At 40.9% G+C, this 70815-nt stretch overlaps 1 protein-coding gene across 2 annotated transcripts; it reads left to right on the top strand.

Annotated features, from left to right (window-relative positions):
* Nucleotides 1-16160: 16160 nt before the first annotated feature.
* LOC149022428 (sugar transport protein 14-like) lies at nucleotides 16161-44205 on the top strand. 2 transcript variants are annotated; one of them, XM_089150542.1, is made up of 4 exons: nucleotides 16161-16430; nucleotides 16540-16769; nucleotides 42616-43568; nucleotides 43653-44205. In XM_089150542.1, exons 2-4 carry the CDS (start codon nucleotides 16628-16630, stop codon nucleotides 44088-44090), a joined length of 1533 nt encoding a protein of 510 aa, XP_089006668.1. In that variant the 5' UTR covers nucleotides 16161-16430; nucleotides 16540-16627; the 3' UTR covers nucleotides 44091-44205. The 2 variants fall into 2 exon arrangements, with proteins under 2 accessions (XP_089006668.1, XP_089006669.1); XM_089150543.1 differs by having other exon boundaries at nucleotides 16161-16769.
* Nucleotides 44206-70815: the final 26610 nt, after the last annotated feature.

Raw genomic sequence — 70815 nt, 5'->3', positions numbered from 1 at the left:
AAAGTCTCATCACACAACGCCGGTAGTGGGTCCGGCATCCCTCGGGACATTCCATGGCTGGGGGTTAAGTCACCGCTCTCTCACATCACCATTGGTCTAAGTCTTGGCGCATGTCGGGTCAAGCCTAGCCAAATGCAAGTCTCCTACTCGATTACATCAAGTCGGATCCGAGATACATCCATTCCTCGCCTCGGCGATCCTTTCCTGTATCCTTCACACTAGAGTCCTCATAGTCCCTGACTACGGACTCATCAACCCTATAGGTCATCCACATATGGTAAACGGAACGCTCTCACGTCCCCTCACGGGTTGGTTACCGGTCTTGAGCGCCCGTGAGCCCAAGTCTATCCATATGCAATCCTACCTATAAATGGCCCCCACAATGTGATTCCTGTCCTCTCACGGGTTGGTTACCGGTCTTAAGCGCCCATGAATCCCCATTGCTACCACGGGTCGTTCGGTCTCAATACCCCCTCCGATTAGGGTCTGACATAACGGGACATCCTAACCAAACACTACTAGACAGTCCTAAATATGTCATCCAACAGTTTAGGAAGGTGTCCAAAGGGCATCTCCGGAAACATCCCATAATATTCCCGTGGTAATCCAAGGACAGAAGTGTCAAAAGGACGCCTCCCCTTTCCAAACCATACTTAAGCATTCACAAGCATCAATCCATAACCTCACATATATGGTAACTTCATATATGGAAAGGAATCAACAATAACATTCAACTTGTATAAAACTGGTAAGTAAATCATACATCAGTCTATTTAATATAAACAAGTAATGCTACTGATATCAAGACAGTACAACAGTAGTATAACATTGTAAGAACAGTAGTATAACATTGTAAGAATCTAATTACGGAAATAAACTAACAAGATTCAAATATAGAAACTAAGATATACAATCTATGTTGTTAAGGAAGTAACCATCGTTACCTTTTATAACTTGTAAAGGAATCTTAAGAATTCAAGTAAGACCTTGACAAACTTGGGAAGAAAGTCCTAGACAAGTGTACACAACATATTAGGAAAGATCCCTAAGAGAAAAGATATCAAAACATCCAAAACATACCAAATCTGAAGTTGTTGTACTCATTGGTCGATTGGATTGGTCTACTGTCTCAGTCGACCAATCAGTCAACCAACAGAGACAGTGGCCTACAAAATCAGAGTTTTAAGAATAAAGAACCAAATTTGGTGGTTCAAAAGGGTACTAAACAAGGGGTAAACTACATTGGTAGTATCCTAACATAAAGAGGACTTCAAAACACTAATCGAATCAAGTTTTAGAGTTACAAATTAGGAAATAAAAGTTACCATAATTAGATTAATCATGGTTCTTGAAGAATTAAAAATACAAAATCATAGACAAGAACAATAGGAGGATGAATCATTGATTTTGATAAAGATATCATAGAAGGCATACATAGATCTTCAAGAAATAGATCTAAGAACATGAATCTCAATAAGGAAACAAAACTTACCATAGATGTATCAGTCATGATACTTGAAGAAAGCATGGTATGATAGAGGAGAAACAACTAGAGATTGATAGATCATGGATCATGTAAGGAAAACACAGCGATTGTCTACTAATATGATCAGTAAAATAGATCTAAGAAGATCAGAATTTAAATCAAAGACAAACGAAGACAAGATCATGATTTAGATCATGATTCCTTCAAAAGCTTGCAATGATCATGATTATGGACATTGCTTTAGCCATTAATCCTTAGGAAGATCATGAGAGATAAGTTCAGAGATGTTTGCAACAGAGAATGCAGCTTCTCCTCTATTGTCTCAACTCAAAAAGGAAAGAAAACAAGGATGATGAAGAAGAAGAGAGTGTAAACATACCTTTTTGTATAAGAACACAAGTTTTGATGAAGATCCGTCAAGATAAACACCAAGAGCGCAAGGGAGATGACTTGCAGAGGTCTTTGGTTCATTCCAAAGAGTTTGGAGGCAGAAAATACGAAGTAGACTCGAGATTGGACTTAAATAGAGCAAGCAAGACCTAATTACCAAAGACAAAACCCATTGGTCGATTGGATTGGTCGACTGGTCCAGTCGACCAATGAGTCAACCAATTAGTTCAGCAAGTTCAAAACAAGGAATTGAAGGCTCAGATCAAATCCAAACATAAAGGGGTTTTGCACACACACCAAGTGACTTACCTAATAGGTAGAAATGCCTTCAAACCATGATAGAGAACACTCCAAGTCCATCAACTAATCCGATCTTCATCAAGATTCAGTTTCCATAAATAGAACATTGACATCAACACTCATGGATTCAAAGCCAGACACCAAGTCCTCCACTGGGATGGCCCAAAGCTGACTTCTTGCCTTACCTAGAGTTGTCGGTCCTACAAACAACAGGGTTTTTCTGGGTCAAGGTTAGGGCTGGGTTTCACATTCTCCCCCCCTTAAAGAAATGTCGTCCTCGAAATTGAAAGCGTACCTGTGCTTCCAAAGAGGTGAGGAAACTTCTCCTTCATATCTTCTTCCTTCTCCCAAGAAGCTTCTTCAGGGGTATGGTTCTTCCACCGAATCTTCACCAAAGGGATGGTGCGATTCCGCAGCTGCTTGTCCTTCTTATCCAGGATTTCGACCGGTTCTTCATCGTAGGTCAAATCAGCACTAAGTCCTTCAGGTGCTTGTTGTAAAATGTGTTCCGGATTCTCTATGTATTTCCGAAGCATCGAAATATGAAACACATTATGAACACCAGCAAGAGGCGGAGGTAATGCTAATCGGTACGTAACGGGTCCAACTTTTTCCAAAATCTCAAAAGGTCCAATGAAACGAGGGATAAGCTTTCCCTTAACATTGAATCTCATCACACCCTTCATTGGTTAGAAACATGTTCATGCATGCTTAGTAACATAATCCCATAGTTTCCATGCAAAACAAGCCTTAAACATCAAGCAAACACAAAAACACCAACTTGTAAACGCTAACGCAGCCAAAATCACCAACTTTAGGAAAAACTCGATTAACAGCTTGGAATTTTAACATGAAATCAGTTGTCACATGCTAGAAATGATATCCTAGAGGTACTCATGCAATTCATTTCAACCAGTTTTGATGTTTTCAAAAATCCCCAATTTTGACCTAAGAAGCCAAAATCCCATCTTCTTCTTGCTGAATATTTCGCTTTAGGCCGCGATTTCGAGGGGTTTTCATCAATTAAACTTCATAAGCATGAAATTCAAGGTAATATGCACATGCTAGTATGTTCAATTTTAATTTTCTCCAAAATCGAAAATTTCCAAAAATTATGAAAATACCCTTCTTGTCAAAACTTCCTTGGTAATTCTCTAACATTGACTTGTTCAATCTTTTTCTATAGGTACAGTCATCATGGATAGATGAGGATGAGGAGGAGGCCGTGGTAGAGGTAGATTAGTAGGGGCCAGGAGGGGTCGAGGACAGGCTCTGCCTCAGCCCCGAGAGGAGGTCATAGATAGACATAGATTTACAACACCACAGGCAGAGTTTTTATATGAGACTTATTTCGAACATTTTCGTATTGAGCATGGTCGAGTACTTCAGTTGCGAGAGTTGAGGACTTTTAGGATCAGACGTCGGTTTGATATGCTGAGATGGACACACCTTTTCACAGATGATCTATCGGTGTATCCGGAGTTGGTTCGGCTGTTCTACAGCAATTTGACATCGTTTGAGGAGGGATTGGGAGTAGATATGCTTTAGCTGGTAGTAGCTAGTCAGTTTCGGGGGACATGGATTCGCTTCACTACCCGCTCACTCGCAGAGATTTTTGGGGTACCTTTCTACCCGCATGCTTGTACATGGATACCAGTCGGTGGTAGAGTGGACAGATGAGTTGCACGAGATATGTGCCACACTATGGGATGACGATCGATGCCATAGTCCACGGATCAGTGGAGAGATGACTCCGGCAACGAGGGTGATTGGTCAGATTGTGGGCAGGAACATTATGCCCAAGGTAGGACATCACCATCAAGTCACAGTGATGGAGGCCTTAGTTATATATTCCATTTACATGGGTTTTGAGATAGATCTAGCATATATTATACAGAATGTCATGATCGATATTGTAGAGCGCCCGAGTATGAGGAATCTATGTTTTCGACGACTACTAACACTCGTCTTCAGGCATTTTGAGGTGGGACTCGAGGGTGAGGAGATGACCAAAGGTTCAGGATACCTAATCAGCACTAGGACCACTGGACTCATGCAGCTAGATAATGTTGTGAGATCACTAGGTCCGGAGGATGAGTCAGAGTCCGAGTATGACGATGAGGTGGCACCAGTGGTTGAGGGACATGATGGGTCATATTCAGATGATCATGATGGAGAGGATGCAAAGATGCCTGATGTTGGTCAGGAAGATCAGGGGGTTCCTGCATCACACTTCGAGACACGGGGCTCATCACATGCCGCTCAAGAGACACCTGACTTACATGCATAGATGCTTTCTATGACTTCCATGCTAGAGAGGAAGGAGATCAGACAGGAGCAGATGTATGAGAGGATAGAGTCGAGATAGACACAGATGTATGAGATGATGGAGGCGAGGCATACACATATGTATGAGATGATAGAGATGAGGCATGCACAGATCAAGTCTAGACAGGATCAGCTACAGTCTCAGCTCACACAGATCTTGGATGATGTCAGGGCATTTAGGGATCATAGGCAATCTCCTAAATAGACATATTGTACTAGGATTTCAGTTTATGCTTTCATATGTAGTTTGATTTAAACTTTCTTAAGTTAATGAAATTCGCTTTTATTTCACTTTATTATTGTGTATTATTCACTTTTCTTTTTATTTCATTAAGTGATGCTTGCTAAATTATAATTATTGTATATTATTCAAAAAATCACTTATGCTTCATTAATTAAGTTTCTAGTCCGAGTAATCTATTATTCACTCTAAGAATACAGGAGTCACTTCTGGATCTATGACTCAGGAATGTTCCATTATCGTTTATGTGGTTGGGGTTTTACTTGAACTTTGGGCTCTAATACCACTCTGTCACATCCCCCCAGTCGGTACCCTGCCAGGCATACCCGGGTATGTGATCCACAGTCCCAAAGATTAAGTACCGAGCAACCATGCCTCCCACATACGCAATAACACAATCATGAACAATAATAATCAAGGTAAAAGCAAAAAATAAAAGAATCATGAATAAGATAAGAACAGATAATCAGAGTGCGGAATAAAGATGATACCATAAATATAAATATAATCTCAAAAGGAGAGAGAGCGATCAGAAGTCACTCCCTTAGTGGCAGCGGAAAAGTAGTAAATCAAGTTAAGTTACATATCCAAAATCCAAGAATATATCAAAAGAAGGTTAATTACGTATCCAAGTTCCAAAGGAATAACAAAAGAGAGGCCTAAGCTAAGGTCTCTTCAATCTTGTACAGGGTGTCTCGTAAGTGTATACGAAGGAAACCAAGCAGGGCCTCTCCCACACTAAAGTCCGGCTAATCCTGGTACGGAGGGTAATCACCCTCGGCACCTTCACAGTAACTTTCATAATGGCCAGAACCTTCAGCGTAGTATGCAGAATCCTGGTCCGCCTCAAAGTATGTGCCATCGGCTTCTTGGTTCCCTGTGGAGAAGTCTAACAAAACAATTGCACAAAAAGGAATGAGTTCAAAAGAACTCAGCAAGGCAGTTAATCCATACATAAACTGTGAAATCCCACCTAATCCTAACCTTGCTACTGTGCCAAATCCATACCTACCATATGCATTATTTGATTTATTCTCTCGTCGAATGTCGTATGAGTTGCCTAGTTTTGTTTGGTAGAAGTTCACCCCGAAACTGATCTTTTCTCCCTTCTATTTCCTCTTGTGCCTTCTTTTCCCTTTGATAAGGGGGTGATCTTAAGTCATTCCCACGACTGATCCTCCTATCCTTGCTGTTCTAGAGTGGATCTCCATACACCCTATAACCCTGTGAACTCTCCACATAATGATTTCAAAGAGAAATCAAGTGTGATCTTCATGATTTGTTATTCCTTCTAATTGTTTCAAGACTTCAAGCTTTTCATCCCCTATTCCTCAATCAAAGGTTAGTAATCTCTCTTGTATTGTATTGATCTACTTTTACTATGTTTTACTCTTTGTGATTGAGATTTAGAAGAAGATGCTGCATCCTTGCAACCATCTCTTTACAATCTCTTTTCATTTTTTTTGGGTTTTATGATCTTCATATTGATCTTTACCATGATCCTTATGAAATCTTCATAAAGCCATGATCTTACTTTACTCTTACTATGTTTTATTCTTTGTGATTGAGACTATGAAGAAGATGCTGCATCCTTGCAACCATCTCTTCGACAATCTCCTTTCATTCTTAGGATTTTATGATCTTCATATTGATCTTTACCATGATCCTTATGAAATCTTCATAAAGCCATGATCTTACTTTACTCTTACTATGTTTTATTCTTTGTGATTGAGACTATGAAGAAGATGTTGCATCCCTGCAACCATCTCTTCGACAATCTCCTTTCATTCTTAGGGTTTTATGATCTTCATATTGGTCTTTGCCATGATCCTTGTGAAGTCTTCATGAAGCCATTATCATACTTTTGATCTGATTTCAAGGCATGTTAGATTTATCCCTTGTTTTCTTACAAAAGTTTTATTGTTAATTGTTTTCCGAAGATTTTGGGAGAAGAAAAGTCAAGATAAAAGCAATGTCCTCCATCTCCTTAGAATCCTAGTACTCTCCCAATTTCGAGGACGAAATTATTTTAAGGGGGTGAGAATGTGAAATCCAGCCCAGACCTAGCCCGGGGTACCCTATTTGTTTTGGGATAAAGAAAGACTTGTTTAATGTTAGACCTTGAAGTTGGACCTTGATTTCATTGTTGTTATCCTTGAAAGCCTTAGGAGGCCATGTCCGGCCTTATCCTTACCCTGACCCAGCCCGGAATTTGTATTGTCTGTTGATCCAATGACCCGAAGTGGTGGGAAAAGTCCTTGTGTACCCTTTTGGTTGATGATTTGGTGTCGGAGCCCAAGCCCATGGACATTGGCGATGATGCCCCTCACTTGAGAGCGTTGTCAGTGTTAGTTTTGAATCTGCGCACCGAAGAGGGGTGAATTAGTTGGTAGACCTAATGAACACCTGTGCACAATCCAAAAGTATTTCCCGAAACTAGACTTCTTGATGGACTTGTAGGAGAAAACCCCACCCAATTTGACCCCATATAGCCCTCCAAATCCCTGTCCGAAGTTGCTGAACTATGTCTGACAAATCCTGCTTGCGCATCGAAGAAGGTGAGCTTATTTGGTAGACCTAATGAACTCCCATGCTTAATCCAAAGGTATTTCTGGAAACTAGACTTCTTTATTGACTTGTAGGAGAAAACCTCACTCAATTTGACCTTGTATAGCCTTCCGAATCCCTATTCGAAGTTGCTGAACTATTCCTGAGAATTCTGTTGAAACTGCTGTTGGTCGATACTATTGGTCGATACTATCAACCAAAGGTATCGACCAAAACAAGCTCAGAATCGTGAAAAAGATGCTTTTTGGATATTCCTTTGTCCTTTTAAGTGAAACCTCGAACCTAAATCATTATTTCACTCATTTCAACATCTGAGAACGTGGGAAAGCTCCTCTAAGCCTCCTCCTTGGCTTGGGTGATGATCTTCTACAAGAATCATTGTTTCTCTTCTCTAATCTCTTCTCCAAGGTATGTAATCTCTCACTCTCTCTCTAATCTACTTCTACCTCATCTTGTTCTTGCTACTGAGTTCGTGGAGAAGGTACTGCAACCTTGCAACCACCTCTTCTACAAGCTCTCTTGGGTTGATTAAACCTCTCTTCATTCTTTCCATGCTATGATTCTCATACATGATGTTCTTGCTTTCTTATTTTGATTTTCCTCTTCTTTACAACATGAATTCATCTCTTAATCTGATTTTCTCTTTCAATTAGGTCTGATTATATGTTAGTAATTGTCTATATTCTGTTGTTCATCATTCTATTGCTTAAATTCCTAAGTCCTCTTGCAATTGCAATTGATTTCATTGAAGAACATGATTCTTGCAAGTTTGAACCTAGGACCTCAAATTGGGGGTTTTCAATCCGACCATTGGATCATGTTAATTCTTTCTACGTAGTCCCCTGCTACTGTTCTTAAGCATCCCTCCAAGTTTCATATCGATCTGAGACCTGGAAGACCCATTTTGAGCCAAAACCCAAAAATCCCATTTTGCTGTCCAAGACTCTGTTGGTCGATACTATTGGTCGATACCATCAACCCAATGTATCAACCAACAAGGTTCTTGTCGTAAACTTTTGCCCGTTTTTGATCCGTTCGATCTCCGATTGTTTTGATTTCTTCTCTAATCATTCATATATGTTTGTTTAGGGTTTTAAGACTATAATTGGACCATTCTCTTGTGACTTCGGATCATCTTCTTCACAATTTGAGGTAATGACGATTATTGCCATATAACATAGACTGTATGACTTTTACACTGCTGTTGGTAACTTAGTAGACTTAACTTATTATTTGATTTTAGACATCATATGACTATTGTAGTTACCTTATGACAGTAACACCATGCTTAATTACTTGATTTATCATGTTTACTTATTCTTGTCATTTATTTATATCTTGTATTATGAGATGTTATGACATGTTTTCAATATGATAATGTATTGTTGATATGTAATGGATGGAAATAAGCATGTGATTGCTTAGGTATGATTTGGGATTGGGGAGTGCCCTACTGGTACTTCTGTCCCTGGACATCGGAGGGAATAGTATGGGATGTTCTCCGAAGATGCCCATCGACGCTTTCTGGATCATTGGATGACATACATAGGACTTGTCTAGATGTATGGCTAGGATGCCCTGTCATATCGGACCCGAATTGGAAGGGCATTGAGACCCGAACGACCCGTGGTAGTAGTGTGGATTTGTGGGCGCTCAAGACCGGTAACCACTCCATGAGAGGACATGAATTGCATTGCGGATACCCGAAAGGGGCCATTTATTGGTAGGGTTGCAAATGGCTAGACTTGGGCTCACGGGCGCTCAAGACCGGTGAAATGATCCGTGAGGGGACGTGAGAGCTTCCCGTCTACTATTTGTGGATGACCAATAGGGTTGATGAGTCCGGTGAGTAATATCCGTGACTCTAGTGTGAATGATACCGGAAAGGATCCCGAGAGGGGAGGAATGGACGTATCTGGAACCCGACATGATATGACTAAGTAGATGACTTGCATTGGGCTAGGCTTTACTTTGACATGCGCCAATACTTAGACCAAATGGTGATGTGAGAGAGTGGTGACAGAAACCCCCAACCATAGATTTGTCCGAGAGGGATGCGGGACCCAACTTCCCCGGTGATGAGTGGTCGAGACTACCTAAAGAAGTATGGTGCTATGACTTAAAGCATGTCTACCATAGAGACCAGCATACTTAGAGTTAGAATCATATTTGCATCTTATGTCTCATATCATCTGCATCAGTTCATGATTGATATCATATGGCTTATGTATTATGGAATAACTTTCCTTCTTTGAGTTCTTTTGAACTCACTCCTTTTTGCAACATATTTTGTTAAAGTACTCCTCGTTGGTTGTGACGGTCCAACACTTTGAGGACTAAGTTGGTGACTCATACAACTTTGGCTACGGTGACTACATCGGTGAAGGCTATCGGTTCAAGACTCATATTTGTCGGAGTAGATCCGGCCTGGCTTAGTTTCTTATGATTATGTTATTGAGGAGACATTGTATAAGTTAGAAGAAACTGTAACTTAGTTGCTTACCTTTTTATTTTCCTTTTTTGGAGATTTGGTTGTAACCTTTACCTTATTTCGATCTACCTTCCGCACAGTTGTCTTTTGATTTGGTACTTGTTATTCCGCACTCTGATGTTCGTGTGATTCTTCTGTGATCATTTCTTAACTTTTATTATTAGATTACTTGAATACTATAAATTGTTCTTGCTTTTGATTATATTATTGTGATAAGTGGATATGATCGTTCCTAAACTGGATCTGCTGGGCTGTGGATCACTCCCGAGTAACCCAGATAGGGTACCCCCTGGGTGGATTTAGGGTGGGATGTGACATAAACCATATGATACAAATCATAACATGATGCAAGATGATATGAAAAACATGATGCAGGTATGATACTAACTCTACATATGCTAGTCTCTATGGTAGACATGCTTTAAGTCATAGCACCATACTTCTTTAGGTGGGTCTCAATCACTCAAGCCGGGTAAATGGGTCCTGCATCCCTTCCAGACAATCCATGGTTGGGGTTTAACTCACGGCTCTCTCACATCACCATTGGTCTAAGTAGTGGCGCATGTCAAGGTGAAGCCTAGCCCAATGCAAGCCTTCTACTTAGTCATATCATGTCAGATCCAGATACGTCGATTCCTCGCCCCGAGCGATCCTTTCCAGTATCCTTCACACTAGAGTCAGCATAGTCCCAGACTACGGACTCACCAACCCTATTGGTCATCCACAAATAGTAGACGGGAAGCCCTTACGTCCTCTCACGGGTTGGTTACCGGTCTTGAGCACCCGTGAGCCCAAGTCTAGCTATTTGCAACCCTACCAATAAATGGCCCCTTTCGAGTATCCGTAGTATGATTTATGTCCTCTCACGGAGTGGTTACCGGTCTTGAGCGCCCATCAAACCATATTACTACCATAGGTTGTTCGGTCTCATTGCCCTTCCGATTCAAGTCTAATACAACAAGGACATCCTAGCCATACAACTAGACAAGTCCTAAGTATGTCATCCAATGATCCGGGAAAGCGTCGATGGGGATCTTCAGAAAACATCCCATACTATTCCCTCCGATGTCCAAGGACAGAAATGTCAAAAGAACATTCCCCAATCCCACATCATACTTATCCAATCACATTCTCAATTCATCATATCATACATGATACATCATCATATTAAAAGATATGTCATAACATCACATGATTAAGCATATAATTAAATGACAATAATGAAATAGACATGATGGATAAAGTAATTAAACATGGTGCTACTATCATAAGGTAACTACAGTAGTCATATGATGTCTAAGTACAACCAATAAGCTGAGCCTACTCAGTTGCCAACATTAGTGTAACAATTACATAGTCTATGTCATATGGGTATAACCGTCCTTACCTTAAGCCGCGATGATGATAACCCAATAATCTCAAAAGGATGATCCAAAGATAGTATTAAGACCCTAGACAAACATAAATGAAAGATTAGAAAAGAAATCAGGAAAATCGGAGGTCGAACGGATCAAATCGACGAAACACACAATTCAGCAACTCATTGGTAGACTGACTTCAATCGACCAATCAGTCAACCAAGTGAATAGTGGCCGAAGCCAAATAGTGAATTTTGGCTCAAAATCGATCTTCCGGGGCTCAGATCGATCCGAAACTTGGAGAGATTCATTGTAACAGTATAAGAACACTACATAACAAGAATTAGCCTAATCCAATGGCCCAATTGAAAACCCCCAAATTGAAACCCTATGTTCTAAAGATAAGAATCATAGCATGACTTGAAATCAAATGAAATTGCATTGGAATTGAATGAATTAGCTAGGGGAACTGATAGGAGATGGATTAGAATCATATGTTAGCATAGAACATAGACGTTGCACACTATATACCTCAGTTTGGAATAAGAACACATGAAGTTAAGAAGAAAATCAAAGTAATGCATATGCAAGGATTGAAATGAGAGCATAGCATCAATGGAAATAGAATGAGATCAATGATTAGCTAAGAGTGAACACTTGGAGTGATGTTTGCAAGGTTGCAGCATCAGCTCCAAGGTTGTAAAAGCAAGAAAAGAAAAAGAAAGGAGTAGAATAGGAAGTGAGAGTGATGAATCATACCTTGAATGTGCAAATGGAGACAAGAGTCAATGATTGCAATGATTGGGGGCAAGATTCCTTCACAAACACCAAGAGAGTGCCTTTGGAAGCTCCACTCTCGTTCTTAGTGGCCTAAATGAGTATAATAGGGTTCAAAACACGAGAACCACTTTAATAGAGAGAAGAATATCCAGAAAGCATCTTATTCTCGGATTTGTACAGCCATTGGTCGACTGACTCAATCGACCAATCAGTCGACCAAGCATGTACAACAAGCTTGAATCAGGGAATTGGAAGGCTATACGGGTCCGAATTGAGTTGGGTTTTCTCCTACAAGTCAATAAACAAGTCTAGAGTAGAGAAATACCTTCGAAACAAGACCCAAAGCGCAACAAGCACTTCAACTAACCTTCCCCTCTTCTAGGTGTAGTTTCTCACCGAACACTGACAGTGTATCCAAGTAAAGGGCTTCACTGTCAATATCCATGGGCTCCGAATCATACACCGAGTCTTCAACTTTGAGGGCCCACAAGTCTCTTCTCCCACCACTCCGGGTCTTCGGACCTACAAACAACAAGGATCCGAGTCAAGGTCAGGGTTAGGATAGGGCTGGGTTTCACACCTTGCGTGTAGTATGCTTCTTTAGCTTGCGCTTCTTCATATTGCCCTTCATAGTATTCAGTACCTGTAGAGTAATCTAACAAAAGAGATTGCATAGAAAGGAGTGAGTTCGAAAGATGTTGGTCTCTATAGGCATGATGCAATGCGATATGAAACAGACAATGTATGTATGAATCTAACTCTATGTATACTGGTCTCTATAGGCAAACATGCTTAAAGTCATAGCACCATACTTCTTTGGGAAAAGTCTCATCTCACTCATCATCGGTTGGCAAAGGGTCCTTCATCCCTCAGGACAATCCATGGCTGGGGTATAGGTCACCGCTCTCTCACATCACCATTGGTCTAAGTATTGGCGCATGTCAAGGAAAAACCTAGCCCAATGCAAGTCATCTACTTAGTCATATCAACTCAGATCCAGATACATTCATTCCTCACCCCTGACGATCCTTTCCGGTATCCTTCACACTAGAGTCAGCATAGTCCCTGACTACGGACTCATCAACCCTACTGGTCATCCACAAATAATAGACGGGAAGCTCTCATGTCCCCTCACAGATTGGTTACCTGTCTTGAGCGCCCATGAGCCCAAGTCTACTATTTGCAACCCTACCAGTAAATGGCCTCTCACGAGTATCCACAATGTGATTCATGTCCTCTCACAGATTGGTTACCGGTCTTGAGCACCCATGAGTCCCCATTGCTACCACGGGTCGTTCGATCTCAATACCCTTCCAAATCGGGTCTGATATAACAGGACATCATAGCCAAACACTGCTAGACAGCCCTAGGTATGACAATCAATAATTCGGGAGAGTGTCAAAGGGCATCATTGGAAACATTCCATACTATTTCCACTGATGGCCAAGGACAGAAATGTCGAAAGGACACTTCCCAATCCCAAATCATACCTAATCATTCAAATTCTCAAATCAGTCACCATATACACAACAAATACTCATCATATAGAAAGATTCACATAAACATGATCAATCGCATATGTAACTGATAAGAATAAGTATTCATATTCAAGAGAATACATGAATCATGATACTATTGTAGTCAACATACTCGCATCAGTAATAGAATAATAAGAAAATATATTTATAGTAGTGAATCTAAGAGAATCCAAAACAGAAACTAAGATTCATGCAATCTATGTAATTATGGAAATAATTGTCCTTACCTTAAATAGCATTGATGAATATCCAAAGATCAAAGAGAGAGGTTCCAAACTTAGCAAATAAACCGTAAACAATCATAGATACAACATTAGGAAAAAGGCCTAAAAGATTGGAGATCAAACGAATCAAATCGAGCGAAAAACAGAGCTACTGACTTGCTTGGTCGATTGGTTGGTAGCTTGGTCCAGTCGACCATCTGTGTCAGTATGAAGCAAAAATGTGAATTTTGATCTGAAACTCAATTTACAAGATCCGAAACTCTATGAAACTTGGAGGAAACCACTATAACAGTATTCTAATACTAAAGTAGTATAGATTAGCAACTAACAATGATAAAAAACATTACTTACAAATTTGAAATCATGACTCTCTAATTTAGTAAAAATCCCTAGTTTTCGATGAAAATATACTATGAATCCAAAGGAAAACTAAAGAAGATTAGATCTCATTCTAGTAAAAGATAATCAGAAGTCATACACAAATCCATTATGAAAAATAGATCTAATCATGCTTAGAAATTGAATAAAAAAGGGAGATCATGGTTTCATGAGGGTTTACAAGGATCATGGCGAATATCAATGTAAATGTCATTAAACCTTGAGAATGGAAGGAGATCAATGAAGTGATGGTTGCTAACAAAGAATGCAACATCATCTTCATAGTCTCGATCATAAAGAATAGATCATAGAAGAAGTAGATCTATATGACACGAGAGAGATCACTAACCTTAGATTGAAGAATCGGAGATGAGAAGCTTGAGATCTTGCAAAAGTTCTTCGAATTCACCAGGGAAAGCTTTGAGAGAGTCTTCCCACATTCTCTGAGAGTTTTGGAGGCAAAGGATACTTAGAAATATGCAGTTCACTTAAATAGAAAGCGAAAAACCCTAAACAGAGGATTTTCTCGGATTTTTGGCTCTGTTGGTCAATTGGCCCAATCGACCACCTAGTCCACCAAGCCAGTCAGTAAGGCCAAACACAGGGAATTGAAGGTCCAACTCAAGTCCAAACCTAATGAGCTTTTCCCAATACAACATATGGCTTACCTAGTATAGAAGAATGCCTTCGAATCATGTCTAACTATACTTCAAGTTCAACAACTAGACTCATCTTCAACAAGCTGCAATTTCCTTTCTAGTTCTGAACAAGCCTCAAAGTATGGAACACCATCATCAACTTCCATGGGTTCTGGTCAAACACCATGTCTTCCACAGAGATGGCCCATAGTTGCCTTCTTTCCTTCACTTCAAGTCTTCGGACCTACAATAACAGGGTTTCCGGGTTAAGCTTAGAGCTGGATTTTACAGTAATGATGACAACATCTCCCAATGACCACATGGCGCACGTAGCACAAATAACAAAAAGATCAGGCGGCTCGAGAGCGTACCGTTGTACAGAGGCGCAAGAAACAATAAATGCTATGTTTCGGAAATGAAAAGACGTTTCAACTTTACTTTAATGATTGAGATCGAGAAAAGCAAGCCAAGCGATCGGTCTTGGGGGCTTCTCCCGATCACTCAACTTGGGGGGCTCATGATGAGGGCAAAATTAAACCGGGTTTAATCACAGTCGGGTCGTGTACACCGGTCGGGACAAGGTGATCATGGTAAAGACCGGTCTAGAAATTGAACCAGGCAGTTACGTAAGGAGGAAGGAATGTTGCGGTTATAGAAGTAAATGTGATCCTGACGAATTCGGGATCTGTGACTGAGTCGTAATAGGTAACCACCATTAGTACGAGATGCGTGATCGTGCTTATAAAGGTAATTGCCATAAGCCACCAAAAGAAGGGTAAAACCCTAAGATCGAACAGCTACCAAGAGAAGGCACTAACGAATCCAACGGTCAAGGAAGGGAGGTAAATCCTATATAAATTAAAGCCTTACACCCAACAGAGGTATCTGAATCGTTTCCCTCCATGATTATATTCAATTCAAGCTCTACAAATCACCAGAGCTTTGTGATTAGTTCCATTACTAACTTAGCCTTCAGCAGTGGCCTCCTGACCCTACGGTCGGGCCACATCTAACACCGTTTTGCCGGTCAATCTCCAAGGATCTAAAGGCTGAGCAGATTTTGGATGCATCACTATCGGATTTAGATTTAGATATGGATAGCAATTTTGCTAATCGGATTCGAATACCAAATCCAATCTGCTTACAGGTCTTACTTAATCCCTTCTGTCTAACTCCCTCGGAGGCAGTCATAATGAGCGGGATGGGAAGTTTTAAGCAGTAAACGAAAAAGAGGATATGTGACTTACACAACTAATTCCATAAATTAGATAGAAAGAACTCAACGTCAGAGATTAGATCCAGTAACATCAAGGGTTGACAATCCAGAATGTCTTGCCAATGTATTTTCATAGCGGTTCTGCTATCACTTTTCCCAAATAATAAAGAGAGATTCTATAAATACCCTTTTACTCCAAAATTGCAAATCTTGATGATGTGGATGGATAACCTTCTTGAACTCCTGTTGTTCAAAGACAACGTTTTTTAGTGAGAAGACTGAACGGGGTTTAAACCCAGAAATCCGACAGAAAACCGTTTAAGGAGGATTTAGTTGTAGAGTTCTTCTTTTCATCTTTTAAGATAAGATTTTCCATTTTTTTTCCTCATAAATTATTCTTTTTTCTCCAATCTCCCCCAGTCACCACTCCTCCAGTTCGGTCTCTTCAAGTCTTTCCTGATCTATTACAGCTTCAGATCCTTTGAGCTTTTCTTGTAAGTGAAGATAATCTCTTACTTATGACCTTTCAGTGTCAAACTAATTGACAGCTAATCCACATCTATACATGCATTTCTTGCTCGCTTTGATATTTTTCTTCTACAGATGGGTTGTAACCATTACATTCCTCTTTCTTTTCCTGAGGGAAATAGTTTCTCCTTTCGCTAATTTTCTGTGACTACTGAAATCATCAATGGCGGGTGGTGGATTTGCTGATCCGGAAGCTGCAAAAAGGGCTCATCTCTATGAGTATAGAATCACAAAGGCTTTTGTCTTCGCTTGCTGCGTTGCTGCACTTGGTGGTTCTCTTTTCGGGTATGATCTTGGTGTTTCAGGTAAGATTCTCACTTCATGATCTTAATTAATTGTTTTATCTTCTTTCTCTGGTTATAATTAGCAGTTTGTGATCTGGGTTATATGTCATATCGTTATGATGAGAAATCCCCGGTGGGTTGGTCTGATTTTAGGCTTTTCTAGGCAAGTTAGTGAATATCTTTTGGTGACTTCTTTCCTACTTCTGAATTCTTGTTTCTCCTTTGGCCAAAAAAAGAATTCTTCTTTCTCCTCTGAAAGTTCGACTTTTGAAGAATCTGGCTCGTCTTGTATAAGTAACTCATGCTGTTTTAGCGCCGAGTTAGTCGGAAGTGAAAAAGGAAGGAATATCTAAGTCTTTCTTTTGGTAGAGAGGAATCTAAGTCAAGCAACCCCACATGAACAAATTGAATATGGTAGACAAAATTTGGGCAAGTGGGGTATCCCTTCGTGTCCCCTACCCAATAGTCAAAAAGTGCTCTAGAAGCCAAGAAAGTGATAATAATCGAGGAGTGCCTGAACCCATTCAGTAGATTAGTCCCCTCACTTTCTCAAAAAATTTAAAAACATTTCTAAATAACTGAATCCGGGAGATCGTATAGTTTTCAGAGACAAGTTATTGTGTAAAATTGTTTTTACCATTAAGAGATCATTCTTTGTTTGAAAATAGACATTTAATAAACTGTTATAGAGATATTTCTCAACTAAGCCTATAATACGAAAATTCCAATTTTCAGTAAGGATACGAAATGGGAGAGTAACCTAGAGAGGGTTTCTGAACAAAGGTTGGGGTGAGGGTGGTCTCAAATTCTTAATCCTTTGAAAAAGTATGTCTTACATGTTTTGTAAACTATTCTTTTCTTCACCATTTTATATCGCTTTGTTCAAATCATGTTAGTATGCACCTATCATTGATTCATCCGTTCTCCAAGAATACTAGAATGCAAAAGTTGTTCTCTGACATACTTCCACAATCTTTGGTTTCTATAATGTCACAAAACTAATTAGTCAATGCATTGAGCTATATTCTCTAAGAGATCATTCTTTGTTTGGAACTGGGTGTTTGGTAAACCTATTATGGGGATATTTTTCAATTGAACTCACAATATGAAAATTCTAGAACTTGTTTGATAACTAACTAAAAAACAGTTTTGGTGTTTCTTGTTTCGAGAAACAAATTGGTTGAAATCCATTTGATAAAATTGTTATTTATTTATTTATCTTTTTGAATTTTTGTAGCATAAATTTGAAAGCTACAAAAATTTCTTCGTCGAGAAAAACTTTTGAAGCAACTACAATTCATTGTTGCGTCTATTTCTCAAAGAAAAAGTTGAGCACATTGGGTCTAAGTAAAATAACTTTAGAGAGGTGTATTCATAGAATTGTACGTTCTAAATATAAAAACCATGCTAAAACTTTCTCATAATGTTAAAGAACTCTTCAATTTGTTGTTTCTTCAACAATAACAATCAGGATTGTTCGATTCTTCATCTTCTTTATTTCTAGCGACCTAAGTTTCACCTTCATCTTATTTATCTCTAGTGAAATCCTAACCAATGTTTTTGCAAAAGGAGCCCCTATTCTTCATCTTTTCTATCTCCGGTTATTGTGACAAAACGCTTGATATTGCTTCTACTTCTAGATTCAAGTTTTATCAAACACCTATAAAAGTGTTTCTGTTACTGTGAACACTCAAAATTGTTTTTAGTGTTTCTTGAAATAGAAAAAAACACTTTGGTGGGTTGTCCAATGGGTTCTTAATTTTTAAGTGAAGCACAAAATAACTGGAAAGGGGTTTACAAACAAGTGTTGGACTGGGGTTGGCCTCAAGAGGCCTTCATAGTTAGGATCATTATGTCACGTATGTTCTACAAAGAGCTATTTTTCATACCACTTTTTCGGTCCATTTCAAGCATTTTGATATATACATTTATTATTATTATTATTTTTTAAAGGATATATACATTTAATAACTTCTTTTGAGAGGAAAAGAGTTCAGTGATATACTTAAAAAAATCTCTGGTTTCCATACATTTTTTATTTTTTATTGTTTTTGTCAGTAACTTCTCACAGAACTAATTTATCGGTGTCGCTGACCTGTATTTTATCAGTCAAAGCTGCCTCTTATGACTTTGGATCGTCCATATCTTTTTTATTTTTTATTTATCTTCTCGATAAGCAGCTCAACTTGATAATTAATGTGGACCATTAGTGACGCACTCTCCTTGGTCATCAGAGTTGTATCTTCTGAAGCATTAAGCACGGGTCTCGTGACTCATACTCACTTGAGCGCATTTCAAACCCTCAAAGCAAATATTAATCTTACCAGAATAAATAAATTAGATGTTCTAATCTTATCTTTATTAAGATCTTTGGCACAGGAGGATTAGGTCTAGCTTATGTCATCTTGTTTGACCTTATCCTTTCTTTGGCTGATAAGAAATCGCGCAATTTCTTCTACTCAAAAACAAAAAAGAAAAAGAAAAAAAAACGAAGAAAATCGAACTCATGAAATATACGTTTAAAAAATTTATATGATCAGATTTTGAATCTTCTTTTTTTTCCATCAAAATTTTGAATCTTCATTTGTTGTCGCATGAGTGTTTTTTTAATGCATTCTAGACTATGATAGGTGACACTTTTCCACTGTAATTACAATTACAAGATTTTATAGACTTATAGTCATTGAAGCAATCTTTTACGGTTTTTCATGCCTATTTGCTTTTTTTGTTTTCGTTGCTTTTCTTGATTTTTGTGTGGGCAAAGTCATTCATCATTTTGTTAGCTATTTCTTGCAAGTTTTCATTTTTTCCCCATTCATATTGCAAGTGGCATGAATTAGTTGTGTCGAGATTCTCTATCAGTCAAAGTAAATGTCTATACTCCTTTCACACCTTTCAGAGGGTGGTCCACCTTTGAAATTTGATAAGATAAGTTAGATGCGGGACCCCAAGTGTGCTTCCTTCTTAATATGTGATGTAAAGTGTAAGAAAAACATAGCCTTTTACCTTAAGGGATAAAGGATTTGGACAACTAGTTGTCTTCTATTCCACATGATGACTAAAGATTCTCTTTTAAAGTTTGTTGCCTATTCCTATGATTTAAGGGATACCCATTTTCTTCCCAAACCAATTGGTTCAACTTAAATCGAACTGAATTAAAATATTTTCTTTTCTTTTCTTTTGGTAGCAATTAAAATATTTTCATTATCCTTCTAAATTCCAATCAATAATTATTCTAACGTTGACCGATTAGATCTTGTTTTGTTTGACAAAAATTGATTATATGATAGGGTTATACAAGTCATTCTACGAATTATCCATATAGAATCAACTATTGGGGGATTTCCTTTTCTTATAGCTAAATTGTAACCTTTGTTGTTTCTTAACTCTTTTTTATGGAAGTTGAATAGATTGCAACGAAGTAAGCTCTGCAGCAATGTTGGTTATGACACAATATTTAGATTCCGTGCTAAAGCAAGTAGTTGCCTATTTTCGATAACTCTATGAGACCAAATTACAACAAGAAAATTTGCATATCCCCTTATAGATTGACAGTCATTTGAACATCCAGCTCCAGTCTGCATAATAAGGTCATTTTAGAACTATCAAAAGAAGTTCCTTTTTAAGTAACGTAAAATTATCTACATAATAGACCAATGATCCAAAAGCGGGATTGTGTATGAACCAACAATCTTTGTTAACAACAAATTGAATATCAAAATAAGTCGAAATAGCATATTAGAGAACCCCACCTATACTGCAGTAGAATGTAGAATCAAACGTAAGCTCACTAGAAAATTTACTCAATTGAGCACTGGTGAAAATTGAAGTTGTCACATGCTTACAATCAGCCATATTTGCTTTGATAAGTAAATCTTGTATATACTTGTGATATGGAGAAAATATAACCAAACCTGGTTTAATCTTGGTTCAATCCTCGATCTGGTCGGGACGAAAGGAATCAACTCGCTTCCAAGTGAGCCGGGTCCAGGAGATAGCTTGCTGAGGAAGAAAACTAACTCAGTCACAAGCGCGCCCTAATCCGATACGATCGGAATAGGCTAATCAACCTAAAGGTGGCTAGCAGTATTCGGCGGCTGCCAGTCATCGCTATTATCTGAATAACTACCATAAAACGATCGTATTATCAAGGAGTCATCTACTAGTCCAACCTAGTAGAGATCTATCACTCAACGGATCTATCTGTTAAGATCCAACGACTATCCGAAGAAGGCTCAAATACATCCAACGAAGGAGATTTAAAGGTACACTCTATATAAGACATCACCTACCCTCAAGGTAGAGGATGGACGAACACACATACACAGATACATACAATCTGAATCATATTCTCGTTATTCATTCCTTAGCTCTGTGATCCAACAGAGCCGTTTGTGATTAAGTTCATCAACTGACTTAGCCTTCAGAGGTGGACTCCCGATCCCAGCGGTCGGGCCACATCTGACGTTCGTTTTTGCAGGTCATTCTCAGAAGATCTAAGGGCTGAGCAGATTTTGGACGCATCATTTGGCGCCGTCTGTGGGAAACGTTTCAAAAAGCTATGGTAACTAGATCAGCGCCAGCAGTAGCAGCAGCTGCGGCCCAGCGAGAAGCTGGCGTCCAAATTCCCAGAGTGAACAATCCGGATATTCCACAGGGAAGTCGACCCCTTGAAGTAGATGGTGGTCAAGGGGGTAATAATCCTCCAGATCCACTCCAGTATCAACTGGATCAACTGAAACTCCAGATGTTGGAGATAAGTCAGGCACTCCGTGTACTGACCAGACAAGTGGTGATACCATAAGCACCCGATCATCGTGATGCAAAAAGGCGTGCATTACAGCGGAATCAAAGACTGATCGATGAGCAGAATGTCAGTCAAAATTTCTGGGAAGGCGACCGATTGCGAGAAAGAGAATCTAGGAGAACTGGAGATCTCCCTAGGCAAGACGATCGGTTCGACGGACCACAAGGAAGTACGATCGATTCAAATACAAGGTTGGTTGCGGGAGTACGCACTCACTCACCGACTATCAGACGCGTTGCTCGAGATAATGATCGTGTTGCTTGAGAGAATGATCGCATCATTGGAGATCGGTTAGAACATATTGGTTAAGAATTGGCCAATATCAATCAAAAGCTCGGACAATTGGCGAGAGGGAGAATAACCGATGATATCTATTTGGTTATTCGAAAAACTCCATTTGCCGGCCCCATAGCCGAATATCAGTTTCCTCATAATTTCCGTTTGCCAACTTTTTCCACGTTCGATGGTTCGGGAGACCCCACAGCCCACATCAGTTATTATCAGCAGACTATGGCAGTCGCAGGTAATGCTAATGAAATCCTTTGTAGGGTCTTCGATTCGTCCTTGACCGGAGCAGCACAAAAATGGTTCTCGAATCTCCCTTCGGGAAAGATCGTGGATTTTGACGAATTGGGCGCAAATTCATAGGACGATTCCAGAGTGGAATCCAAATAAAAAAGACCGAGGAGACCTTGTTTACTATTAGACAAGGGAAAAATGAATCGATTCGGGAATACATGAAAAGATTCAACAGGGTTACAATGGAGATAGAGAATCTAGATGAGCAAATAGTTAAAACTGCTTTGTTCACTGGACTCACTAACCGACGACTCTTGGAGTTATTGCTTCAAGATATGCCTACCACTTATGCTGAACTGGTACACAAGATGCCAAAAGCAGGGAGAGTTCACGGAGATCCTAGACGCATGCCAGGGGGACAATAAAGCCTCTACAAAAGAACAGAAGGCTCCTGAGAACAAGTAGAAGCCGAAGCAGAATGTTGGCGATCGAGTCGAAAAGCCTCATCAAGCATGGCGGCAAAGATCTCCCGGTAAAAGTGAGTATACTCCACTAAATACTCCTCAGGCTGATATTTTAAATATTCACAAGAAACAGAATATCTTGAAGTGGCCTCCAAAGCTTCCCACCAAGCCTGGGGAGCAGGATCGAGAAAGGTATTGCCGTTTTCACAAGGATTACTGTCACTATACCAATGATTGCAGACATCTAAAAGCAGATATTGAGAGATTAATATCTCAAGGACACTTGTCCAATTTCGTCAGAAGAAAACGAAAGGAACCGCGAGACGCAAGTAACAAAAGGGACCGTTTAGTTAGCCCAAACCAACCGACGGAGGCTCCTAAATCTAAGAAAGATAAGGAGGTGATCGATACTACTTGGTCACAATCCTAACAATTTTTGGAGGTCCCGAACCTGAGTCACTCCGGAAGCTGAAAGCAAAATCCAAGTTCGTTGGGACCGGAGAAACGCAAAAGAGTAAAAAGCCGAATGGTGAGGGTTCGATCACCTTTGGCGAAGAAGATGAAAGAGGCGTCTGTTTACCTTGTGATGATGCCATAGTCATCAAGGTAGAGGTTGCACGCCGTGAAGTACACAGGGTGTTGATTGACACTGGGTCTACTGCAGGCATTTTATCTTATGATGCTTATCAAAAGCTTAAAGTGGATGAAGACTTGATGGAGCCGTCATCCACGCATCTATATGGGTTTGCAGGATCGTCTGCAATAGCAGAAGGATTAGTACAATTGGACCTATCAATTGGAAGCTTCCCCAAGGAGGCTACCATTCGGGTAAATTTCTTAGTGGTTCAAGAGCTCCCGGCTTATAACGTCATCCTCGGGAGACCATCCTTATCAAAGTTAGGTGCTATCGTTTCAACGAAGCACCTGAAAATAAAATTCCCGACAGAAATGGGGATCGGTCAAGTTTCATCTAACCAGAGAATTTCTTGGCAATGTTATGTTGCATATTTAAAAGATAAGGAGGGCCCAAGAAAGGTGACAGCGCTACCAATTGAGGTACGAGATGATCGGGACGAAGCAGAAATGCAAAGGCCCTTGCCAAGAGAAAAACTGGAACAAATCCAGTTGTATCCCGATGATGAAAAAAGAGTTACTTATATTGGGTCTGAGCAGCTGGGAGAATTCAAAGAGGAGTTGAAGTCTTTTCTTCAACAGAATAGTGATGTGTTAGCGTGGTCTGCGGATGACATACCCGGAATTGATCGGCAAGTTGCAGAGCACAAACTTTGGATAGATCCAAAAGTGAAACCAGTTATTCAGAAGAGGAGAAATTTCTCCACAGAAAAGTACGAAGTCGTTCGGGGCGAAGTTGAGAAACTGAAGAACTCTGGTTTCATTGAACCAATTGAATGTCCAATCTGGTTGGCCAACGTGGTAATGGTCAAAAGGAAAAATGGAAAGTGGAGAATGTGTACAGATTACACAGATCTCAACAAGGCTTGCCCTAAAGATTGCTACCCGTTGCCCAAAATTGATCTATTGATAGATGCAACAGCAGGATATGAAACATTGAGTTTCATGGATGCATACCCAGGATATAACCAAATCCTTATGAACCAGAAGGACGAAAAGTTTACGGCTTTCATGACTGATCGTGAAAGCTTTTATTATAAAGTCATGCCGTTCGGCCTGAAGAATGCAGGGGCTACTTATCAGAGAGCCGTCAACAAAATCTTTAAAAACTTGATCAGGAAGAACGTGGAAGCATACGTTGACGATATGCTGGTAAAAAGCACTGCGAGAACAAAGCATATTGAAGATTTAACAGAGGTATTTTTAGTACTGCGAAAATACCAAATGAAACTTAATCCGGAGAAGTGTGCCTTCGGAGTTTCATTGGGCAAATTTTTGGGCTTTATGGTATCACAAAGGGGTATTGAGGCTAACCCAGCCAAAATACAAGCTTTGATTGATATGGAAGCCCCCAAAACTGTTCGAGATGTGCAATGCTTAACGGGGAGAGTAGCCGCGTTGAACCGTTTCATCTCACAGTCAGGAGAAAAATGTCTACCTTTTTTCAAGGCACTCAAGGATTTAAGGGGCAATAAGGAGGCAAAGTGGATTGAAGAATGTCAGAAAGCTTTCGAAGACCTGAAGGAGACATTGGGAAGACCATCGCTATTGTCCCGACCTGAGAAGGGAGAAATTTTATAGCTGTATTTGGCAGCATCTCTTTCGGCGGTAAGCGCAATCCTCGTTCGGGAAAAAGACAAAAAACAGTGGCCAATCTATTATGTCAGCCACGTACTACTCGATGCAGAGATACAGTATTCTCAGATCGAGAAGCAGGCTCTGGCTCTTATGATAGCAACTAGAAAACTACGGCCATACTTTCAGGCTCATCCAATCGAGGTATTTACTACTTTTCCCCTTTGTAAATTTCTTCATAAACCTGATTTGTCTTGAAGGATGCTAGCTTGGTCGGTTAAACTTAGTGAATTCCAAGTAAGCTTTAAGCCTCGAACGACAATTAAAGCTTAAGCACTGACCGATTTCGTAGTAGAGACTACTGCGCCGATGGAGGAAATTGCCGAACCCACTATTCCGACCGTATGGGAAGTATATGTGGATGGTTCGAGGGGGGGGGGGCTCGTGATAATATAACCGAACCTGGTTCAATCTTGGTTCGACCCTCGACTCCGGTCGGGACGAAAGGAATCGACTCCGCTTCGAGCGAGCCGGGTCCAGGAGATAGCTTGCTGAGGAAGAAAACTAACTCAGTCACAAGCGCGCCCTAATCCGATACGATCGGATTAGGCTAATCAACCAAAGGCGGCTAGCAGTATTCGGCGGCTAACACTTATCGCTATTATATGGATAACTACCATATAACGATCGTATTATCAAAGGAGTCATCTACTAGTCCAACCTCGTAGAGATCTATCACTCAACGGATCTATCTGTTAAGATCCAACGACTATCCGAAGAAGGCTCAAATACATCCAACGAAGGAGATTCGAAGGTACACTCTATATAAGACATCACCTACCCTCAAGGTAGAGGATGGACGAACACACATACAGAGATACATACAATCTGAATCGTATTCTCGTTATTCATTCCTTAGCTCTGTGATCCAACAGAGCCGTTTGTGATTAAGTTCATCAACTGACTTAGCTTTCGGAGGTAGACTCCCGATCCCAGCGGTCGGGCCACATCTGACGTTTCTTTTTTTGCAGGTAATTCTCAGGAGATCTAAGGGCTGAGCAGATTTTGGACGCATCAACTTGCATTGAGAGAGATGCATACAGTCAAAAACCTAGAAACTGACCTACGAAGAAAATAGTGCGGCCTAGATCTTTCAAGGCAATTACACATCCAATCTTGGTTAGAAATTGAGTGAGAATGGAATCTCAACTGCCAGTTAGAATGAATCATTAACATAGACAAGTATATACATAGTGCCATTGTTCCATGATAAAAAAAAGACATGTGCCTAGTTTAGAGCTTGAAAAACTATATTCAAGAAGAAAAGAGTTGATTTGGTCAAACCAAGCACAAGTAGCTTGTTTAAGACTATACAAAGATTAATGAAACTTATAGACGCAATCTAGATGTTAATGGTCAATAAACCTTGGCGACTGCTTCATATAAATAGTTTCATTAAGAAAATCATGAGGAAATGCATTTTGATTATCCAATTGTCTGATAGACCAATCTAATTACTAGTCGAATAGTGGTAGGTTGTGCAATAGGACTAGAAGTTTCATTATAATCTAAATCTTTCTGTTGATTGAAGCCCTTATAACTAACCTGGCCTTGTATCTTTTAATAGAACCACAGGCCTTCCATTCTAAATTGGAGGGACCAAGTTCCTTTCTGTATGGAGGCTGTAAATTTTTCATTCATAGCCTTACGCTAGTGACAGTAATTATTTGCAATGTTGAAGGAACATGGTTCAATGTGGGCTAGGTCAATGGAGGTGGTGGAGGTGAGTAGAGCTATAGGGAGAGAAGGGCCAGCCTTAGACTGGTCATCATAGGATAAAAATTGATAGGAGAAGCTGCACTGAGAGGGAGGGGGTGGTTTATATATATATATATATATGAGAGAGGTTGAATGGACCATAGATAGTAGTATGGATGGAACGAACTCACTAGAGGAGGAGCTCAGAGTGGGTGTAGGCTGACGTGGAGGATACAACTATTAAAGGAGAGGAAATGGGAGCCCTAGGTGGAGGTAAAACTCGAGATGGGCCAAGGAGAGAGGGTAGGGTTTGTGATGAGGAAGGGGTCTTACTAGGAAAACCCACCATGAAAGGGAAGTGTTACTCATCAAAGACAACATGGCGTGAATCAAAGCATCCAATGCCACGGTGGTGGGAGCTATAAGCAGGAATATATGCAGCCCAAAAGGAAGCTCTGGTTTATTCTTAGTGTAAGGGCAAAGACATGGATAATAGGCACACCCAAAAATTCTTTAAGTTTCATAATTAGGTTGAACCCTAAAAAGCTTCTAAAGAGGAGACAAATCACCTAAATTTTTGTAGGAAGTTAATTAATTAAGAGTATTGCAGTCTCAAAGGCACGATTCTAAAACTTTTTAGCGCGAGATGGATAGATTAAAGGAGAAATCCCCATCTCAACAATGTCTATGGCGATGCTCTACATCCCCATTGTGCTCATGTGTACAAGGGCAAAGGGAGGTGATCGACAATCCTTGTAGTAAGAAAAGTTGAAACATTCAAAATTCTCCATCCCAATCACTACGAAATCATTTTATTCGTCGAGAAAATAAGTTCTCAACTAGCAACTTAAAACTTATAAAAACTCCCAAAACATCAAATTTTGAATGCATCGGATAGAACCAAATAAATTTGATAAAATTATCAAGAAAGATCACATAATAGCAAAAATTGTCAACATAGTTAATTCGAGAGGAACTCCACACATCCAAAAAAAAATTAAATCAAAGGTCCATCATAAACAGGAGAGCAAATTGCACCGGCACCCCAAAATGGAGGCTTTAAAGCATTGACACCCCACTTTATATTTAAAAAACACAAAGACCCAAAATTGAATTTTTATTGGATTTATTTGTCCAATTTTATCACTGAAAAAAGTTAATCAGTGTTTATTTTCTTTTAATTCCAAAAATATCCCTATAATAAACAGTATCTGAACTGTTTTCAGTGATAAATTGGACAAATATATCCAATAAAAATTCATTTTTGGGTCTTTGTGTTTTTTAAACATAAAGTGGGGGTGTCAGTGCTTTAAGGCTTTCGTTTTGGGGTGTCGGTGCAATTTGCTTTAAATAGAATCTGAACTACGAGAAGGAAACTAATGACTTTTCCCTTGTTGACATGCACTGCAAATAAATGGGTTCTTTTTTATGTAACTAGTAAAAGAAAATTGGAAATCAAACAATGAACATATTTAAATGCAAGATGGCCCAATTTTAGAGTACCAATGAGATACCGATGAACGTTCACCAAGCAACGCTTGGGGAGAACATGAATCAGCCAAGCAAAGCTAATATAAACCATTCTTACTGCAGCCCTAAAGAGACAATTCTCCATTGTACTATCTTTCACATAAAACACATCAGAATGAAACTCAAACATGGCATTGTAATTACAAGTAAACTGATAAACAGATAACAAGTTCTTTTGAATAGTTGGCACATGAAGAACCTTATGAAAAAATGTGATGAAGATAAAGGCGTGCAAATAGAGATATTGCCAATATGAGCAACAGGCAGCCCCATGCCATTACCAACGTGAATCTGATCTGATTCAGTTTTAGGCTGAGCAACATAAAGGTTCTCAAGAGCATTGGTAATGTGGTTTGTAGCTCCGGAATCAGGGGTACAATAGAAAATTAAGGAGAAGGACCAAGAGTACCTTGGAAAACATGATGAAACTGCTGATAACAGTCCAGTGCTTTGTGTCCGTGCTGATTGCATATTTGACAGTGATCCATTGAATTATGCTGGTTATAGCCACTAGAAACACGTGATGATGGCTGAGCAGAACCAGTAAGGTTGATTAGAAGTAAACCTTCCACGAGAGGACTTGCCTCTATTGTTGGATCAACCTCCGTGGAAGTGAGAGGTGCATTGAGGACGGCCACCAGTGGAAGCAGTGGACTGTGTGTTGACCATGCTCACCATCGGCTGAGATGAATCAAGGTAGGCTTCGTCATCCTTCAATCTGATTTCCTGGGTAAGTGACATACCACAAAGCTCAACATAGGCAACAAGAACGCTACAGTTGCCTTGTCTAATATTTTGTAATTGCAGACATAGCTGCATTTATATGAGCAGTAGCAGAACGTTGAGAAGAGACATTTAAGTTGTAGCCAGACGTCCCTTGAAGCCTTACATCCTATAATTTGAGTATGAACTGATTCGGTTAAAGATGCAATGAGCTAGCATATGGGCAACTAATTTTGGCAAATCCACCTCTGGTAAGCCAGATTAGGGATAGCCAAGGTTTAAAGTATCCCACTACCATACAATACTAGCCGATACGTATTCATATTTGATCCAACCGATACGATACATCTCGATACGTGTCTCCATTGAATCACATTAAAATACATTAGCCAGAGGGATACAATACTCGATACAGAACGATACGTCTCTTAAAATCACCTGACCGATACGATACTCGATACCGATAGTTTAAACCTTGGAGATAGCTGCAGTAGATGCAACAGTGCCAGTAGTTGTAGAAGAGCTGGATGCAGGGATGCTAGAGGTGGGCACTTGGAAGATCCATCAACAATATCATAAAATCCTTAGGTCTCGAGCAGCAGCACTAGTTGAGATCACTAGAGCAGATAGGTAGTCTCGAACAAGGTTTAAAGTATCGGTATCGAGTATTGTTGGAATTTATTAATATAATTAATAAATTAAATGTCCAAGGGCAAATTTGGAAACTCACTATTAGGGCGGTTACAAAATAGGGTTATATATTTTGGTAACCATCGCATAATTTAGAGTGATTGCATTACGTAAGTTTTCCAGAAACGGCGTTTCCCATCTCTCTCTCTCCCTCTCTCCAAGAAATGCAGGAAGGAGAAACCTAGTGGAGGTTTCCTTCCTTTGCCTTAGAGCATTCTTCCATCTTCTTTCCACACGGCATTTGGGTTGTGGAAATACTTCCCTTTCCTTGTGATTGTGGAATCATCCCGGTAGAGATTTGGTGGTGGAACGAGAACGTGGATCCAGATTTACTTCCACTGCGAATACTTCATAATAGGGAAAGCGAATCTAGGTAAAGATATTTCCCCCATCAATTAATTGAATTGAACTAATTGGACTAATTGAAAATTTTATAGGACCGTTGTTCGACCAGCTATGATGTACGGTGCAGAGTGTTGGGCTGTTAAAAAGAATCATATAGATAAACTCAGTGTAGCAGAAATGAGGATGCTAAGATGGATGAGTGACAAAACTAGGATGGATAAGATAAGAAACGATCATATTAGAGTTGGGCTGGGAGTTGCTCCCATAAGTGATAAGCTTAGAGAAAGTCGTTTGAGGTGGCACGGCCACGTTCAACGGAGACCTATAAATGGTCCTGTACGGAGAAGTGATATAATTCATATTGAAGGAACTAGAAGAGCTAGGGGTAGACCTAAGATAACCTTAGGAGAAGTGGTGAGAAAGGATATGTATAGCTTAGGCCTTGTATCTAGCATGGCCTCGAACAGAACTGATTGGAGGGCAAGAATCCATGTAGCCGACCCCATTTAGTTGGGACAAGGCTTATTGTTGTGTTGTTGTTTAATTGGAATATTACCAACAAGTATCGTATCGGTTAGGTGATTTTAAGAGACGTATCGTCCTGTATCGAGTATTGTATCCCTCTGGCTAATGTATTTTAATGTAATTCAATGGAGACACATATAGAGATGTATCGTATCGGTTGGATCAAATATGGATACGTATCGGCTAGTATCGTATGGTATCGTGGGATACTTTAAACCTTGGTCTCGAATAGCTAGACGTATAGAAAATTGAGAAGGGAACCCCAAGGATTGGCCCTATTGGCAAAGACCAATGCCTCATAGTATGGGGTCAAGAATTCGAATCTCTTTAATTAGGGCTATGGGCGAAGGCTTGTCGTATATTTAAATAGTTATAAAACTAATCCCTGAGGATGTAGTTGAAGTACACATACACTGACCAAACGAACCTTAATTCTAGAGAAGAAGAAGAAGAAGAAGAAAAAGAAAGAAAAAAAAGGCCTAAAGCTCTGATGCTGTATAAGAAACCTGTGAATTATGGTTAGGAGGAATGACGATTAGAAGAAGGAGAAGAAGAAGAAGAGGAAGACACAAGTTTACTGGTCTGGTTGGATGTGTGTCCATGGGAGTGTAGAGATGTAATTTCTTATTCGTTTGGCTTGTAGTACAATGCCTATATAAAGATTCGCTCACCCCTAGAGTCCTTGTTCTTTAATCTTATAAGACTTTTATGATTAACCCTTGTAGAGTTCAAATTACATTATATTATCTTCTGTTGTAACTCTTACAGAGTTTAGGTTTAACACTAGCCGCTAGGATTTTATAAGTCATGGTGAGAGGTGATCATTAGGGCTTTGCATGACTGTGTTTGAGATGTAGTAGGACTCCTAAATGACTGTGTTTGAGATGCAGTAGGTCTCCTTCTAGCTATCTATGCTTAAGAGGGAATGGTGGCTAGGGTTTTGTGCTGAGTATCCTTAACAACAATAGAGATCTCCAACCCCAAAAACTTACATGCGTCTATAGATTTTGTAGGTAATACTCCATATAATTTTCAATTCCATAATTCATAGGGGAAAGATCCTTACTTGGATCGCTTTCCTAAAATATAGAGTATTTGCAGTGGAAGTAAACTGGATCCACGTCCTCGTTCCTCCACCAAAGTTCCATCGGGATGATTCCACAATCACTAGGAAAGGGAACAAGTTCCACAACCCAAATGCCGTGTGGAAAGGATGTCAGGAGATCTAAAGCAAGGAACTCCTTTCCTGCGTTTCTAGGAGAGAGGGAGAGAGAAAGATGGGAGCCGCCTCTTTTCTGGAAAACTCACGCACGAATCACTCACTATTTCGTACTCTCAAGTGATGCGGTGGTTACAAATATATAACCTATATTTTGTAATTGCTCTAATACTAAGTTTCCAATATTGCCCTTGGGAATATAATTAAATTAATAATTATAAAATCCAAACGTCTTCCACTTGCACAAGGGCAAGTGTTAGTCTCTCTTTCACAGTGTGTCCCAGACACAAATGTATATCTCAAATATACACATTCAATCTCTCTGCTATGTATCCTAGATACATAGACCCTCTTTGTCCCAGACACACATGTATATCCCAGATATACATATATTGATCTCTTTGCTATTTATCCCAGATACACAAATCACTTGTGTCCCAGACACTAACATCCACAAGTCATACTGGCAAAATGGGTTGTGCGACTGGTGATATACTTGCACGTGTGAGCCCCAAACTAGAAACCTTCCAAGAAGGCCAGAATGACACATCACTCAAAGAAACATATCAAATAAGCATTAGTATACTGTATACCACAGTGTCCTAGGTTTATTCAAACTCACCAAACTAAAGGTATCTCGATCCCTCTGAGAGATCACCTTCTTGTCCTTAAAATGTTCACTACTGTAATACATACAGTTGGCACCAACAAACATTTTTAGGGTGCAGTTGAATCAAACCTTTCCTTTTGCCCCAGACCATCACTACACTTAGGATTGATTCCTTTACCGGTAGTGCCCCTTTAGGTCAAATTAATCATGACCATAGGTAACACCCCAAAGTAGCCACATCAACCCTTCGTTTCATGATGTCGTTGAAAGTCACTAAGAACACTAATGGACCATAAGGTCTAGGACTCACACAATGAAAGGAGTAGGGATCCATCCTCTCACTTTCAATGATCGCTAAGCACACATAGTATGATATACGTGCTATGGTGGAGCATTCTATATACAATAGAACGTATGTCTATCTCAACACCATACAAGTCTTAGTCTAGTCGCAACCTCTTGCGCCTAACCCGAGTTTCTTTATTGTCGCCACCCTAGCACCACATAAAGTACTCGCACCTGGCTCCTATAGGCAACATGAATAGTGGGAACATTCATGTCGATTCTCTTCACAATAGAGAAACTCACATTGATTCCAAATCAAGGTGACATCATGATTATGAATTGACCTACACAAAGTCATTCACAATCCGTCTCATCTCTGCTCGCCTCCAAAGCGCCAGAGGCGAATGCTCGTGTGAGTGAACCATTCCCTTGCCTATTGACATATCTTGTTTTATACTAGAAGAACACAATCACACAGAAAGTGAATAAAATAAATGCTGGAATGAACTCATATTACTCAATAATAAGAAAGTTTCAGTACAAAAGTAAGTCACAATCTACGCAAGCCCAAAGATTTTACATGCGAAATAAAAACATCTTTGGCTATAGGTTTGGTAAGAGGGTTACCTACCATCTGACTAGTAGATATGTGCTTAAGTACAACTTTCTTCCTTGATATAATGTCTCTAACAAAGTGATATCTTAACTATATATGTTTAGTCTTCCCATGATACTTGGGGTCCTTGACATAGCTAAAAGCTGCTGTACTATCATAGTAGACAAGGGCAACCTCTTTGGATGTCATCACAATTCCAGTATGTCGAAGGAATTTCCTCAACCAAACAGCCTTTTGAACCACAGCAGAGCATGCCACATACTCTACTTCCATGGTCGAGAGGGATATACAAGTTTGCTTCTTGCTACACCACGAAATGGCCCCGCTATTCAGTAAGAAAGCATATCCAGAGGTTGATTTATGCTCATCAATGTCTACAGCCCAGTCGGCATCGCTATAGCCAACTAACCGCAAATTCGATCATTGGTAACACAACATGTAGTTACTCGTTCCTCTGAGATATCTCAATATCCTCTTGACTACTTTTCAGTGCTCTATGCTTGGGTTTGATTGGTACCGACTAACCAAACCCACTGCATAACAAATATCCGGCCTAGTACACATCATAGTGTACATAAGGCTACCCATTGCACTGGAATATGGAACTCTTTCCATGTTGGTTTTCTCCTCTGGAGTCTTAGGACCCATATCAAGGCTCAAATGCAAACCCTTCTCCACTGGAGTATCAATTGGTTTGCAGTTGTGCATCTGGTATCTCGTCAAGACATTGTCAATATAGGTCTCCCGAGATAAACCCAGTAATCTCTTTTGCCTATTTCTGACAATCTTGACACCAAGCACATAGCTTGCTTAACTCATGTCCTTCATATCAAATACGGAGGACAACAATTTCTTAATGGTTTCCAATAGCTCCTTGCTATTGCTAGCCATAAGTATGTCATCTACGTACTATGTCAGAATAACATATTACCATCAGATCTCTTGGTGTAAACACAATGGTCTTCCTCAAGCATAGAAAAACCATTTTCCATCATAGGTTGGTGGAAGCGCACATTCCACTGTCTAGATGCTTGCTTTAAGCCTTATATGGACTTCTTAAGCTTGCACACTTTGCGCTCAAGTCCATTAGCTTCAAAGCCTTGAGGTTGATCCATATAGATCTCTTCCTTAAGTTCTCCAATCAGAAAATCTGTTTTTACATCCATCTGATAAAGCTTCAAGTCCAACTGAGCAACAATGGCTATTATGAGGCGGATTGAGGCAAACCTAACCACAGGGGAAAACGTTTCCTCACAATCAACACCCTCTCGTTGGGTGTAGCCCTTAGCCACTAAACGAGCCTTGAATCTCTTAATAGATCCATCCGCCTTTCTTTTGATCTTGAGAACCCACGTATTCCCAATTGCCTTTCGGCCTGACGGTAAGTCAACCAAGTCTCAGACATGATTAACTTTCATCGACTACAACTCTTCCTTTATGCTTTCAACCATTCCTTTGAGCTTGACCCTGCAAGAACTTCCTGCACGCTCTTCGGTTCATACTCATCGAATGAAGTCATCTCACAGTCGATCTCTTCAGGAGTTACCATGTAGGCTTTATCTTCTATGTCGAAATGTCGACATGGAACTAGCCCGCGCCCACTACGGCGTAAGTAAATGTCAAATTGCTCACCCTCTGAGGTAGCTATCACATTTGCACTCCCACTCCCACTAGAATCTTTTGGATGAACCCCAGGTTCATTATCCAGAATTTGAATCCCTGGAGTGACAAGACCACTATCTTGTATTTCAAAGAATTCCGATGATTCTTTGTTAACTCCTAAAAGAGATGGAAAATCATTCTCCAAAAATGTTGCATCCCTAGACTCTAAGTTTCGTTCTCCTCTCACTCTTATCTAGTCCAATGAAGACATGGCCCTTTGAGGGTTCAGAATATCTCACAAAGATACACTTTCTTCCTCTGGGTCCAAGCTTTCCATATTGGTGAGAAGTAGAGTGAACATATGCTGCACATCCCCATGTGCGAAAGTAACTCAAATCTGGCTCCTTCCGGTCCCACAACTCACATGGTGTGGAAGGAACCGATTTGGTTAGAACTCTGTTAAGGATATAGACTGCAGTCAACAAAGCATCTCACCATGTTTAGCAAGGTTCTATTCCTCCTCTCAGCAACCCCATTTTGCTGTGGAGTCCCTGGAATAGTAAGTTGTCTAGATATCCCTTTTTTTATCACACAACTCTTTGAACATATCGAAGAGATACTCTCTACCTCTATCCGTTCTAAGAGTTTTAATATTTTTATCTAATTGATTCTCAACTAAACTCATGAATTTCTTAAAACATTATAGAGCTTTTGACTTATAAGAAATTAGATAAATGTGACCATACCGTGTATAGTCATTTATGAATGTGATGAAATAAGGCTGTCCTTTTCTAGTATGCACATTCATGGGTCCATACACATCTGAATGGATAAGTTCTAAAGGAAGAGACTCAAAGCCTTTTTAAATGGTTTTCTAGTTGCTTTTCCTACTAGACATGACTCACAGGTTGGAAAATCAAATAGTGAACCTTGGCTTAAGAGACCTTCTATTGCCAACCTGTTCATCCTATCTAAGCCAATATGTCCTAGTCTAGCATGCCACAAATTAGAATCAATACACACAATATTTTGGCAAACAAAAGCATTACTAGGATTAGATAAGTTATCAATTATATCCAATACAATAAAACCATTATAAAAAAAACCATAACCATAAACTTTATCACCTAGATACAAAACCAAAGAATTGTTTTCAAATACAACTCTAAAACCATGTCTCAAAAGATAAATAACAGAAACAAGATTCCGCCAAATGTTTGGAGCATACAACACATCATGAAGTAACAGTGTCCGACCACCTTGCAAAACTAATTTGCATGTGCCTATGCCATGAACCTCCACACTTGAGTTATTCCCCATCGTTATTCTCCTGCTTCCTCTTGGAATATGACGGTATTCCACGAAGCTCGAGCATTCCCTTGTTTTGTGTTCTGTCGCACCTGAATCAACAATCCACAAAGGATTTAGTTCAGCAAGCATAGTAGAACTTGTTACATAACAAGATGAGGTATAACACACAGTACATACCTCCTGCTCAGTGCAATCATGAACAAAATGACCAGGCTTTCGGTACATGAAGCAAATCAAAGGTGATTTCTTCTTGCCAGCTCTACTCCCCCTTGAACGCTTGGGGCCATTCTATTGCTTGGACAGCTGAGGTTGAGCTTTCTCTCTCTTGTGCTTGAAGCCTGCACCCTTACTAGTGCTAGCTTCAGCAGCAAGTACCTCAGTTTGAGGGGCATCAGCCAACATTCGATCCTTCTCTAGCTCAAGATGCTTGGCAGCTTGATCAAAAGTCTTGACATCATCAGCATGAGTCAAGAAGATCTTCATATGCTCCCAAGTCTTTAGCAGGTGACCGATGACTACAGAGAATTGCTCCTCATCAGTCTTTTGGCGCCCACATGCGCTCAACTCACTAATCATGTTCGATATGATGGTTATATGCTGCCTCATGGTGTGACCCTGGTGCATTTTATAACCGTTAAAAGTGAGTCCGAGTTGGCGGCCTCTTGTGGTGGAAGTCCCTCCGTACTGGAACTTCACAGCCTCCCACAAAGACATTGTAGTCATATGCTTCTCAAACCGAAGCATCAGGTCATCCCTCATGGAGCTCAGGATTGTAATCCTGGCTACTCGGTCTTTCATCTTCCAGGCATTGTATGACTCAAGGTCCCTGCGATGCTATGCAGTGGTACCTTCCTCAGGTGGGGACATGGTCTGGTTTATGGTTTTCAGCATATCCTGCTCTTTTAGGAGATATTGCACCTTTCGGTGCCAGAGGTCATAGTTCCTCTCATTCAACGTATCTTATTTAATGAGGTCAGCAACTATGCTCTTTGTAGCAGCCATTTATTCTAGAGACATTATATACAAGGATGAGTTCAACTGTTCTAGCATAAAACACAATACAACACAAGCAACAACAAATCACACTAGCATAGTTAATCTATGGGATAAGCATTTAAATCGAAGAGATGCTAAAAAACATTCAATTAAATTCTCATGCAAACCCACATAGACTTATACACTAGTTTCATTTTGTGCAAGAAATATGATTAATATACCCATAATTAAAAACAGTTTTAAAAAGATAAAACATGTAATCATGTTAATGTTATGAGGTGGTTCACACTGAACACTTCTACCTCATTAGCTCCTACTCGGCCCCATTAGGCCCTCAATGCCCAAACATCACACAAATTGTCGAGCCATTGGCATCTAGTAAATAGAAACACATTCAGAACTGGACAAACTCTCAGACGGATTCTGAAACGGCTCTCTGTCTGAGAGTCCGTTTGCCCAAACGGATTGCCGTCTCACCAGATGGACAGTCCGTCTCCCAGACGGAAATTCTGTCTGCGTCACTGTGATTAGACAGACCAATAGACGGACGTCTGTCTAGTCCACAGTGACCAAACAACGTCATTTTTTTTTTCATGAACGGAAATTTTTCCAAAAAACGAAAGAACACGTTTTCTTTCTCCCAAAAAATTCATCCAAAAAAATATGCATGAAAGAAAAAAAAAAATAAAAACCAGCAATCATTAAACAAAAATAATTCTCATGGATTATCAATCATGCAATTTTTTCATAAGGAAAATTTAAAAAATCCTCCCACTCGGATCCAAACCAAAACATAAGGGTTTCTAAAAACCCTATCAATTCTCCCATGGGTTTCCTATTAAACCATGGATATTCCGCGGGTTACTATAAACCCCTTGATCCTTCCATTGAATCCATACAATGAAAATAAACAATGGGGAGGAACCGAGAATAGTGGGAATTCCACGACTCTGATGCCAATGTAGGTAATACTCCATATAATTTTCAATTCCATAATTGATAGGGGAAAGATCCTTACTTGGATTCGCTTTCCTAAATTATAGAGTATCTGCAGCGGAAGTAAACTGGATCCACGTCCTCGTTCCTCCACCAAAGCTCCACCAAGATGATTTCACAATCACTAGGAAAGGGAACAAGTTTTGTCACACCCCGCTCGTCGGGCCCGATTACCCGCCCGACAACCCGTGGGTCACAGGATCCACGGTTTAGTCTATCAATAATAATGAATACAAATACAGATAATCAAGAGCAAGAATAGTTCAATAATTATTAAAAAAGGGTACAGGAGTCCAAATACTCCGATAAATATCCAATAAATAATCAAAGGAAAGAATCAAGAATCAAATGTAATATCGAGTTCAGCGGAAGCAAAATAAATAACTATATAATCTTCTTTCGGTTTCCTTTTCTAAATATAAAAATGGGTTTTCTAAATTAACAAGTAAAGATGTCCTCCAATCTTTCTCCCTATGATCATAACAATCCTGGCAATTTGCCTCTGTCAGCCATCAATGGTTGCTATAAGCGCTCATCAAGCATCTTCAGGAGGCTTCATGCTCTGCAAGTTCATGTATCACTGTCTGTGTCACATCAGCTTCATACGAGAAGGTTCTTTCATATGAATCATTTCCAACTTCTGACGTTGTGCAACCATTTATACAACTCATATAATATATACGATGAAAGGAATGAGTTCCAACGAACTCAGTAAGGAACAAGCAATTCTCATATATATGTCAATACAATCCACGAATGCACAGATGAAATGATATGGATGGTATGCAGAAATATGAATGCTACTAAGATCTAACTATGCAAGTCTTTATTAGCTGACATGCTTTAAGATATACACCAACCCTCCTCTGGGTAAGTCTCATCACTCTGATCCGGCAAATACTGGTTACCTCTGTAGGGATCCTGGGCTAAAAGGGAAAGTCCACACCTGGCTCTCAAACCATGGCTGGGGGTTAAGTCAACACTCTCTCACCACGACCATTGGCAATGAGTACTGGCGCATGTCGGGGTTTCTAATCCAATGCAAGTCATAAAGGTAACATACTATATGGGGTCCAGATACTTCCCCTATGGCACCAACCAACTCGGTTCAGTATCCTTCGCAACCTAAGAGTGAGAACCCTCATGGACTGGCTACCGCTATTGGACTCCACTCCTTAACCCTATGGTCATTCACATATTATTGGGGCGGATGCTCTCATGACTCCTCACGACACACGGTTCGTTCCTCGGATGTCCATGAGCCCAACGCTAACATATGCAACCCTAACATTACATGACCAATAGTGGACCACTGAGTCTCCGCATGGACTGGTTACCGTTGTAGGATGAAACATAGTCATGTCACCATTGTCACGGGTCACCCGGCTTCAATTCCCCTGCCGAAAGGGTAATAGCATGTGGGGTACCTAGCCATGCAATTCTAGACTCTCCTAAGTATGTCATACAGTAATCATGATAGTGCTAGAGGCATTAGTGAGCATGTGTCCCATACCACAGCCCTCTGATATCTCCAGCCAAGATATCCCAATGGAATACCTCTTCCATCACAACTACACTACATTACTCTTTATCATACCACTGCAATATCATAAAAGATGAAGTACATCAAGGAACACCACAAACAACAAGTATACAATAAGATTCGCATGCTTTATACAATTACAACAAGTTACATGATCAAAGAATAGTAAATAGAACAGCTGAATCATCATGTATATGTAATTGCATATAAATAAGAATGCATGTCCTTACCTGTAATTATGTCAAATTCCTCTAACTTGAATTTCAGAAACTATTATAAGACTTTTACTTGAAACAGAGAACACCTGGGCATAGGGTTACAAGAATATATAAGAGTCAAGAGTCAAAACAAATCCAAAATCAAACTTACATAGACACTGAAAACCGGCCGGTCGCTTAGGTTGAGCGACCGCCACTAGTGACCGCCCCAAAAACAGAGAGTTTCAATCCGAAACTCAGGCTTCTGATCATCCTTTTTCAATCCGGATTTCGAGTGATCATGGCCTAAGTCTCGAATCTAACACTCCTAAAGACAATAGGTGAAGGGAAAAATAACAATCATCATAAATGAATTACCCAGAAACTCTCCCCTTGATTGGATTTATCCATTAACAAATGCAGGGATTCGTTTATGGACAGGATCTTATCAAGAACATTGGAAAGGGAGTACAACAAATCAATTGGGTAACCACTAACAAAAAGGGATGGGTTCATATCAATTAGAGGTTAAAAAGAAGAGAATTGCAGATGGAGATTCATTACCTTAATCAGAATCACCAAGAATAGAAGATAAAATGTTCCATAACATTAACAGCACTTCAGACCTGAATCTCGCACGTTTCCACAGCCGTCTAACCTCCAAACATAGCAACCACGAATAAAATATTCGTAAAAGAGGCGAGGGTTACCTTTTATAGAAGTCAGGGGCTAAAATAGGGCAAAACCTCGAAAACAGACCGGGCGGTCGCTCCAGGCGGTCGCTTGGTTCAATCGACCGCCAATAGCAACCGCCCCCATGTATATTGCTATACAAGGGTGCTTTGCTCATGGGGTTGAAGACCAAGTACAACCTAACCCTAATGAAGATATGGGGGAGATCTTAGTTTGAAAATCAATCTCAATAGGTCTATAACAAAGGGGTTAGGATTTCATCATACATAACCTATGGCTCTCATGGAAAGGCTAGGGGGAATCAAGATTCACCGTAGGGAAAGAGAAATAAAGAATGCACAATCTAAAAAGGTGTTGGGGAGTTTCCAACAGATAAAAGAACGTTAGGGTTTCAGATATGGTTACCTCTCATGAGAGTTACCCATAATTAACTCACACAAAAACAACCCAAGATAGATAAAGGAATATCTCATTAGTATTTCAAAATAAAGAAAAGGGTTTACCAATGAGAAAAAATAAGGTTCACAATTAAAGTGAAAGGAAAGAAATTCTAATCATACGATTAGGGTTTTATTAACAAGAATCCGTGTATCCCACGGAAAGACTAAGGAGAATAAAGATTCACCCTTAGGGCAAAGAATTTACAATCAAGAAAGGTTTTAAGGAGGGTCCAATGAATTAACAGAAATAAAAGGGTTTCCAATTGGTTCCCTCTCATGAGAGTTACCCAAGAATTTCCCCTCAAAATCTCTCCCTTCTGGTTTTCAATGGTCTAAGGAAAAATTAGGGATCAACTCCTCAAATCATGAGGACAAAAGGGAAGGTCATGGTAATAATATGAGACCTTCCCCACAATCATAAAGATAGGTAGAAAATTCAGGGAAAGTGTCATCAAGATCTTTGGTGGAGTCAAATTCAAGAATCATCGCCATATGGCTTCAAGAATATAGAGTGAATTGGGGGAATTCACTCTAGGGCTAATAGAATTAGAGAAGAGGTCATTACAGCAGTGTAATACCCTTCTCATGATCAGAAGATCAAAAGTAGAGAAAAAAGAATGAATTAAAGAATAAACGAATTGAATACCAACCTTTTAGAAGAGAAAACGATGAAGAAACCTGAACAGATGCTTGAGGATCTTCCTTGGCTTCGAAGGAGAGGTTCTAGGGCTTTTCCCACGTTCTCCCAAGGCTTAGAACAGATTGAGAGTGAAAAACATGGAGTTCCCCCTTTTAAATAGCACAAAGAGTTCAAGAATTACTAGGATTTCACCAAACTGACCCTATTGGTTGATTAGTTGCCAAAGAGGAAGTTCTAAGGTCCTTCCCACGCCATCAAGAGCTTTAGAAACATAGTGGGATAGCTTAACACGAATTTCAAAGAAATAAAGCTTTTAAAAACCTTCAAAACTAAAAATTACCAAAATGCCCCTGCCTGGACAGCTTGTTCAAAAATAGGGATTTAATGGGCCTAACTTCAATATTTTTAGATGGGCTTCTTTCAACACATCATACTACTTAGTATGGAGGGATGTCTTCAAACTAGGTCCAACTAGGCTTTAGGTCCATCAACCAAGTTCTTCATCACAAATAAATAGTTCAACTCCAAATCAAAAAAGGTTTCCATAAAGAAATACCATCATCAATATCCATGGGTTTTGGGTCAAACACCATATCTTCTACTGAGATGGCCCACAAAGACATCTTCCTCATTTTGGGACATTGGATCAATCCTAAGGGAAAGGTCTGACATGGCTTCCTAAGATTTTCAAAGACAGTGAAACTGAAATCACAGTCCAACTTCAAAGTCAACATTAAACAAACCTTACTTCACCCAAAATAGATAGAGTGTTCGGGCTAGATTTGGACTGGATGTCACAAGTTCCACAACCCAAATGCCATGTGGAAAGGATGGTCAAGAGGTCTAAAGTAAGGAACTCCTTTCCTGTGTTTCTAGGAAAGAGGGAGAGAGAAAGATGGGAGCCGCCTCTTTTATGGAAAACTCACGCACGAATGAATCACTCACTATTTCGTACTCTCAAGTGATGTAGTGGTTACAAATATATAACCTATATTTTGTAACCGCCCTAATACTGATTTTCCAATATTGCCCTGGGGCATATAATTAAATTAATAATTATAAAATCCCAACAGATTTATTACTAGTAAGTACCCACTTTAAGCTGCTCACTGAATTCGACATATTGATCTTCTTCTATAATGTGGTCCAGGTGGTGTGACGTCAATGGATGACTTCTTGATACGTTTCTTCCCAGACATATATGCAAGGAAACAACAACATCTCAATGAGACAGATTACTGCAAGTACGATAACCAGCTCCTCACTCTCTTCACCTCATCTCTCTATTTCGCTGGTCTTGTCTCCACATTTGGGGCCTCATATTTGACCAGAACGAAGGGTAGAAGAGCCAGTATTCTTTTTGGTTCCATTAGCTTCTTCCTTGGTGGGCTTTTGAACGCTTGTGCTGTCAACATAATCATGCTCATTATAGGCCGTATTCTCCTTGGTTTGGGCATTGGGTTTGGAAATCAAGCTGTCCCTCTCTATCTTTCAGAGACTGCTCCTCCCAAAATCAGGGGTATGGTTAACCAACTCTTCCAACTAACTACCTGTCTTGGCATTCTGGTTGCCAATATCATCAACTACTTCACTGACAAAATCCATCCATGGGGTTGGAGATTGTCTCTTGGTTTGGCCATGGTCCCTGCTGCTCTCATGTTTATTGGTGGTCTTTTCCTTCCTGAGACTCCCAACAGCCTTGTTGAGCAAGGAAGACTAGATGAAGCAAGACACAACTTGGAAAAAATTAGAGGCACTACCAACGTAGACGCAGAATTCCAAGACCTACAACTAGCCAGTGAAGCTGCGCGTGCCATTAAGCATCCCTTCAGGAATCTTTTAGCACGAAAGAATCGTCCACAGTTCGTGATAGGAGCTTTGGGCATCCCAGCATTCCAGCAACTCACTGGCATGAATTCTATACTTTTCTATGCTCCAGTCATCTTTCAGAGCTTGGGTTTCGGCTCAAACACTTCTCTCTACTCATCTATTATAACAAGCAGCATGCTTGTGGTTGCAACTTTCATTTCCATGTATGTTGTTGATAGGAAAGGTAGAAGGTTTCTCTTCTTGGAAGCTGGTTGCCAAATGATCATTTCCATGGTAATCTCCTTCTCTCAGTTTCTTCACTTTATATCTTTTCTTCTCCTGCAAACTAACACTAGCATGACTTCTTATTTTCTGCAGTTGGTGGTAGCCATTATTCTTGGCATCAAATTTGGACATGGAGTTGAGCTACCTATATCATATGCTGCAATCCTAGTTGTCATGATATGTGCTTTTGTCCTTGCTTATGGGTGGTCATGGGGGCCTCTAGGATGGTTAGTACCAAGTGAACTCTTCCCTCTGGAAACAAGATCGGCTGGCCAGAGCATAGTTGTCTGCAATAACCTCTTCTTTACAGCTTTGGTTGCACAGTGTTTCTTGGTGTCTCTCTGCCACCTCCAATATGGAATCTTCTTGTTGTTCGCAGCTTTGATTATGATAATGAGCTGCTTCATTTTCTTCCTCTTGCCAGAAACAAAGCAAGTTCCCATAGAGGAGATAGTATTCCTATGGCAGAACCATTGGCTCTGGAAGAGGTATGTCGAACCATCAGATGGAAAAGTGGTGCGAGTGGGTTAATTAGATTAACACCAACTCTGGAGATTTGTATGCGTGTAATGGAATTTACTACAGTCACTATGATGAAATAACAAATTTAATTTCTGCCTTGAGAACTACTGATAAACCTGTCCGTTCGTCTACTCTTGAAACGCCTCTACTTGGGATATGGGATTGGGCTAACTCGAGCATATATGATTATATTTAATTAGGAGGAAGAGGATGATATGCTGGTTGATAGGCATGCATGAGTTCCCTTCCTTGTTGTTCCTGTTATGAAGATTTTTTGCTGGAATTGTAGAGGGGCAGGTAGTAAGGTTTTCTCTACCACCCTGAACCACTATAGGAAGGAGTATAGACCGGATTGTGTCGTTATCCTTGAACCTCAAATTAGTGGGAGACATGCCACGAAGGTGATAGGAAGAATGGGAGGTTACACATGTTTTCAAAGCGAGGCTATGGCCATGTCAGGAGGTATTTGGGTGGTGAGCCTAAATAATAAGGTCCAATTCAAACTTATCAAGGAACATAGACATTGTCTTTTTCTTGAAATCAAGGATGATAATGGTAGGGTGTGGCTTCTTGTAGCGACATATGCTAGCCTGACATAGAGTTGTAGGCAGATTTTGTGGGATGAGATTCATAGTCAGATTGTGAAATCCAACCCAAACCCTAGCTTAGACGCCCTAATTGTTTTGGATGAAAAAGGGCTCGTTTGATGTTTGACCTTGAAATTGGACCTTAAGTATAGTATTGATATGTTTAGAAGGTCCTTGGAAGTCAAGTCAAACATCTCCCTTAATGTAGATCCGAAGACTTGAAGTGAAGGAAGAAGACTTGGTGTGCCATCTCAATTGAAGACATGGTGTTTGACCGAAAACCCATAGATATCGATGATGGAGTTCCCTTTCTTGAAACTTGTCTGAATTTGGAAATGAAATGCACCTTGATGTTTAAGAGTTTGGTTGATGGACCTAAAACCCATTTGGATATGGTTTGAAGGTGCCCCTATGTGCTAGGAAGGTTGTTTGTTGAGTTGGGAGAAGCCCACTTGAATTTGGGGTGTTTTGGGCCTTCAAATCCCTATCTAAGCCATGCTGTCCTATGCTGTTGACTGGCCAGTCAACCAGCCCAGTCAGCCAGCTGAATTTAAGATCCAAGAAAATCTTCTTTTTAGGTCTTTTTGGTGTTCTATATAAGTAGACTTCGTGTTTCTCAGCTTTCTTTGTTGCTAGAACCCTTAGAGAACGTGGGAAGCCTCTCTCAAAGCCTCTCATTGATGTTTTTGAAGAATTCTTGTAAGATCTAAAGTTCCTCCTCTCTTGTTCATCTTCAAGGTTAGTATACTACCTCTATATTCTCTAATCTCTTCTCTCTACTGTTCTAGTTTATTGTTTTGATTGTGGAGAAGGTGTTACACTACTATAACTACCTAATCTGTGGTCTCCTTGTGTCTTAGAGTGAATCCCCAATCTATCTATGCATTCTTTGAAGCTATATGGTGATTCTTCTTGTTTCTAATTTGGTTTTGGTAACATGATTCATTATCCTTGTAAAGTGCTATTTTAACCGATTGTAGATTTGTTTCTTATCAATTTCTAAGCATGATCTATTATATTCAATGTCTTTGAATGAATTTCCATTCATTCCATTGATGCTATGATCTTCATGCTTAGTTTTTAGCCATGGTTCATATGATTTCTTGATGAAGCCATGATCATTCATTTAATCTGATTTCTCTAGCATATTAGATCTGATTATATGATAGTACTCATCTTTGATCTATTGCTAATGATCCTCTTGAAATGATCCTTCATTCTCCTTTACATCCATAGTCTTTTCATTGAAAACCTTGTTGTTTCTAAATTAGAAAGTTATGTTTTCCAAATTTGAAAGTTAGGTTTTCCAAATTAGAAAGTCATGATTTTTCTTAATCATGGATGGTGTCTAATCCATGCTAGATAGTCTTAGTATGTTTATGTGGAGTTTCCCATAGAATTTCGGAGCAATCGGCCTTCAAGCGAAGAAGTTATGACCGATTTTGTATTTTCTCGCTTGTAGACACTATTCGCTAGGTCGATTGCTCGGTCCACTTGGATCAGTCAACCAGCTCGATCGGGACAGCATTGCATATGTCACATCCACCCAGCCGGTACTCTACTTGGCATACTCGGGTATGTGATCCACAGTCCCAAGGATCAAGTATCGAGCAACCATGCCTCCCACCTACGCGATAACACAATCATGAACAATAATAATCAAGGTAAAACATGTAATAAAAGGAATCATGAATAAGATAAAAACAAGATAATCAGAGCGCGGAATAAAAGATACCAAATAAAATCAAAAGGAAAGGAAGTGAGCGGAAATCACTCCCTCGGTACACAGCGGAAATTAAATTAGTGAAGGTTATAGTTAAAGATCCATGTTCCAAAGAAATAACAGTATAAAGGCCTAAACTAAGGTCTCCTCGGTTTTATACAAGATATCCTCATAGGTGTACACATAAGAGACCAAACATGGCCTTTCCCACACTAAGGTCGGGCTAATCCTGGTACGGAGGGTAATCACCCTCGGGATCTTCACCGTAACCTTCATAGTGGCCAAATCCTTTAGAGTAGTATGAGGGATCCTGGTCCGTCTCGAGGAAGGAGCCATCAACTTCTTCAATACTTGCAGAGAAATCTAACAAAACAATTGCACACAAAGGAATGAGTTCAAAAGAACTCAGCAAGGCAGTTAATTCCATAATACATAAGCAATATGATACAAAACATAACATGGTGCAATATGATATGAAACAGATGATGTAAATATGATTCTAACTCTACATATGCTAATCTCTAGGGTAGACATGCTTTAAGTCATAGCACCATACTTCTTTGATTAAGTCTCAATCACTCAGCACCGGTTGGTAATGGGTCCTGCATCCATATCGGACAATCCATGGTTGGGGTTCCGGTCACCGCTCTCTCACACCTCCATTTGGTCTAAGTATTGGCGCATGTCAAGGTATAGCTTAGCCCAATGCAAGTCATCTACTCAGTGTTATCATGTCAGATCCGGATACGTCCATTCCTCCCATCCCGGGATCCTTTCCGGTATCCTTCACACTAGAGTCAACGGATATAACTCACCGGACTCACCAACCCTATTGGTCATCCACAAATAGTAACGGGAAGCTCTCACGTCCTCTCACGGATATAACTCACCGGTTTCGAGCGCCCGTGAGCCCAAGTCTAGCTATTTGCAACCCTACCAATGAATGGCCCCTTTATGGTATCCGCAATGTGATTTATGTCCTCTCACGGATATAACTCACCGGTCTCGAGCGCCCATCAAATCACACTACTACCACGGGTCGTTCGGTCTCAATGCCCTTCCGATTCGGGTCTGATACAACAAGGATATCCCAGCCAGCACATCTAGACAAGTCCTATGTATGTCATACAATAATCAAGGGAAAACGTCAATCGGCATCTTCGGAGAACATCCCATACTATTCCCTCCGTTATCCAAGGACAGAAATATCAAAATGACATTCCCCAATCCTAAATCATACTTTTCCAATCACATTCTCAGATTCAGCACATCATACATACATGATACATCATCATATTGAAAGATACGTCATAACATCACATGATCAAGTGTATAAGTAAATAGCAAGAATGAATAGACATGATAAACAAGAGTAAATAAACATGATGCTACTGTCACAAGGTAACTACAGTAGTCATATGATGTCCAAATGCAACCATTAAGCTAAGCCTACTAAGTTGTCAACATCAGTGTAATAATCACATGGTCTATGTTATATGCGTATAACTGTCCTTACCTTAAGTCGCGATGATGATAATACAATAATCTCAAAAGAATGATCCAAGGATGGTATTAAGACCCTAGACAAACATAAATGAAAGATTAAAAAAAAAATTGGGAAAATCAGAGGTCGAACGGGTCAAATTGGCGAATCACACAATTCAGCAACCAAGTGAAAAGTGCAGGGCTGAATAATGATTTTTTATCCGAAACCTAGCTTTTGGGGCTCGGATCGATCCGAAACTTGGAGGTATTGATTGTAACAGTATAAGGACACTATCTAGCAAGTAATTAACATAATCTAATGGTCTAATTAAGAATCCCCAAATTGAAACCCTATGTTCTAAATACAAGAATCATAGCATCAATTGAAATCAAATTAATTGCAATGGAAATGAAGGAATTAGCTAGGGGAATTGATATACAATGGATTAGCATCATATGCTAGCATAGAAATTAGACTTAGCATACTACATACTTCAATTTAGGACAAGAATACAAGAAGTTAAGAAGAGAATCTGTCACATCCTCCCAGCCGGTACCCTATCTGGCATACCCGAGAGTGTGATCCACAGCCCGAAGATCAGGTATCGAGTAATCAACTTCCCACATAAACAATAATATAATCATGAACAATAATAATAAAAGTGCGGAAGATAAACCATAGATCCAAATAGGGAAAGAATGAATCATATATAAATCAGAGTACTAGATATAGTCAAAGTGTCTAAATCAGATAAGTAAAGTGAGGCAAAATCCCACTCTACAACAAGCGGAAAAGTAGTTCTAAAAGAGAATAAGCAAGACAGAATCTAATCCCAGTAGCATGTACAATGGGTAACTAAATTGTTCTCAACTTTATAGACAACATCCCTATAAGTATAGATCTCATAAACAGCACAAGGGCGCTTCCACTCAATGGTCGGACTAAGCATCGTACGGAGCATAACCACTCGCGGGATCTTCAGTGTAATTGTTGTAACCGCAATCACCTTCCTGGAGATATGCCTCTTCTCCTTGCGCTTTTTCATAGGGGCCGTCATAATATTCAGTACTTGTATAATAGTCTAACAAACATTGTACAATAAAGGAATGAGTTTCAAAGAAACTCAGTAAGGCAGTTAAATCCATAATAACATAAATGGCATGATTTCAGAACAAACATAAATGCAATATGGTATGAGACAAACAATGAATGTATGAATCTAACTCTACATATGCTGGTCTCTATTGGCAGACATGCTTTAAGTCATAGCACCGTACTTCTTTAGGAAGGTCTCAATCACTCATCATCAGTTGGTAATGGGTCCGGCATCCCACGGGACATTCCATGGCTGGGGGTTAAGTCACCTCTCTCTCACATTACCATTGGTCTAAGTACCGGCGCATGTCAGGGTAAAGCCTAGCCAAATGCAAGTCTTCTACTTAGTTACATCAAGTCAGATCCAGATACGTCCATTCCTCGTCCCTGACGATCCTTTCCGGTATCCTTCACACTAGAGTCCTCATAGTCCCTGACTACGGACTCATCAACCCTATTGGTCATCCACATATGGTAAACGAGAAGCTCTCACGTCCTCTCACGGGTTGGTTACCGGTCTTAAGCGCTCGTGAGCCCAAGTCTATCCATATGCAACCCTCCAATAAATGGCCCCCACAATGTGATTCCTGTCCTCTCACAGGTTGGTTACCGGTCTTTAGCGCCCATGAATCCCCATTGCTACCACGGGTTGTTCGGTCTCAATACCCCTCTGATTAAGGCCTGACATAACAGGACATCCTAGCCAAACACTACTAGACAATCCTAAATATGTCATCCAACAGTTTAGGAAGGTGTCCAGAGGGCATCTTTGGAAACATCCCATAATATTCCCCTAGTAGTCCAAGGACAGAAGTGTCAAAAGGACACCTCTCCTTTCCAAACCATACTTAAGCATACACATGCATCAATTCATATCAACACATATATGGTAACTTCATATATGGAAAGAAATCAATAACTACAATCAATTTGTATATAACTGGTAAGTAAATCATACATGAGTCAATTCAATATGAATAAGTAATGCTACTGATATCCAGACAGTACCACAGTAGTATAACATTATAAGAATCTAATTAAAGAAATAACTTAACAAGATTCAAATATAGAAACTAAGATTTACAATTCATGTTGTTAAAGAAGTAACCATCCTTACCTTTTATAACTCGCAAAGGAATCCTAAGAAATCAAGTAAGATCTTGGCAAACTTGAGAATGAGGTCCTAAACAAGTGTATACAACATATTAGGAAAGATCCCTAACAGAAAAGATACCAAAACATCCACAACATACCAATTCTGGAGTTGCTGTACTCATTGGTCGAGTGGATTGGTCGACTGGTCCAGTCGACCAATCAGTCGACCAATGCAGAAAGAGCCTAAAAAATCAGAGTTTTGAGATATAAAATCCGAATTTGGTGGTTCAAAAGGGTACTAATCAAGGGGTAAACTACATTAGTAGTATCCTAACATATAGGGGATCTCAAAACACTAATCAAATCAAGTCATCAAGATCCAAATTAGGAAACAAAAAGTTACCATAATTAGATCAATCATGGTTCTTGAAGAATTCAAGATAGAAATCAAAGACAAGAACAATAGGAGAATGAATCATTGATTCAGGTAAAGGTATCATGAAAAGCATACTTAGATCTTCAAGAAAATAGGCCTAAGAGCATAAATCTAAATAAGGAAACAAAACCTACCATATATGTAACTATCATGATTCATGAAGAAAACATGGTATGGTAGAAGAGAAACAACTAGAGATTGATAGATCATGGATCATGAAAAGAAAAACACAGCAATTGACTACTAACATGATCAATATAGAAGATCCAAGGAGATCAGAATTCAAATCAAAAGTTAAACAAAGACTAGATCATGGTTTGATCATGATTCCTTCAAAAGCTTGCAATGATCATGGTTAAGATCATTGTTTTAGCCATTAATCCTTAGGAAGATCATGAGAGACAAGTCCAGAGATGTTTGCAACAGAGAATGCAGCATCTCCTCTATTGTCTCAACTCAAAAAGGAAAGAAAAACAGAGATGGAGGAGAAGAAGAGAGTGTAGACATACCTTTGTTGCAAAAGGAAGAGTTTTGACGAAGATCCGTCAAGAAAATCACCAAGGATGCAAGGGAGATGACTTGCAGAGGTCTTTGGTTCGTTCCATAGAGTTTGGAGGCAGCAAATACGAAGTAGACTCGAGATTGGACTTAAATAGAGCAAGCAAGACCTAATTGCCAAAGACAGCACCCATTGGTCGAGTGGATTGGTCGACTGGTCCAGTCGACCAATCAGTCGACCAATGCAGACAGCAATTCCAAAACAGGGAATTGAAGACCCAGATCAAATCCAATCCTAAAGGGGTTTTGCACACATATCAAGTGACTTACCTAATAGGTAGAAATGCCTTCAAACCATGATAGAGAGCACTCCAAGTCCATCAACTAATCAGATCTTCATCAAGATTCAGTTTCCATAAATAGAACTTCATCATCAACTCTCATGGATTCAAAGCCAGACAACAAGTCCTCAACTGGGATGGCCCAAAGCTGACTTCTTACTTTACTTCGGGTCACTGGACCTACAAATAACAAGGTTTCCGGGTCAAGGTTAGGGCTGGGTTTTACATTCTCCCCCCTTAAAGAAATTTCGTCCTCGAAATTGAAAGCGTACCTGTGCTTCCAAAGAGGTAAGGAAACTTCTCCTTCATGTCTTCTTCCTTCTCCCAAGAAGCTTCTTCAGGGGTGTGGTTCTTCCACCGAATCTTCACCAAAGGGATGGTGCGATTCCGCAGCTGCTTGTCCTTCCTATCCAAGATTTCGGCCGGTTCTTCATCGTAGGTCAAATCAGCACTAAGTCCTTCAGGTGATTGCTGCAAAATGTGTTCCGGATTCTCTATGTATTTCCGGAGCATCGAAATATGAAACACATTGTGAACACCAGCAAGAGGCGGAGGTAATGCTAATCGATACGCAACAGGTCCAACCTTTTCCAAAATCTCGAATGGTCCAATGAAATGAGGGCTAAGCTTTCCCTTAACATTAAATCTCATCACACCCTTCATTGGTGAAACCTTCAGAAAAACTTTCTCTCCAACTTGAAATTCCAAATCGGTCCTTCTCTTATCAACATAAGATTTCTGTCTTGATCGGCGCAGACTTAATCCTTTCTCTTATCATATCTACCATAGCACTCGTAGCTTCAATCATCTCGAGACCTAAGACTTTTCTTTCACACTGTCTCGATCCAAGACAAAGGTGTCCTACAAGTATTGCCATACAAAGCCTTGAATGGAGCCATGCCTATTGTTGCTTGATAACTGTTGTTATAGGCAAACTCAACCAAAGCTAGGTGTTCATCCCAATTACCACCCATATCCACCACGCAAGATCTGAGCATGTCTTCCGATGTCTGAATTGTCCGCTCGGATTGTCCATCGACCGTGGATGATGAGCTGTACTCAAGTTCAATTGGGTTCCCAAGGCCTTCGCAAACTATTCCAAAACCTTGAGGTGAACCTAGGATCACGATCGAAACAATACTCAATGGCACACCATGCAGACGAACCACATTATCCACGTAAAGCCTTGCTAGCTTATCCGCAGTATGAGTGATCTTCATAGGAATGAAGTGGGCTGATTTGGTCAACCTATCAACAATCACCCACACAAGTGTCATTGCCTTTACTTGTCCGAGGCAAGCTAGTCACAAAGTCCATAGAGATATCCTCCCACTTCCAACTAGGAATAGGAAGAGGTTGAAGTAATCCAGATGGGGGTTGTCGAACGGCTTTCACACGTTGGCAAGTCTCACACTTGGCAACAAAATCATCAACATCAGCCTTCAGACCAATCCACCAAAAATGTCCCTTCAAGTCCTTGTACATCTTGGTGCTTCCCGGGTGTATAGTAAAGACTTACTGGTGTGCTTCCTTCAATATTTCCTTGTTAATTTCTTCGTTTGCAGGCACGCATAGTCTTCCTTTAAACAATAAAGCACCATCCATGGATATACCAAAGTCGGGGTCCGACTCAGGATTCGAAGAAATCTTCTCAACTTTGATCAAAAGTTCTTGATCAGAACTCTGCAGAGCAACAATCTTATCTCTAAGACCAAATCTTGCCGTCATGGCAGAAAGAATAAAATCAGAATTCTCAGGGACAATTTCCAAATCAAAACTCTCAATAGAAGACCACAATGGTAAACTCAAAGCATTCAAATCCAAAGTCTTCTTCTGGTTCTTCCTACTAAGAGCATCAGCAACAACGTTTGCCTTCCCATGGTGATACTGAATATCACAATCATAATCAGAGACTAGTTCCAACCATCTCCTTTGTCTCATGTTCAACTCCTTTTGGGTGAAGAAGTATTTCAAACTCTTATGATCCGTGAAAATGGCAATCTTCTCACCGTAGAGGTAATGTCTCCAAATCTTCAAAGCAAAGACAACAGCGGCAAGTTCTAGATCGTGAGTGGGGTAATTCCGCTCATAATCTTTCAATTGCCGAGAAGCATAGGCTACGACCTTGCCATGTTGCATCAGTACGCAACCCAATCCAAACTTTGACGCATCGGTATAAACTGTCATACCACCGGAACTATCAGGTATAGTCAAAACCGGGGCACTTGTCAATCTATCTTTCAACTCTTGGAAATTCTTCTCACAAAGGCTGCGGACCAAACAAACTTTTCTTCTTTCCCGGTCAACTTAGTCATAGGAGCAGCCAACCGAGAAAAATTCTCAATAAACCTTCTGTAGTAACCCGCCAATCCAAGAAAACTTCTTATTTCCTTTACCGACTTCGGTCTTTCCCAATCAGCCACAGCTTGAACATTTTCGGGATCAACACGAATACCTTCGGCTGAAACCACATGGCCAAGGAATACTACTCTCTTAAGCCAGAAATCACACTTGCTAAACTTAGTGTACAACTTCTTTTCTCGCAACCTTTGCAAAGTGAAACTTAGATGACTCGCATGCTCTTCTTCGCTCTTCGAATAGATCAAGATGTCGTCGATGAAAACAATCACAAACTTATCAAGCACATCGTGAAATACTCGATTCATGAGGTCCATGAACACCGCAGGAGCATTGGTCAATCCGAAGGGCATGACTCTAAACTCGTAGTGACCATACCGTGTTCGGAAAGCTGTCTTGAAGATATCACTAGACTTCACTTTCAATTGGTGATATCCGGATCTTAAGTCAATCTTTGAGAACACAACTGCACCCTTTAACTGATCGAAGAGATCATCAATTCTGAGCAGCGGGTATCTATTCTTGATAGTCAGCTTATTCAACTCACGGTAGTCGATGCACAAGCGCATACTACCGTCTTTCTTCTTGACAAACAAGACCGGAGCTCCCCAAGGTGATACACTAGGTTGTACGAAACCTCTATCAATGAGCTCATTCAACTGATTTTGCAACTCTTTCAACTCAGTAGGAGCCATCCTATACGGAGCTTTAGATACCGGAGCGGCACCAGGGACGAGATCAATAGAAAACTCGACATCCCTGTCTGGAGGCACTCCCGATAGATCATCAGGGAAGACATCAACAAAGTCACAGACAACCCTGACTTCATCGACTCTTTTCTCCACTTTACCCTTGCCTTCAGATGAAGCATCATCCACTAGGGCATAGACTTGCATCAGTGCAGACAGTACCTTCCTACAAACTCTTCTTTTCTCACCATGAAATTCTAAGACCGGACTTCCACAAATATGGAACTGAATCTTCTTTGAGGAACAAAGAAACACAGCTTTGTGGGCTATTAACCAATCAATTCCCAAAATAACATCGAAGTCCTTCATATCAAGAATTACAAAATTGGCTTCCAAGTTCTTCTCACCAATCAACACAGGACATTTAGATAACCCCTTATCTAGTTTCACAACAGGACCAGTAGGTGTACTAATCAATAAACAACTAGACAACTTCTCAAGGATTAGGTCAGTCTTCTTGATGAATGCAAATGACATGAACGAATGAGATGCACCCGTATCAAATAAGACAAATGCAGAAATGGAAGCAACTAACAATGTACCTGTAATCACTTCATGGCTTGGATCCTGCTCAGCACTGGAAATATTGAAAACTCTACCGAGAGGGAGGAGCAGGAGCACTCTTCACCACCGGAGCAGCCTGCTGGAAAGGCCGCTTCGGACAGCACGAGCGAAATGACCAGCTTGCTTGCAGAGAAGCAAACAGATTGTTGGGTCCAACAGGGGTAGCTGCAACAGAGGGCTTCCGAACAAAAGGCCTAGCACTTGCACTCGCTGGTGGTCGGTTTCCGCCATACCGTCTAAACCGGCCGGGCTGCTGAAAACCCGAGTTCGACCTACACTCTTAGGCTGAAAGGTAGGAGTGGGGTAGGGTGTAGGTCTCACAAAACGCCGATCATTACGATCCACCAACCCGGGGTTCCTTGGCTGCCGTGGCTTTTGCACACGTGCACTTTCCTTCTCTCTTTCTTCCAATTTCTTCGAGTTTCTGCACCACTTGAGCATAGCTCACTATAGGCCGGACTCGTGAGGTAAGCTTTAATGGTAGGGCGCAGTCCCTTTGAAGAACTTCTTCGCTTTGGCGAGGTCGACCTTCGAGAGAATCGAAGCAAAGAAATGAAGCTCCTCAAACTTCGTTGGTACTCCAACACGACAGAGATCCTTGTGTGAGAACCATAAACTCAGCTTCCTTCGCATCCTTCACCGCCTCGGGGAAATAATTCATACAAAAAGCCTCTTTGAACAACTCCCAAGTTACAACTCCCTGCATGCAAATCTTCCAAAATAGGCTGAGTGGAGATCCACCATGCATCAGCTTCTTGTTGCAACTTCTGTTCAGCAAACAGAATCTTCTGAGCTTCCGAGCATTGCAGATGTCGGAAAGCCTTCTCCAACTCAAGAAGCCACTTGTTAGGAAACAAGGGGTCCTTGGTAACTCCGGTGAAAGTGGGTACTTGCATCTTCGGAAAACTCTCCATCAAAGTAGTATGAGGAGTTCCAGCTAAACCTCCCGCATTCGAGACTGCGGCATGAGGATTCACATTAGCACCAGTTCGAGTCTCATTATGCAGAGTCATGAAACCCACCAACATCTGGTTGAACTGAGCTGCTTGCTGCTGCATCATATTGCCCATAATATTGGCAATATCACGGAAGCTTCCAACATTCGGGGCACCGGGTATCTCATGGGTACCATGATCAACGTTAGGTATCTCACCACCTCCATGAGGTATTTCACCACCTCCCTGAGGTATTTCACCACCTCCTTTACCGCTGGATTCACCACGCCCACTTCTCAGAGTAACCATTTTGCAAAACTGAGAACATCAAAATACCGAATTTCGAAGTTTCGACATAAACCACAAGTCCAAATTATTTGAAAACTTAAATCATGCTCAAATATATCCATATAGTCATCAAACAATAATCCATAAGGCAAAAATCACATTTTCCAAAAATTCAACAGCAAAAGAGGTCTCTGTGACCATTGGTCGAGTGATTGGTCGACTGACCCAGTCGACCAATGAGTCGACCAATGCGCATGTAATGCGAAAATTCGCATTATAAGCCTCATTTCCACATTCCAACTTCATTCTATCCTCTTTCAAAGGTGAGAGAGCTCTAGGGAAAGTCTCCAAAGGTTCTCACAAGTGTTCTTGAGGTGTTTTGGTGCTTCAACAACAACACAACAACACACAACCATCACAAACAAGGTAAATCTCTCATTCTTTCTTCCATTTTCATCTTCTCATGCTTGCATTTCAATCAAAACCATGCTTTGCTTGTATCCAATGCTAGAAATCATGCTTAGGAATACTTAGAAACATATTCCCTAGGTTTTAAACACAATGCCATGCATAGACAACAAGTTCTAACATATTGGTGTTCATCTCGCAACGTTTTCATACCGAAATCGTTATCTTTAGAAAATTTTCGTTTTCTCACAAACCGCTTGAAATTTTCGCATGAAATCAAATGCTACATGCTCAAGATGATATTGTAGATAGGTCCATAAAATTTGATTTAACCAATTTCAACTTTTCAAAAATCCAATTTTGACCTAAATTGCAAAATCCCCAAATTTTCCTTCTTGCTGAATTTTTTGCTTTAATTCAAGTTTTCGATCGATTTTCTTCAAACAAACTTCATAGACATGAAATTCCAAGTATTGCGCACATGATAGTATGTTCAAATCAAATTTCCCCCAAATTTGAAATTTTCCAAAAAATTACGAAAATACCCTTTTGGCTCAAATCTTAAAGTAGCACTAACTGGAAATGTCTCTTGTCTCTTTCACAGATACACTATGCAGAGGGGAGGGCGAGGACGAGGTAGAGGTCGTGGTCGCATTGTAGGGGCACTTAGGGGCAGAGGTCAGGTTCCTTCAGAGCCTAGACAGGAGGTTCGGAGACCAGACATGTTCGACACACCTCAGGCCGAGTTTTTGTACGAGGCCTACTTCAGTTGCTGTAATATCGAGTTGGGACGTCTACTTCACCTACGCCAGCTCAGAGTCTTTAGGATTCGGCAGAGATTCGACACGTTGCAGTGGACTCATCTCTTCACTGAGGATTTGCCGGTATACCCGGAGCTAGTGAGGTTGTTCTTTAGCAACCTTACCTACACAGAGGAGGCTTGAGGCCAAGGACATCCACTTAGACTTGTCTTAAGGAGCAGGGTCTTCCGGACTCAGATTCGCTTTTCCACCCGAGCACTAGCTGAGATCTTGCAGGTTCCTTACTATCCACAAGCGGTGTGTGTGGATACCTACGAGGAGCAGATTTGGACAGCCATCGATGCCGTACGAGCTTCGCGAGATATGCTCTATGCTATGGGATAGTCGTCGATGCTTCACTCCGTGGACCAACGGACGGATGACGGATTCTGCACGGATTATCGGTCGCATAGTCGGCCGAAACATTATGCCGAAGGCCGGACATCACCATCGGGTCACAGTGATGGAGGCCTTAGTCATCTACCGCATCTACATGGGCTTCGAGATCGATCTCTCCTACATCATTCAGCAGGTCATGCTGGACTTGGTTCTGCGGCCTAGCATGCGGAACCTTTGCTATGGGAGGCTACCGACCTTGATCTTCGGGCATTTCGGGGTGAGTTTCGAGGATACACCGGTGGACACCGGTTCACGGGGATACTCTATCGGGACTCGGACCATTCGTCGGATGAGACTGCAGCGAGCTCGAGAGATCTCCTGTCCGGTCCGGAGGGTGAGGATGATGAGGTGTCAAAGGATGGAGGAGAGGATATCGGTCCTGATAGTGATGATCAGGCCGGAGATGATACAGATATGCACGAGGCTGAGCCAGTGCTTCACGAGTTTCCTTCATCACACTTTGAGGCAGGTGGCCCTTCACATGCGGTTCCAGAGACTTCGGATCTTGGGGCACGAGATGAGATCGATGACTTCCATGCTAGAGAGGATGGAGGTCGGACAGAGCAGATGTATGAGAGGATGGAGTCACGACGAGGATAGGATAGAGCATCGGGTGACTCAGCTAGCGGAGGAGTTCGGAGCATACGAGAGATCGGAGAAGATCACCTAGATAGACTATACCCTAGGATTTTCATTTATGCATTCCAGATGTAATCGTTGTAAAAGCTTTTGAAATTAATGAAGTTCATTTTGTTTCACTTAATTATTGTATATTATGCACCTTTCTTTTATTTGCATTAGTGACATTTGTTTAAGTATAATTATGGTATGTTATTCGGAAATGTTCTGTTATGCTTCATAGGTTAAGTTTCTAATCCAAGTGTTCTATTATTCACTTCTAAGAGTAGAGGAGTCATTTCAGATCAATGACTCAGAAATGTTCAGTTATTGTCTTTTGTGGTTAGGATTTCCTCGAACCTTGGGCTCTGATACCAATCTGTCACATCCTCCCAGCCGGTACCCTATCTGGCATACCCGAGAGTGTGATCCACAGCCCGAAGATCAGGTATCGAGTAATCAACCTCCCACATAAACAATAATATAATCATGAACAATAATAATAAAAGTGCGGAAGATAAACCATAGATCCAAATAGGGAAAGAATGAATCATATATAAATCAGAGTACTAGATATAGTCAAAGTGTCTAAATCAGATAAGTAAAGTGAGGCAAAATCCCACTCTACAACCAGCGGAAAAGTAGTTCTAAAAGAGAATAAGCAAGACATAATCTAATCCCAGTAGCAGGTACAATGGGTAACTAAATTGTTCTCAACTTTATAAACAACATCCCTATAAGTATAGATCTAATAAACAGCACAAGGGCGCTTCCACTCAATGGTCGGACTAAGCATCGTACGGAGCATAACCACTCGCGGGATCTTCAGTGTAATTGTTGTAACCGCAATCACCTTCCTGGAGATATGCCTCTTCTCCTTGCGCTTCTTCATAGGGGCCGTCATAATATTCATGACACTGTAGAATAGTCTAACAAACATTGTACAATAAAGGAATGAGTTTCAAAGAAACTCAGTAAGGCAGTTAAATCCATAATAACATAAATGGCAGGATTTCAGAACAAACATAAATGCAATATGGTATGAGACAAACAATGAATGTATGAATCTAACTCTACATATGCTGGTCTCCATTGGCATACATGCTTTAAGTCATAGCACAGTACTTCTTTAGGAAGGTCTCAATCACTCATCATCAGTTTGTAATGGGTCCGGCATCCCTCGGGACATTCCATGGCTGAGGGTTAAGTCACCTCTCTCTCACATTACCATTGGTCTAAGTACCGGCGCATGTCAGGGTAAAGCCTAGCCAAATGCAAGTCTTCTACTTAGTTACATCAAGTCAGATCCAGATACGTCCATTCCTCGTCCCTGACGATCCTTTCCGGTATCCTTCACACTAGAGTCCTCATAGTCCCTGACTACGAACTCATCAACCCAATTGGTCATCCACATATGGTAAACGGGAAGCTCTCACGTCCTCTCACGGGTTGGTTACCGGTCTTAAGCGCCCGTGAGCCCAAGTCTATCCATATGCAACCCTCCAATAAATGGCCCCCACAATGTGATTCCTGTCCTCTCATGGGTTGGTTACCGGTCTTGAGCGCCCATGAATCCCCATTGCTACCACGGGTCGTTCGGTCTCAATACCCCTCCGATTAGGGTCTGACATAACAGGACATCCTAGCCAAACACTACTAGACAGTCCTAAATATGTCATCCAACAGTTTAGGTGTAAAACCCAGCCCTAACCTTGATCCGAAAACCTTGTTATTTGTAGGTCCGATGACCCGAAGTAAAGTAAGAAGTCAGCTTTGGGCCATCCCAGTAGAGGACTTGGTGTCTGGCTTTGAATCCATGAAAGTTGATGATGAGGTTCTATTTATGGAAACTGAATCCTGATGAAGATCTAATTAGTTGATGGACTTGGAGTGCTCTCTATCTTGGTTTGAAGGCATTTCTACCTATTAGGTAAGTCACTTGACTTGTGTGCAAAACCCCTTTAGGATTGGATTTGATCTGGACCTTCAATTCCCTGTTTTGGCCTTCTTTGTCAAGCATTGGTCGACTGATTGGTCGGCCGGGCCGATCGACCAATCCACTCGACCAATGAGTGCTGTCTTTGGCAATTAGGTTGTTCTTGCTCTATTTAAGTCCAATCTCGAGTCCACTTCGTATTTGCTGCCTCCAAACCCTCTGGAACGAACCAAAGACCTCTGCAAGTCATCTCTCTTGCATCCTTGGTGTTTTCTTGACGGATCTTCGTCGGAACTCTTCTTTTTGCATCAAAAGGTATGTCTACTCTCTCTTCTTCTCCTCCATCTTTGTTTTCTTTCCTTTTTGAGTTGAGACAGTAGAAGAGATGCTGCATTCTCTGTTGCAAACATCTCTGAACATGTTCTCATGATCATCCTAAGGATTTAAGGCTAGAACAATGATCTTAACCATGATCATTGCAAGCTTTTGAAGGATTCATGATCAAACCATGATTTAATCTCTGTTAAACTTCTAATCTGAATTCTGATCTCTTTGGATCTTCTTTTGTTGATCATGTTAGTAGTAATTACTGTGTTTTCTTTCCATGATCCATAATCTATAGATTTCTAGATGTTCTCTTCTACCATACTATGTGTTCTTCATGATGCATGATAGTTACATATATGGTAGGTTTTATTTCCTTATTTAGATTTATGCTTCTAAGCCTTATTCCATGAAGACCTATGTATGTTTTCATGTTTTCATTACCGAAAGCAATGATCCATCCTCCTATTGTTCTTGTCTTTGTTTTCTATTTCAAATTCATCAAGATCCATGTTTGAGTTAATTATGGTAACTTTTTGTTTCCTAATTTGGATCTTGATATCTTGATGTGATTGGTGTTTTGAGGTCCCCTATATGTTAGAATACTACTGATGTAGTCTACCCCTTGATTAGTACCCTTTTGAACCACCAAATTCGGATTTCATATCTTAAAACTCTGATTTTATAGGCTACTGTCTGCATTGGTCGACTGATTGGTCGACTGGACCACTCGACCAATCCACTCGACCAATGAGTACAGCAACTCCAGATTTGGTCTGTTTCGGATGTTTTGATATCTTTTCTGTTAGGGATCTTTCCTAATATGTTGTATATACTTGTTTAGGACCTTCTTCTCAAGTTTGCCAAGATCTTACTTGATTTCTTAGGATCCCTTTGCGAGTTATAAAAGGTAAGGATGGTTATTTCCTTAATTACATAGATAGCATGAATCTAGTTTCTATATTTGAATATCATTAATATGTTTCCTAAATTAGATTCTTACAATGATATACTACTTGTTGCATAACTTTGATTACAGTAGCATTACTTATTCATATTAAATTGATTCATGTATGATTTACTTACCAATGTTATACAAGTGATTGTAATTATTGATTTCTTTCCATATATGAAGTTATCATATATGTGATGATATGAATTGATGCATGTGTATGCTTACGTATGGTTTGGAAAGGAGAGGTGTCCTTTCGACACTTCTGTCCTTGGACTACTACGGGAATATTATGGGATGTTTCCGGAGATGCCCTCTGGACACCTTCCTAAACTGTTGGATGACATATCTAGGATTGTCTAGTAGTGTTTGGCTAGGATGTCCTGTTATGTCGGACCCTAATCGGAGGGGTATTGAGACCGAACGACCCGTGGTAGCAATGGGGATTCATGGGCGCTCAAGACCGGTAACCAACCCGTGAGAGGACAGGAATCACATTGTGGGGGCCATTTATTGGTAGGGTTGCATATGGTTAGACTTGGGCTCACGGGCGCTTAAGACCGGTAACCAACCCGTGAGAGGACGTGAGAGCTTCCCGTTTACCATATGTGGATGATCAATAGGGTTGATGAGTCCGTAGTCCGAGTTGGTCGGTGCCATAGGATACGTTGACTCTAGTGTGAAGGATACCGGAAAGGATCGTCGGGGACGAGGAATGGAAGTATCTGGATCGACTTGATGTAACCAAGTAGAAGACTTGCATTTGGCTAGGTTTTACCACGACATGCGCCAAGTACTTATACCAAATGGTTGTGAGAGAGTGTGTTGACTTAACCCCCTGCCAAGGTTTGTCCCGAGGGATGAAGGACCCATTACCAATCGGCTGCTCAAGACCGGTGAAATGATCCGTGAGAGAATCCAAGATATCTTAAATGGTTGAGGATGTGAGTGGACTTTCCTAAAGAAGTACGGTGCTATGACTTAAAGCATGTCCGCCAATAGAGACCAGCATACATAGAGTTAGATTCATTCATTCATTGTTTGTCTCATGTCATATTGCATTTATGTTTGTTACGGAATCCTGCCGTTTATGTTATTATGGATTTTTAAGCGCCTTTACCGAGTTTCTTTGAAACTCATTCCTTTATTGTACAATGTTGTTAGACTATCCTGCCAGTGTACCGAGTACTATGACGGTCCCTATGAAGAAGCGCAAGGCGAAGAGGCATATCTCCGGGGAAGGTGATTGCGGTTACCACAATTACTCGAAGATCCCGCGAGTGGTTATGCTCCGTACGATGCTTAGTCCGACCATTGAGTGGAAGCGTCCTTGTGCTATTTATGAGATTTACACTTACAAGGATGTTGTCTATAAAGTGGAGAATAACTTAGTTACCCAATGTACTTGTTACTTGGGATTAGGTTTTGTCTAGTTTATTCTTTTAGAGCTACTTTTCCATTTGGATGTAAAGTGGGATTTTTGCTTCACTTTACTTATCCGTTTGATACTTTGATTATATCTATTATTTCGATTCGGTTATGATTCATTCTTTCTTTATTGGATCTATGATTTATCTTCCGCACCCATGTTATGATTGTTCATGATTATGTTATTGTTTATGTGGGAGGTTGATCACTCGATACCTGATCTTCGGGCTGTGGATCACACTCTTGGGTATGCCGGATAGGGTACCGGGCTGGGAGGGCGTGACATGATTGGTATCAGAGCCCAAGGTTCGAGGAGATCCTAACCACAAAGGACAACAACTGAACATTCCTGAGTCATTGATCTGAAATGACTCCTCTACTCTTAGAAGTGAATAATAGAACACTGAATTAGAAACTTGACCTTTGAGGCATAACAGAACATTTCTGAATAACATACCATAATTATACTTGAACAAATATCACTAATGCAAGGAAAAGAAAGTTGCATAACATACAATAATTAAAGAGAAACAAAATGAACTTCATTAATTTCAAAAGTTTTTACAATGATTACATCTGAAATGCATAAATGGAAAATCCTATGGTACAGTCTATCTAGGTGATCTACTCGATCTCTCGTATGCTCCGAACTCCTCTGCTAGCTTAGTCACCCGATGCTCTATCCTATCCCGTCGTGACTCCATCCTCTCGTACATCTGCTCTGTCGACCTCCATTCTCTCTAGCATGGAAGTCATCGATCTCATCTGTGCACCAAGATCCGAAGTCTCCGGAACCGCATGTGAAGGGCCACCTACCTCGAAGTGTGATGAAGGAAACTCGTGATGCACTGTGCTCAGCCTCGCGCATATCTGCATCATCTCCGGCCTGATCATCACTATTAGGACCGATATCCTCTCCTCCATCCCTCGATCCCCGATCCTCATCCCTCGATTCATCATCATCCTCACCCTCCGGACCAGGAGATCTCTCGATCGATGTAGTCTCATCGAAAAATGATCCGAGTCCCAATGGGGTATCCCCGTGATCTAGTGTCCATCGGTGTATCCTCGAAACTCACCCCGAAATGCCCGAAGATCAAAGTCGAAGCCTCCCATAGCAAAGGTTCCGCATGCTAGGTCGCAGAACTAAGTCCAAGCATGACCTGCTGAATGATGTAGGAGAGATCGATCTCGAAGCCCATGTAGATGCGGTAGATGACTAAGGCCTCCATCACCGTGACCCGATGGTGATGTCCGGCTTTCGGCATGATGTTTCGGCCGACTATGCGACCGATAATACGTGCGGAACCCGTCATCCGTCCGCTAGTCCACGGTGTGAAGCATCGACGGCTATCCCATAGCCTGGAGCATATCTCGCGAAGCTCGTACGGCATCGGATGGCTGTCCGGATCTGCTCCTGCAGGTATCCACACACACCTTGTGGATAGTAAGGAACCTGCAAGATCTCAGCCCGGTGTCCGGGTAGAGAAGCGAATCTGAGTCTGGAAGACCCCGCTCCCGAGGACAAGTCTAAGTGGATGTCCCCGGCCTCGAGCCTCCTCTGTGTAAGTAAGGTTGCTTTGAAGAACAACCTCACTAGCTCCGGGTATACCGGCAAATCCTCGGTGAAGAGATGAGTCCACTTGTAATGTGTCGAACCTCTGCCGAATCCTAAAGGCTACGAGTTGGCGTAAGTGAAGTAGACATCCCATCTCGATGTTGCAAGTAGCTGAAGTAGGCCTCGTACGGAGAACTCGGCCTGAGGTGTGTCAAACATGTCTGGTCTCCTAACCTCCTCTCTAGGCTCGAAAGGAACCTGACCTCTGCCCCTAAGAGCACCTACGATGCGACCACGACCTCTACCTCCTCCTCGCCCTCCCCTCTGCATAGTGTATCTGTGAAAGAGACAAGAGACAATTCCAATTAGTGCTATTTTAAGATTTGAGCCAAAAGGGTATTTTCGTAATTTTTTGGAAAATTTCAAATTTGGGGGAAATTTGATTTGAACATACTAGCATGTGCGCAATACTTGGAATTTCATGTCTATGAAGTTGTTTTGATGAAAATCGATCGAAAACTTGGATTAAAGCGAAAAATTCAGCAAGAAGGAAATTTGGGGATTTTGCAATTTAGGTCAAAATTGGATTTTTGAAAAGTTGAAATTGGTTAAATCAAATTGTATGGACCTATCTACAATGTCATCTTGAGCATGTAGCATTTGATCTCGTGCGAAAATTTCAAGCGGTTTGAGAGAAAACGAAATTTTTCTAAAGATATCGATTTCGGTATAAAACTTTGCGAGATGAGCACCAATGTGTTAAAACTTGTTGTCTATGCATGTCATTGTGTTTAAAACCTAGGGAATATGTTTCTAAGCATTCCTAAGCATGATTTCTAGCATTGGATACAAGTAAAGCATGGTTTTATTGAAATGCAAGCATGAGAAGATGAAAATGGAAGAAAGAATGAGAGATTTACCTTGTTTGTGAAGATGGTGTGTTGTGGTGTTATTGTTGAAGCACTAAATCACCTCAAGAACACTTGTGGGAACTCTTGGAGATTTTCCCTAGAGCTCTCTCACCTTTGGAAGAAGTTAGAATGAGGTTGGAATGTGAAAATGAGGCTTATAATGCGAATTTTCGCATTTCTGTCTTCATTGGTCGACTCATTGGTCGATTGGGTCACTCGACCAATCACTCGACCAATGGTCACGGTGACCTCATTTGCTGTTGAATTTTTGGAAAATGTGATTTTTGCCTTATGGAATATTGTTTGATGACTATATGGATATATTTGAGCATGATTTAAGTTTTCAAATCATTTGGACTTGTGGTTTATGTTGAATCTTCGAAATTCGGTATTTTGATGTTCTCGGTTTTGCAGAATGGTTACTCTGAGAAGTGGGCGTGGTGAATCCAGTGGTCATGGAAGTGGGGAAGTACCTCAGGGAGGTGGTGAAGTACCTCATGGAGGTGGTGAGATACCAAATGCTGATCGGGGTACTCATGAGATCCCCGGTGCCCCGAATGTTGGAAGTTTCGGAGATATTGCCAATATTATGGGCAATATGATGCAGCAGACAAGCAACTCGGTTCAACCAGATGTTGGTGGGTTTCATGACTCGCATAATGAGACCCGGGCTGGTGCTAATGTGAATCCTCATGCCGCAGTCCTGAATGCGGGAGGTTTAGTTGGAACTCCTCATACTGCTTTGATGGAGAGTTTTCTCGAAGATGCAAGTACCCACTTTTCTTGGAGTTACCAAGGACCCCTTGTTTCCTAACAAGTGGCTTCGTGAGTTGGAGAAGGCTTTCCGACATCCGCAATGCACGGAAGCTCGGAAGATTTTGTTTGTTGAACGAAGTTGCAACAAGAAGCCGATGCATGGTGGATTTCCACTCGTCCTGTTTTGGAAGGTTTGCATGCGGGAGTTGTAACTTGGGAGTTATTCAAAGAGGCTTTTTGTATGAACTACTTTCCCGAGGCGGTGAAGGATGCGAAGGAAGCTGAGTTTATGATTCTGACTCAAGGAACTCTGTCTGTGTTGGAGTACCAACAGAAGTTCGAGGAGCTTCATTTCTTTGCTCCAGATTCTTTGAAGGAAGACCTCGCCAAAGCAAAGAAGTTCTTCAAAGGACTGCGCCCTGCCATTAAAGCTTACCTCACGATCCAGCCTATAGTGAGCTATGCTCAAGTGGTGCAGAACTCGAAGAAGTTGGAAGAAACAGAGAAGGAAAGTGCTCGTGTGCAAAAGCCTTGGTAGTCAAGGAATTCTGGTTTGGTGGATCGCAATGACCGTCGTTTTGTGAGACCTACACCCTACCCCACTCCTACCTTTCGGGGCTAAGAGTGTAGGTCGGAACACGGGTTTTCAGCAGCCCGGCCGGTTTAGACAAGTATGGCGGAAACCGACCACCAGCAAGTGCAAGTGCAAGTGCAAGTGCAAGTGCAAGTGCAAGGCCTTTTGTTCAGAAGCCCTCTGTTGCAGCCACCCCTGTTGGATCCAGCAATCCTGTTTGTTTCTACTGCAAGCAAGCTGGTCATTTTGCTCGTGCCTGTCCGGCGGCCTGCCCAGCAGCCTGCCCCTGATGGTGAAGAGTGCTCCTGCTCCTCCCTCTGGTAGAGTTTTCAGTATTTCCGATCTTCGAGCGGGATCCAAGCCATGATGTGATTACAGGTACATTGTTAGTCGCTTCTATTTCGCATTTGTCTTATTTGATACGGGTGCATCTCATTCGTTCATGTCATCTGCATTCATCAAGAAGACTAACCTAATCCCTGAGAAGTTGTCTAGTTGTTTATTGATTAGTACACCTACTGGTCCTGTTGTGAAACTAGATAAGGGGTTATCTAAATGTCCTGTGTTGATTGGTGAGAAGAACTTGGAAGCCAATTTTGTGATTCTTGACATGAAGGACTTCGATGTTATTTTGGGAATCGATTGGTTGACAGCCCACAAAGCTGTGTTCCTTTGTTCCTCAAAGAAGATTCAGTTCCATATTTGTGGAAGTCCGGTCTTTGAATTTCGGGGTGAAAAGAGAAGGGTTTGTAAGAAGGTGTTTGTCTGCCTGATGCAAGTCTATGCCCTAGTGGATGATGCTTCATCCGAAGGCAAGGGTATAGTGGAGAAAAGAGTCGATGAAGTCGAGTTGTCTGCGACTTTGTTGATGTCTTTCCCGATGATCTATCGGGAGTGCCTCCGGACGAGAGATGTCGAATTTTCTATTGATCTCGTCCTTGGTGCTGCTCCGGTATCTAAAGCTCCGTATAGGATGGCTCCTACTGAGTTGAAAGAGTTGCAAAATCAGTTGAATGAGCTCATTGATAGAGGTTTCGTACAGCCTAGTGTGTCACCTTGGGGAGCTCCGGTCTTGTTCGTCAAGAAGAAAGACGGTAGTATGCGCTTGTGCATCGACTACCGTGAGTTGAATAAGTTGACTATCAAGAATAGATATCCGCTGCCCGGAATCGATGATCTCTTCGATCGGTTGAAGGGTGCAGTTGTGTTCTCGAAGATTGACTTAAGGTCCGGATATCACCAATTGAAAGTGAAGTCTAGTGATATCTTCAAGACAGCTTTCCGAACGCGGTATGGTCACTACGAGTTTAGAGTCATGCCCTTCGGATTGACCAATGCTCCTGCGGTGTTCATGGACCTCATGAACCGAGTATTTCATGATGTGCTTGATAAGTTTGTGATTGTTTTCATTGATGATATCTTGATCTATTCGAAGAGCGAAGAAGAGCATGCAAGTCATCTAAGTTTCACTTTGCAAAGGTTGCGAGAGAAGAAGTTGTTCGCTAAGTTTAGCAAGTGTGATTTCTGGCTTAAGAGAGTGGTATTCCTTGGTCATGTAGTTTCAGCCGAAGGTATTCGTGTCGATCTGAAAAAGTCCAAGCTGTGGCTGATTGGGAGAGACCGAAGTCAGTAACGGAAATAAGAAGTTTTCTTGGATTGGCGGGTTACTACCGAAGGTTTATTGAGAACTTTTCTCGGTTGGCTGCTCCTATGACTAAATTGACCAGGAAAGAAGAGAAGTTTGTTTGGTCTGACGCCTGTGAGAAGAATTTCCAAGAGCTGAAAGATAGATTGACAAGTGCCCCGGTTTTGACTATACCTGATAGTTCCGGTGGTATGACAGTTTATACCGATGCGTCAAAGATTGGTTTGGGTTGTGTACTGATGCAACATGGCAAGGTCGTAGCCTATGCTTCTCGGCAATTGAAGGATTATGAGAGGAATTACCCCACTCACGATCTAGAACTTGCCGCCGTTGTCTTTGCTTTGAAGATTTGGAGACATTATCTTTACGGTGAGAAGATTGCCATTTTCACGGATCATAAGAGTTTGAAATACTTCTTTACCCAAAAGGAGTTGAACATGAGACAAAGGAGATGGTTTGAACTAGTCTCCGATTATGATTGTGATATTCAGTATCATCCGGGGAAAGCAAATGTTGTTGCTGATGCTCTTAGTAGGAAGAACCAGAAGAAGACTTTGGAATTGAATGCTTTGAGTTTACCATTGTGGTCTTCTATTGAGAGTTTTGATTTGGAAATCGTTCCTGAGAATTCTGATTTTATTCTTTCTGCCATGACGGCAAGATCTAGTCTTAGAGATAAGATTGTTGCCCCTGCAGAGTTCGATCAAGAGTTTTTGATCAAAGTTGAGAAGATTTCTTCGAATCCTGAGTCGGACCCCGACTTTGGTATATCCATGGATGGTGCTTTGTTGTTTAGAGGAAGGCTGTGCGTGCACGCAAATGAAGAAGTTAAGAAAGAAATATTGAAGGAAGCACACCAGTCGGTCTTTTTCTGTGCACACCGGGAAGCACCAAGATGTACAAGGACTTGAAGGAACATTTTTGGTGGATTGGTCTAAAGGCGGATGTTGATGATTTTGTTGCCAAGTGTGAGACTTGCCAACGTGTGAAAGCCGTTCAACAACCTCCATTTGGATTACTTCAGCCTCTTCCTATTCCTAGTTGGAAGTGGGAAGATATCTCCATGGACTTTGTGACTAGCTTGCCTCGGACAAGTAAAGGCAATGACACTGTGTGGGTGATTGTTGATAGGTTGACCAAATCAGCCCATTTCATTCCTATGAAGATCACTCATACCTCGGATAAGCTAGCCGGGCTTTATGTGGATAATGTGGTTCGTCCGCATGGTGTGCCATTGAGTATTGTTTCGGATCGTGATCCTAGGTTCACCTCAAGGTTTTGGAATAGTTTGCAGAAGGCCTTGGGAACCCAATTGAACTTGAGTACAGCTCATCATCCACGATCGATGGACAATGCGAGCGGACAATTCAGACATTGGAAGACATGCTCGGATCTTGTGTGGTGGATATGGGTGGCAATTGGGATGAACACCTAGCTTTGGTTGAGTTTGCCTATAACAACAGTTATCAAGCCACAATAGGCATGGCTCCATTCAAGGCTTTGTATGGTAGTACTTGTAGGACACCTTTGTCTTGGATCGAGACAGGTGAAAGAAAAGTCTTAGGTCCTGAGATGATTGAAGCTACAAGTGCTATGGTAGATATGATAAGAGAAAGGATTAAGTCTGCGCAGTCGAGACAGAAATCTTATCTTGATAAGAGAAGGACCGATTTGGAATTTCAAGTTGGAGAGAAAGTCTTTACGAAGGTCTCACCAATGAAGGGTGTGATGAGATTCAATGTTAAGGGAAAGCTTAGCCCTCGTTACATTGGACCTTTCGAGATTTTGGAAAAGGTTGGACCTGTTGCGTATCGATTAGCATTACCTCCGTCTCTTGCTGGTGTGCACAATGTGTTTCATAGTTCGATGCTCCGAAAATACATAGAGAATCCGGAACACATTTTGCAGCAAGCACCTGAAGGACTTAGTGCTGATTTGACCTATGATGAAGAACCGGCCGAAATCTTGGATAGGAAGGACAAGCAGCTGCGGAATCGCGCCATTCCTTTGGTGAAGATTCGGTGGAAGAACCATACCCCTGAAGAAGCTTCTTGGGAGAAGGAAGAAGATATGAAGGAGAAGTTTCCTTACCTCTTTGGAAGCACAGTACGCTTTCAATTTCGGGGACGAAATTTCTTTAAGGGGGGAGAATGTAAAACCCAGCCCTAACCTTGATCCGAAAACCTTGTTATTTGTAGGTCCGATGACCCGAAGTAAAGTAAGAAGTCAGCTTTGGGCCATCCCAGTAGAGGACTTGGTGTCTGGCTTTG

This window comes from Hakea prostrata, chromosome 3 (assembly GCF_041222555.1).
Source record: "Hakea prostrata isolate BN-2017 chromosome 3, UWA_Hpros_2, whole genome shotgun sequence".
Classification (NCBI taxonomy): domain Eukaryota; kingdom Viridiplantae; phylum Streptophyta; class Magnoliopsida; order Proteales; family Proteaceae; genus Hakea; species Hakea prostrata.
This window is presented reverse-complemented; position numbering and strand designations above follow the sequence as displayed.

Coding starts and splice junctions, on each gene's coding strand:
- LOC149022428 (XM_089150542.1), top strand. CDS start 16,628: ATGGCGGGTGGTGGATTTGCTGATCCGGAAGCTGCAAAAAGGGCTCAT. Junction 16,770..42,615: donor GTATGATCTTGGTGTTTCAG/GTAAGATTCTCA, acceptor AATGTGGTCCAG/GTGGTGTGACGTCAATGGAT. Junction 43,569..43,652: donor GCCAAATGATCATTTCCATG/GTAATCTCCTTC, acceptor TATTTTCTGCAG/TTGGTGGTAGCCATTATTCT.